We start from the raw sequence: 64,851 nt of genomic DNA, 5'->3' as shown, positions 1-64,851 counted from the left end.
AGCAAAGGGGATTGTGTCCGATGCTGCAGTCATGAGACCTAAAACCTCTATGCACATAGCTACTGAAGGGAATGACTGAGACTGAAGGTTCCGACAAGCTGAAACCAACTTCAGACGTCTTTTGTCTGTTAGAGACAAAGTCATGGATACTGAATCTATTTGGAATCGTAAAAAGGATACCCTTGTCTGAGGAATCAAGGAACTTTTTGGTAAATTGATCCTCCAACCAAGGAAGAAACAACACAAGTTGATTCGTGTGAGATTCTGCAGAATGTAAAGACTGAGCAAGTACCAAGATATCGTCCAAATAAGGAAACGCCGCAATACCCCGCTCTCTGATTACAGAGAGAAGGGCACTGAGAACCTTTGAGAAGATCCTTGGAGCTGTTGCTAGGCCAAAAGGAAGAGCAACAAATTGGTAATGCTTGTCTAGAAAAGAGAATCTCAGGAACTGATAGTGATCTGGATGAATTGGAATATGAAGATAAGCATCCTGTATGTCTATTGTGGACATATAATGCCCTTGCAGAACAAAAAGGCAGAATAGTCCTTATAGTCACCATTTTGAATGTTGGTATTCTTACATAACGATTCAAAATTTTTAGATCCAGAACTAGTCTGAAAGAATTCTCTTTCTTTGGTACAATGAACAGATTTGAATAAAACCTCAGACCCCGTTCCAGATATGGAACTGGCACAATTACCCCAGATGACTCCAGGTCTGAAACACACTTCAGGAAAGCCTGAGCCTTTACTGGGTTCACTGGAATGCGTGAGAGAAAGAACCTTCTCACAGGCGCGGTCTTACCTTGAAACCTATTCTGTACCCATGAGAAACAATGTTCTGAATCTAATGATTTTGAATTGATCCAAACATCTTTGAAAAATCGTAGTCTGCCCCCTACCAGCTGTGCTGGAATGAGGGCTGCACCTTCATGCGGACTTTGGGGCTGGTTTTGATTTTCTAAAATGCTTGGATTTATTCCAGACTGGAGAAGGCTTCCAACTGGAAACCGTTCCTTTAGGGGAAGGGTCAGGCTTCTGTTCCTTATTCTGACGAAAGGAATGAAAACGGTTAGCAGCCCTATATTTACCCTTATATTTTTTATCCTGAGGCAAAAAAAAGCTCCTTCCCCCCAGTGACAGTTGAAATTATAGAATCCAACTGAGAACCAAACAATTTATTACCTTGGAAAGAAAGAGATAGCAACGTTGACTTAGAAGTCATATTTGCATTCCAAGATTTAAGCCATAAAGCTCTTCTAGCTAAAATAGCTAAAGACATACCTGATATCAATTCTAATGATATCAAAAATGGCATCACAAATGAAATTATTAGCATGTTGAAGTAGCTTAACAATGCTATACACATTATGATCTGGTACTTGTTGCGCTAAAGCCTCCAACCAAAAAGTTGAAGCCGCAGCAACATCAGCCAAAGAAATAGCAGGCCTAAGAAGATGACCTGAACATAAATAAGCCTTCCTTAGATAAGATTCAAGCTTCCTATCTAAAGGATCTTTAAAAGAAGTACTATCTGCCGTAGGAATAGTAGTACGTTTAGCAAGAGTAGAGATAGCCCCATCAACTTTGGGGATTTTTTTCCCAAAACTCCAATCTATCAGACGACAGATTGAGACATCTTGCAATATGTAATAGAAAAAACAACATATAAAGCAAAATTATCAAATTCCTTAAATGACAGTTTCAGGAATGGGAAAAAATGCAAACAGAATAAGCCTCTGGAAACCAGAAGCAAAAAGAAACAAAGACTTAAATAATGTCAAAAAAACTGGCACCAATTATGACGCCCACAATTGACAAATTTTGTGGCGCCAAAAACGTCTGCAACAAACACTAGCGTCATAGATGACGCAACTACGTGAAAACTCTCGGCGCCAACTAAGACCCCGGAAATGACATCATTACGTCAACAAACGTAATTCTCGCGTCAAAAAAGTCTTGCGCCAAGAATGACGCAATAAATTATAGCATTTTTTGCTCCCGCAAGCCTAACACCCTGCAATTTAGAAAGAAAAGTAAATTTGAAAAATTTTCAGGTAAGAAAAAAATTTATTCATATGCATTTCCAAAAATGAAACTGACAGTCTGTAAGAAGGAAATATACTGATTAACCTGAATCATGGCAAATATTAGTATAAAACATATATTTAGAACTTTACATATAAAGTGCCAAACCATAGCTGAGAGTGTCATAAATAAAATAAGACATACTTACCAAAAGACACTCATCTACAAATAGCAGATAGCCAAACCAGTACTGAAACGAGAATCAGCAGAGGTAATGGTATATAAGAGTATATCGTCGATCTGAAAAGGGAGGTAGGAGATGAATCACTACGACCGAAAACAGAGAACCTATGAAATAGATCCCCGATAGGATGACCATTGCATTCAATAGGCAATACTCCCTTCACATCCCTCTGTCATTCACTGCACACTGAGAGGAAACCGGGCTTCAGCATGCTGCGAAGAGCATATCAACGTAGAAATCTAGCACAAACTTACTTCACCACCTCTACAGGAGGCAAAGTTTGTAAAACTGAATTGTGGGTGTGGTGGGGGGTGTATTTATAGGCATTTTGAGGTTTGGGAAACTTTGCCCCTCCTGGTAGGAATGTATATTCCACACGTCACTAGCTCATGGACTCTTGCCAATTACATGAAAGAAATATTTTTCTTTTTTTCCCCACTTTCAGCCTCTCTGTTTCCAGCTCAAAAGTTGGCACTCACCCATCTGTCATTTGGAAGTTTTCATGTCATTTGAGGAGTTCCGCCATTCAGTTAGTCAATTCCAAAATTCTTAAAAATGTGTAAATATATACATAATGTAAACTTTCTTTGTACGTTTTATATTTTAGACCATGTACCATTTTAGTAGTCCTCCTTTGGACAGCTTCTAGTTTATTTATATCTTTCTGAAGATATGGTCTCCAGAACTGTACACAGTATTCCAGATTTGGTCTAACTAATGATCTGTAAAGTGGCATAAGAACCTTGCTATTTCTGCTACTAATAACTCTTCCAATGCAACCAAGTATTCAACTGGACTTACTGGCTGCACAGTGTACCAAACCACATTTTAAATCATCTGAAATAATAATTTCCAAGTCCCTTTCTTCTTTAGTTGCCGTCAATGTACAATTGAGACTATAATTGGTTTTTGGATCCTATATGCATAATTTTGCTCTTGCTAATATTACATTTCAGATCCCATTTATTTGACTAGTCATCTAGTTTTTTTAATATCACAGTTCATTTGATCAACCCCTTCTGGAACATCTACCCTGTTACAAATTTTTGTATCATCAGCAAACATGCAAACCTCCCCCTTAAGCCCACTTCCAATATCACTTATGAACATGTTAAACAAAACAGGCCCAAGAACTGACCCTTGGGGAACACCACTAGTAACTGATGCCTCATTTGAATGTACTCCATTAATTGAAACCCTCCGTCTATCTTTAAGCCACAATTTTACTCAATTAACAATCTTGGCATCTATTCCAAGGCAATACATTTTGTGAATAAGTTTGTTGTGTGGGACGGTGTCAAATGCTTTGCTGAAGTCTAGATATGCAACATCTACGGCTCCTCCCTGGTCTATTATTTTAGTTATATGGTCAAAGAAATCAATTAGATTAGTCTGACATGATCTTCCAGACGTGAAACCATGCTGTCCTTTGTCTTCTAAGATGTTTGTCTGAAGGAAAGATACAAGTCTTTTCTTTAAAAGTTTCCATTAATTTTCCTAAAATTGAGGTCAAACTGATTGGCCTATAGTAAGCAGAATCTTCCCTACTACCCTTTTTATGAAGAGGGACTACAATGGCAATTTTCCATTCTTTTGGAACAACAACATCTGTTAGAAGTGACTGATTAAATAAATCAGCTAATGGAGTAGCTATTATGGATCGAAGTTCTCTTAGAAACCTTGGATGCATATTATCTGGACCCACAGACTTATTTTCTTTTATTTTTGATAAAGCCATTGAAACCTCTTCCTCTGTAAAAAGAAAAGTACTACTCACATTATTTACAGTAACATCCCTTTCTGATTAACTGTTTTGTCATCTATACATACACACACAAACTTCAGAATCAGAACAGCAGAACTAAAAAAAAAAAAAAAAAAAAAATTAAAAAAAGGGCACTAGCATAAGTCAGAGTGAGGATTGATTATATTTATATTGTAGAGTTTTAAAGATACCATCAATAGCCCATAACACACCACACTTCCAACATAATCCATTTTGAAATTAATCAACCAATGAATGTTGTTGGCAATGCTATTTTTTGTAGCAGTCATTTGGTAATGCAAAGTTACACTGATAAGGTCACCATGAGTCCTATATATGTACTTAATTATGTGGCTGAAAAATAAAGAAAAAATACAAAAATCATCATTCAAGGTCAATTTTAATGGAACAGATAAGATACATACATGGTATGGCATGATTTGCTTTGTAAATATATTTAAAATGGGATTTTTTTCTATAAATAGCCCTGCAACAGTCTAAAATAAGAGGACTGAAATGGACAGACATAACTTAATCAGTGCTGGAATGTCCAGCAAGTTAATGCATAGCAACGTACAATTGCGCCATCCAGCAATGATAGAGTTAAAGTAAAGCAAACCCGTTCCCATTTGAATAAGTTTAAAGTAACAGACTAATGGAGTGAATAATGTGAAAGGCCCGAGAGTCCTAGCTGACAGACTTGTATTTGATCCAGAGGTTTGCTCCTCGTACATCGAAGGCAGGTTCATTGTGGTAAATGTGATTTCCAAGCTCCTCCAATGGTGGCTCTGGGTCAGTGGTGGCAAATTGTGCAGCTTCCTCAATCTCCTTTCGTACCTCAACATCAATTTCCTACAAGAGAAGTTAGGTTTTTACTTAATAATGCCAGCTCACATTCACTTATACTGGTTGTTTGGTAAATCAGTCCCGGCAGAAAGCTGCTCAATCAATTACAAGTAATCTTGTCTTAGAAAGTTTCCTACATTGAGAGGTGATTTCTCAAAATAATCACAATTTCCCAATAAAATGCTCATCTGAATTATCTGTGTGTTCTCCATTTAAAAAGAGGATGGGGCACACCTGTCCAAGAGGACTTTCCTGATTTCTATAAATGATGCAAAACAATTTTGCTGCTTGGTTATTGTATTCCGATCACAACAGACTGGAACTGCTTATTTCACATTTTCAGGAGTGTGAAACATGCAGGTCTACATGGATTTGCAAAGCTGCAGTCTCCCATTACATTCAGCAGCACAAGCATATTTTATCGAAGCAGCTATACCCAACCCAGAGCTCTGAGAAGGGCTGAACACCCTGTAATATATTCAGCCTGACTTGTGCTTTAAAATTTCATATCCAGTATTACTACCTTCTAAAAACAAATATCACATATAAGCAGTCTAGTGCTGAAGAAGCCTATAAAAGGCAGTCCTGTATATTAGGCCAAAGTTAACAAACGGTATACATTATAGCTATAAGATTAGGAGTAAAATAGAAAAACAACAAAACACAAACATAAATGTTATGCATTTAAATAGAGCTATTTTAGAAGGCAATACCTTTAATTCCTCTACACTAGACAGGTTATTGTTGAGCATTCTATCCTTCAGCAGGGTAATGGGGTCACTTTTACTTCTCACTTCCTGAATTTCTTCTCTAGTTCTGTAGCTGTAATTTAAAATATAGAAACGTTAAATCATTGAAACCAAGCAAACATGTGAGAAAAAATAAATAAAATATATCTAAAAAAGGTACTGTTTACAACACAATGAGAAAAAAAAACGTTCAATACCTGCAGGGGACACATAAATATAGCAGTCTTGTGTTTATTCCAGGGATCGGACCAGAAAACCTCAAATTCCAATGCCTCCATTTTTTGTTTTTTAAATCTCTTATGAAGGAGTTGGAGTCAAAGCTCAAAACTTACTTATATAGTATATAAATGGTACCTAAAACATCTCATCACCATTATCTGAATCATCAAGCTACCGTTTAGATTTATAACCTGTATTTTAGTTTTTCCAATAAATTTAGTGATATAATAAATAACATTCAATATTTTTATAACCGTAATAAAAAGTACTAAGAACATAAATTAAACACTTAGAGAATCTAAACATTACTTTTTGAATAAAAACTTACAAAAAGAACGGCCTCCATCAAACCCTCTTTTTCATAGGGGAGGGGTTTGCCTCTGTTCATTCAGCAGAGCTGTGAGATGAATGTGTGTAATGAAGGCCTCCTGATTTTAGGTGTAAGGGGTCATTTTGTTTTTCCAGATGAAGTAGTATCCCTGTTTATCTTTAAAAACAGACCTCCTGCCATAAAAAACTTCCACTTGACCAAATGCTATTGCATGTATCCAGAGTATTAAAGGGACAGTCAAGTCCAAAAAAACACAAAAAAACCACACCTTTCATGATTCAGATAGGGCATGTATTTTCCAATTTACTTTTATCACCAATTTTGCTTTGTTCTCTTGGTATTCTTAGTTGAAAGCTAAACCTAGGAGGTTCATATGCTAATTTCTTAGACCTTGAAGGCCGCCTCTTATCTAAATGCATTGACAGTTTTTCACCGCTAGAGGGCGTTCGTTAATGTGTTTCATATAGATAACATTAAGCACACGCACATGAATTTACCGAGGAGTGAGCACTGATTGGCTAAAATGCAAGTCTGTCAAAAGAACTGAAATAAGGGGACAGTCTGCAGAGGCATAGATACAAGGCAATCACAGAGGTAAAATGTGTATTATAACTGTTGGTTATACAAAACGTGGGAATAGGTAAAGGGATTATCTATCTTTTTAAAAAACAAAAATTCTGGTGTTGACTGTCCCTTTAATGCACCAAGTCAGTAAATTTGTCAGCACAAGAGAAGTGAATGAACTAGTGTCCTCTACCCAAAGAGAGCAAAGGTCAATCAGAGGAGACAACCTGGTATCTCTTATGACCTATTTTTTATCACATTTATCTGAATCGGTGAAGAAATATGACAACCATGTAATATTTGGTATCAAATTAATCCTCATGTCGTCACAAGTGGGTTGCCTTTCTGTGTATAACAGGGGTATCAAGCTCATATCCAGGGGGCCACTGTTTTTCTTCCATGGGGGCCCACTGGATATACTAGAAACTGGAAATTCCCTTTACCCAAGTAGTAGTGCATGGTAGGAGCTGCAGTCTACAAAAGACATACAGAGTGTATATTTATCTTGTGAGTGCCAAGTGAAGTGATCATTCTGGAACTGAATAAAAAGTGACATTTATTAATGTAGTTCATAATGGGAGTCTACACTGGACAATGCATGCTAGTCTTTATATTTATCTAGGGAGGGCCTATATAGAACATCAACTTGTTACACCTCTTAGAACCCTAAAAAAATAAAAATTATCGCGCAAAAATAATAAATTTACCCAATAAACAAGCGTAGGCCAGATTAAACAATCTTGAGGGCCATATATAGCCCCAGGGCCTGTACTTTGAGACCACTAGTGTATAAGAACTGGATATACATAACAAAAAGTTATAAAAGTTGTACTATAATTCTCAGACAGAGTTTCAGAGTTTTATGACCTGCCATAAAAGGGTGGGGGGGGGGTAGACGACCTCCCTGGCACCTAAGAAACAACTGTATTTAACTGTGATTTCAACACAATTTTGTCATTCCACATGGGAAGCATGTCTGGACATTTTCCAATTCCATTTCCCTGGATCAGAGCTATATTCTTTTAGGGTAAAGTTAAAGGTTCTGTTATTTTGTCCCTTTGTTGTGTGTAAATGCTTGTTAACTATGTTTTTTATATAAATGCACTGACACTTTTTGCTCCACATTAAATCTGAGAGACTGGCAATACCTGTATAATTGTGGGGGGGTTTAATTCATTTTTGGATTTTTAATTTGTTAGTCTGGGTTTTCCTATATAATAATCTTAGGTGGTATCAACCCACCATTGTGGGTGGTACAGAAGGGAAGTTTGGGCGTTTTCGAAGGTCTAGTATAGACTAGAGTGTAGAGCTGCAACAACTAATCGTCATAATTGATAATAATCGATTATGAAAATATTTGTCAACGAATCTCAATCGATTAGTTGGTTTGCAATTAGTTGGTCTGTGCACAACACCAGCTGCTTCACTCCACAGAGCTCCTGCACATGGTATTGTGTTTTATGGTTATGTCCTTAGCCTAAAGGACGTCTACAGGCGTATACTTTTCACTTTTTCAGGACAGTTTAAGTTGACAACTTAACCCAGATATAATGGTCATCATTTGCATTGTTTATATTAAATCAGGCGATTTGGAACTATGCTTTGCATGATATAGTGCTGAGCTTGTTATTTACACCTAGTCCCTAGATTGATGGGAGTTATAAATATGTACCAGATTCAACCTTTAGAAGTATATATTTGTTATTTTTAGAGCGGACTAGATATTTTCCCGTAACATTATAGCTGGTTATTTAACATTGCATTTAGATATTCAAGATATTTTTATGTTAGAATGAAGTCAAGGGTTACTTTATTGAGAGGCCTCTTGCCAAGGTGGAAGTTCTACTTCTTTTCAAACAGTTTTTGGTTTTGTTTAATTATAAAAATGTGCTCTGCTGCTTAAAAATTGGACAAACAGTTGTGTTAATGTAAAGTTTTAGTCTGAAGTTTATATTTGTAACACTCAGTATGTGGATTCTATTTAAAATATAGGAAACAATTATCGATTCTTTTTTATCAGATTAATGGGATATGAAAATAATCGTTAGTTGCTAGAGTGTTTGCCAACTCTTGAACCCGCTAAACTAAGTCCCAGGCTTGCCTGCCTGGTGTGGCTAGGCTGTGAAAAACTGGTTAAGGTGGAAAGGGTCGGTTAACATTTTTTCCGGTGTCAAACAAGTGACTGGTGCAGGTTAATTGACCCTGTACGTCACAATGTGTATGCCCTCCAACCAATCAGTGTGCACTACCTGTTCGTTTCAAAATAGATAGCTTGAACTTATCCATTTCATGAAAACAAAAAAAGTGTTCTTTAATATGCTTAATGGAATTTTTTTTGGCGTTTCATGTTCCCATAAAGTAATTTTTTTTTTATCAATGTAAGAATTTGCACATTTTTTTGTAGAATCCAACTCAGACTTATAAGCCCAGTTAATTCCTTCAAGTGTATAACTTGCAAGTTTCGAATTTTACATGCAAAAGCACAATTACATTTTTTTCATTAAAGAATACAAAGTAAAATATTAAAGATAAGACATTTTTTAACCCAATTAGCTTTCAATTTTTAAATGTTTATGGAGAGCAAACTAATTTCAAAGGCAGAGACATTGGTGCAGAATACAAGAGAAAGCATACTACATCTGAATGTACTGCATGCTTATATTTAAACTCAAGGAACGTATTTCAATTTCTAATGTTTAGTTATGAAAATTAAAATGCACTACCTTATGTGTTGCATAAATAGTGTATTGCCATCTGTCCACACAGGATATTACATGTGCCCCATTCTGTATAACTACCATACAGTTTAACTGCATAATCTCTTCAAACAAACTTTTACAAAGACATAGACTAAAAGTCAAAGCTGTATGAGTAACTATGTATATAGATTACCTAACTCCAGGATCACTCATACTGTGGCCATGGTAACGATAGGTCTGCAGTTCCATTAAAATAGGACCCTAAAAGATATGAAAGGAACAGCGGTTATTGAAAGAAAACTGCACTGACCTTTATTTAAAAAAAAAAAAATGTCAGTATGTTGAATATGGATTTATAAAGACTAAAAAAACATTTTTTTTTTTAAATTCCATCATTTTTTTCTTACCTTTCCAGATCTGCAATGATCAGCTGCAAACTTTGTAGCTTCTCGAACACAAAGGATATCCATACCATCAACCTACAACCAAACCATATGGAATTATGAGAAATACAAAATATTCAGGAAAATCTGTAGAAACAGATTTTGATGGGAGATAAGACGACTCCTTTAAAGTCCATATTCTTTTTTTTGAAGCAAGGGTTTAAATTAATCTTTAAGATATGCTTATATCCTGAGCACTCTTGAATTCCTTAACTGTATTTGTTCTGCCCACATATATGCACATCATTATGTTTCCCTACAGTTCCCAAAATTGCAACAAGTTTTGTATATATACTCACTCTGAGCCCTGGTATGTAGTCACCACGTTTGAAATAGTCTGTGCTGGCGGCTGCCCTCTCAACAGAGGTGCCCATCCCATAACGGTTGTTCTCACAAATAAAGATACATGGCAGCTTCCACAAAGCAGCCATATTATAGGTTTCAAAAATTTGACCCTAAAAAAACCAAACAAAAAACACAACACCACAGAGGCAGCTAAGTTCTATTAAAATGTATAGAATCATTGAATTGAATAAGATTTATATTGTCGTATGTAAATTAGTTTTCTTGGAATCCTTTGTTGAAAAGCAGTGAACATAGGAATTTTGGTTATTTTCTTCACAAAATTTATTTGTAAATAAATATCTGGATTTTTAAATTATTATTACAAATGTATTTGTTGTACAATATAAGACAAATGCTGCAAACCGCTTCCATTTTAAGCATTTGTTTAGTGAATGAATGCAAAAATGCAAGTTTAAAATACAAGTAGGTAGGCTCAGACGTGTGCACTTGTCTGGTAAATTTGTCAGCAGTTTTGCAAGAACACTTTAACAATGCTCCTTACCTACTTAGGTATGCTCGTCAACAAAGAATAACATAAGAACAAAGCAAACTGATTCGAGAAGTAAATTGGAAAAAAAAAAAAAAGTCATGAAAAAAAAAAAAAAATGTTGGGGTTTACGACCATTCTATATAAATCCAAAAAAAAAAAAAAAAAAAATGCATCTCTCAAATAAGTTCACTTTTTACAGGATGGAAAGTTGGCTTGTAAATCCTATACCACCAAAGATCTCCCTCGTAAATTCTGAACAAGAAAAATATACACAAAATAAAGACACTTGCCTTTGCCCCCAACCCTCCCCCAAAAAAAAAGTGTACTACAGAATTGCTGAATGCTAAAATGCTTACAATCATAACTATAATGATACATTTAAGTAACAGAGGTAATTAAGAAATAAAATAAACAGCAATAAGGAAAACATATAAATCAGTGTTCTACCCAGTAACTATTTAATGGGTTCACCAGTTAGCTGATTTACTAACCGCCTGGCTAAAATTTAAGCCAATATTAAATTGTTTCAATGGTTTTTTTTTTTGCACAAATTATCATTGGACCAATGTATGTTAAAATATGCAATTAATTGGTTCTGTAGATAGCTTAAAGGGACACTGAACCCAATTTTTTTCATTTATGCTTCAGATAGAGCATGCAATTTTAAGCAACTTTCTAATTTACTCCTATTAAATTTTCTTCGTTATCTTGCTATCTTTATTTGAAAAAGAAGGCATTTAAGTTTTTTTTTTTGGTTTAGCACTCCGGACAGCACTTTTTATTGGTGGATGAATGTATCCACCAATCAGCAAGAGCAACCCAGGTTGTTAACAAAAAATGGGCTAGCATCTAAACTTGCATTTTTGCATTTCAAATAAAGATACCAAGAGAATGAAGAACATTTGATAATAGGAGTAAATTAGAAAGTTGCTTAAAATGTCATGCTCTATCTGAATCATGAAAGAAAAATTGAAGGGAAAAGACTGTTCTGACAATAGACTACAAGGGTTGGCAAATTTATATGAAACCTAGGGATTAGGTATTGAGGAGTCTCACATTTATTTAGGAGACAAAGGAATTTTATTTATACAGATATATTACAACTAGCTAAAAACTTACTAAAAATATACCAATTGGCCAATGGGTTTATACAGATATTTTATAAACGTCAATATACAGTATTCTATATAATTATTTTGAAGAAATAAGATTTCTTTGACAAAGAACAAGCAACATTTACCTGATTGGCAGCACCATCTCCATATAATGCCAAGCATATCTCATCCTTTCCAAAATACTTACAGGCCAAGGCAATACCGGCACCAAGAGGGACCTGAAATAAAATAATTTTTTACCAAAAGAGAGACATGAAGTTACCTTAATAGTATTCTATTCAGTTTTGCATTGTCAGGAGCTTATGTGTAAAAAAAAAGACAGCAATGAATTTCCTCCTATAGTATTGGAAAAAAGTAACTGCACAAGAAAATGCTAACATACCAATTCAGTTAAGAGGACATTAGAATAATAATAAATAAAAAAATATAAAAAAGGGATCTAATTTGTTAATAAAAAGTTTTTTCATTATCGAACCTAGAAAACTGACACTCACAAAAGGGTTAAACAAATATATTGTCTAACAATTTAGGGCATATCATTTTTCCATTAAAATGTCCTTTTAACCCTTTAGTGACAGCTGACGTACCAGGTACGTCAGTGAAAAACTGTCACTTAATGACAATTGACGTACCTGGTACGTCAGCCGGTAAAACGAGCACTGCAAGCGATCGGTGATCGCTTCAGTTGCTCTAACCGTATTGCTACAATGCCTGCATGTTGAGGCATTGTGCAATACGTAACTAAACTGCCAGGGAGCTTCAGATCTTAAACTCCCGGCAGTTTAGTGCATCGGAAGCATTTGATCGCTTCCGATGCTGGCCCCTGACATGTTGAGTGCCTTGTTGGGTAAAGGCACTCAGCATATGATGTTTTTTTTTAAAAATAAAAAAGGGAACATTTGAAATAAAATTAAATTGTTATATACTTTGCCTGCAGACAAGATGGTGTCTGCAGGCAAGTTGGTGCTGGGTGCTGCCCTTCTAAGGGCATGGCTTCAGTCTGGAGGGTGTTCCTAGCTTGCCTCATCATTAGAGGCAGGCTATTAACATCCAATCAGAAATTGCCTCTAAATGTGATCACTTGTTAGAGTGATCACCATTTGGTTGATCAAGTCAATATTTGTAAATATTGACTATGACCACCATGGATCTGCCTCCCTCTCCTCACTTGTTGTTTAGTGAAGGAGAGAGACAGATCTGTATTGAGAGGGAGAGTGCCATTGCATTTAAATTTTGAAAAATATCAGACCCAAAGGCTCTTATATATATATATATATATATATATATATATATATATATATAATATAATTTTTAACCCCATCTGTGCCATTGATCTCTGCATAAGCATTGATCTTGCACAGGAGCACACAGCAGCACCTTTTTTGCTGTCTGCATTTTTTTAGGGGTTAATTTAAAAATATAATTTTTTAAATTAATTTTTTATATCACTGCTTTAGGCATTGATTATAGTTAATATTTTTAGGTGTTGATATCACTGCATTGATATACAGGCTCTTCTAAGAGTCATTAACACCTTCTGTGCGCAGATCACTGCTTTAGGCGGTGGTTAATATTTATTTAATTTTATTGTAAGACCCAAAGTCTCTTATAATAGCAATTAACCCCTTTATTGCTGCAGATAACTGCTTTATCACTGCTTAGGCATTTATTTAAATGTATTTAATTTTTTTTGTAAGAGCCATTAACGTAGGTTCTGTGCGTAGATCACTGCTTAGGCATTGATTAATTTTATTGTAAGACCCAAAGCCATTAACCCCTTTTTGTGCCGCAGATCACTGCTTTAGGCATTGATATCACTGCTATTTAATTTGTTTGTAAAAGCCATTAACCCCTTTTCTGCAGCAGATCACTGCTTTAGGCATTGATATCACTGCTATTTTTTTTTTTTTTTAAAAGCCATTAACCCCTTTTGTGCCGCAGATCACTGCTTTAGGCATTGATATCACTGCTATTTAATTTGTTAATTTTAATTTTATTGTAAGACCCAAAGTCTATTATAATAGCCATTAACCCCTTTTGTGCTGCAGATAACTGCTTTATCACTGCTTAAGCATTAATTTAATTTTTTTTGTAAGAGCCATTAACGTAGGTTCTGTGCGTAGATCACTGCTTAGGCATTGATTAATTTTATTGTAAGACCCAAAGCCATTAACCCCTTTTGTGCCGCAGATCACTGCTTTAGGCATTGATATTGCTGCTATTTAATTTGTTTGTAAAAGCCATTAACCCCTTTTCTGCAACAGATCACTGCTTTAGGCATTGATATCACTGCTATTTAATTTGTTTGTAAAAGCCATTAACCCCTTTTGTGCCGCAGATCACTGCTTTAGGCATTGATATCACTGCTATTTAATTTGTTTGTAAAAGCCATTAACCCCTTTTGTGCCGCAGATCACTGCTTTAGGCATTGATATCACTGCTATTTAATTTGTTTGTAAAAGCCATTAACCCCTTCTGTGTGTAGATCACTGCTTTAGGCATTAATATATATTTATAATGGCACAGCGTTTTTATACTGCTGACGAGGCTTATGCCATCCTGGCTTCAGATTCTGATGCCTCTGCCTCTGACGCAGGCTCTGATTTTGACCCTGGTCAGTGCTCAGATACATCATCTAGTGAAATAAGTGTATCTAGAAATGAATCTAGTGCTAGTGATGTATCTGTGGCTTCTGAGCCCCCTGCCAGAAGGAGACGTGTTGCTCCAGCTGCTGAGGAGTGGGTAGTGCCTAATCTCCAGAGGCCAGATATCCCTCCTTTCACAGAAAATCCTGGCATCAATCTGGATGTCACAGGATTTACCCCCCTTCAATTTATGCAGCTTTTTATGGGGGATGATGTTTTGGGGAACATTGTCTCCCAAACTAATGTGTATGCCCAGCAATTCCGTGCTGCTAAGCCTCAGTCTTTTTGGGCAAAGCAGCATTGGGCCCCCATTGACGTGTCAGAATTTCTAAAATTCTGGGCACTCACAATGCTGATGGGCATAATCAAGAAGCCATCCATCCACTCCTACTGGAGCACTAGCCCCATCTGCTGTACCCCCATTTACAGACAGTCTATGCCTAGGCACAGGTATGAAATGATACTTTGTTTCATGCATTTTAATGACAACAGCCTTTGCCTCCCTAGGGAGCATCCCCAATTTGACAGGCTGTACAAGATCCGCCCCCTGATAACCCACTTCACTGCCAGGTTTGCAGAGGCTTATACACCTGGAAAGAATATCTGCGTAGATGAATCCCTGATGAAGTATAAGGGAAGGCTGGGATTCAAGCAGTATATTCCTTCCAAGCGCTCCAGGTATGGAGTGAAAGTGTATAAGCTCTGTGAGAGCGACAGTGGGTATACTCAGGCCTTCCGGGTGTATGAGGGAAAGGATACCCAGCTTGACCCTCCAGGTTGCCCAGAACATATGGGAACCAGTGGCAAGATTGTCTGGGACCTAATTCAACCCCTAATGAACAAAGGGTACCACTTGTATCTTGATAATTTCTATACAAGTGTCCTTTTATTCAAACTACTGTATTGTTTTGATACAGTAGCTTGCGGTACTATCCGTAAGAACCGCATAGGATTCCCAGAGCAACTGTCACGCACCCGGCTACGAAGGGGGGAGACCTCAGCTCTGCGCCAAGAGGAGCTCTTGGCAGTCAAATATAGAGACAAGAAGGATGTATACCTTCTCAGCACCATCCACACTGAAAGGACTGTGGAGGTCTCTGTACGTGGCACAGCTGAGGTCACAAACAAGCCAGTGTGCATCAAGGCCTATAACCGGCATATGGGTGGGGTTGATCTGGCAGATCAGCTGCTTCAACCCTACCTAATTATGCGGAAGACAAGGGCCTGGTACAAAAAGGTTGCAATTTATCTTATGCAAATTGCAACCTACAACGCTTTCTTGTTGAACAAAAAAGCAAATCCCGAAAAGAAACTCACTTTTTTGCAGTTCCAGCTCCAGGTCATTTCGGTGATTTTGTACCAAGATGCACCTGCTCCCCAGGCGGTGATGGGGGAAAGCAGAGTTGGGGCTACACACTTTATTTTTAAAATTCCTCATACTACCACACAGCAGAAACCACAAAAAAGATGCAGAGTCTGCTATAAAAGGGGGCTGAGAAAGGATACCACATTCTACTGTCCTGATTGCCCTGGACAACCTGGACTCTGCATTGGTGACTGCTTTAAACGCTACCATACATTGGTGAAATTTTAATTTTTTTTACATTTACTGTTCCTGAATTTATTTTTTTTACTTTTACTGCTCCAGACTTTTTCTTTGCAATAATTTACAACAGGATCTCCTAAATTAGAGTAAAAAAGCAGTGTGTGTGTAAAACTGAAAATTGAAAAATTACCACCATACACTGTCTCCAATTTGTTTGGCTAAAACGGTTCCATCAAAGGCATCAAAGCACTCCATATACAATACTTTGGGGTGTCAACATTTCAAATATATACACTTTCATGCCAATAAATAGACCTGGGGTATGCGATTGGCCCCAAACTAAAGATAGGCCTATGAGAAGAAATACTCTCACTTTTAACTAAAATTACAAGACATAAAATTCTAACAGAACCTTCCCAAACTTCTGGCAAACCTATACATGGGGGGCATAGGTGTACTCAGGAGGTCTTATAGAAAACAACCTGTATTGTGTTTTTGCAATAACTTACAACAGGCTCTCCTAAATTATAGTCAAACAATGTAAAACTGAAAATTAAAAAATTACCACCATACACTGTCTCCATTTTTTTTTGGCTAAAACGGTTCCATCAAAGGCATCAAAGCACTACATATACAATACCTTGGGGTGTCTACATTTCAAATATATAAACTTTCATGACAATAAATAGTCCTGGGGTAATGCGCTTGGCCCCAAACTAAAGATAGGCCTATCAGAAGAAATACTCTCACTTTTAACTAAAATTGCAAGTCATAAAATATTAACAGAACCTTCCCAAAATCCTGGCAAACCTATACATGGGGGGCATAGATGTACTCAGGAGGTCTTACAGAAAACAACCTGGACTGTTTTCTTGCAATAACTTTTACCACATTCTCCAAAATCACAGCCAAAAAGCAATGTGTGTGTAAAAATAAAAAATACCACCACACACATTCTCCAAAGACTGGCGATTGAATTAGTGCATGGAAAGTGTTAAAATACCAGCATTTGAAATACCCTAGGGTGTCTATTTTTCAAAAATATATGGTTTGTTGGGGGTAAATTACATTGGCTGGCTTCAGAAATGTTCCAAATAGGACATGGGTGCATGATGACAGATGTGAAAATTTCAAGTTGGAAAACTGGAATGCGCCCCCTAAAAATAAGGCCTTTTAGCCCCCAGGGAACCCAACACACCTATACATGGGTGGTATCACTGTACTCAGGAGATGTTGTTGAACACATATTGAGGTGTTTTTTGACAGTAACACATAACAGGAATTGAGAATCCATGCCTAAAGTACAATGTGTATGAAAAATAACACAAAACAATGACTACCCATAAGTTTGCCAAAGACTGGTGCTTGAATTAGTGCATGGAAAGTGTTAAAATACCAGCATTTGAAATGCCCTAGGGTGTCTACTTTTCAAAAATATATGGTTTGTTGGGGGTAAATTACATTGGCTGGCTTCATAAATGTTCCAAATAGGACATGGGTGCATGATAACAGATGTGAAAATTCCAAGTTGGAAAACTGGAATGCACTACCTAAAAATAAGGCCTTTTAGCCCCCAGAGAACCCGACACACCTATACATGGGTGGTATCACTGTACTCAGGAGATGTTGCTGAACACATATTGGGGTGTTATTTGGTAGTAACCCTTAGCCGATGACATATTCACCAGGTCTGCATACCAAGTCCTGCGTGGCCACGCAGGAGCTATCAGAATCACTGAGGCCTTCTCCTGTTTGATCCTGGCTACAAGCCTGGGAAGGAGAGGGAACGGTGGAAATGCATAAGCTAGGTTGAACGACCAAGGCGTCACTAATGCATCCACTAGAGTCGCCTTGGGATCCCTGGATCTGGACCCGTAGCAAGGAACCTTGAAGTTCTGACGAGACGCCATCAGATCCATGTCTGGAATGTCCCATAATTGAGTCAACTGGGCAAAAACCTCCGGGTGGAGTTCCCACTCCCCCGGATGGAAAGTCTGACGACTCAGATAATCCGCCTCCCAGTTGTCTACTCCTGGGATGTGAATTGCAGATAGATGGCAGGAGTGATCCTCCGCCCATTTGATGATCTTGGATACCTCTCTCATCGCCAAGGAACTCTTTGTTCCTCCCTGATGGTTGATGTAAGCTACAGTCGTCATGTTGTCTGACTGGAATCTTATGAATCCGGCCTTCGCTAGTTGAGGCCAAGCCCGGAGAGCATTGAATATCGCTCTCAGTTCCAGGATGTTTATCGGGAGAAGAGACTCTTCCCGAGACCATAGACCCTGAGCTTTCAGGGAATCCCAGACCGCGCCCCAGCCTAATAGACTGGCGTCGGTCGTGACAATGACCCACTCTGGTCTGCGGAAACTCATTCCCTGAGACAGGTGATCCTGTGACAACCACCAACGGAGTGAGTCTCTGGTCATCTGGTCTACTTGAATCTTTGGAGACAAGTCTGTATAGTCCCCATTCCACTGCTTGAGCATGCACAGTTGTAATGGTCTTAGATGAATTTGAGCAAAAGGAACTATGTCCATTGCTGCAACCATCAACCCTACTACTACCATGCACTGAGCTATGGAAGGCTGCAGAATAGAGTGAGAACTTGACAAGCTTTAGAAGCTTTGACTTTCTGACTTTTGTCAGGAAGATCTTCATTTTTAAAGAATCTATTATCGTTCCCAAGAAGGGAACTCTTGTCGACGGAGACAGGGAACTCTTTTCTACGTTCACCTTCCACCCGTGAGATATGAGAAAGGCTAGAACAATGTCTGTATGAGCCTTTGCTTTGGAAAGAGACGACGTTTGGATTAGAATGTCGTCCAGATAAGGTGCCACTGCAATACCCCTTGGTCTTAGAACCTCTAGAAGGGACCCTAGCACCTTTGTGAAAATCCTTGGATGATCTTTGTGGATAGGAATATGTAGATACGCATCCTTTAAATCCACGGTAGTCATAAATTGACCCTCCTGGATTGTAGATAAAATTGTTCGAATGGTTTCCATTTGAACGATGGAACTCTGAGAAATTTGTTTAGAATTTTTAAATCCAGAATTGGTCTGAAAATTCCCTCTTTTTTGGGAACTACAAACAGATTTGAGTAAAACCCCCGACCTTGTTCCACAGTTGGAACTGGGTGTATCACTCCCATCTTTAACAGGTCTTCTGCACAATGTAAGAATGCCTGTCTCTTTATTTGGTTTGAAGATAAGTTAGACATGTGGAACCTTCCCCTTGAGGGTAGTTCCTTGAACTCCAGAAGAAAACCCTGAGAGACTATTTCTAGTGTCCAGGGATCCTGAACATCTCTTGCCTAAGCCTGAGCAAAGAGAGAGAGTCTGCCCCCTACTAGATCCGGTCCCGGATCGGGGGCTACCCCTTCATGCTGTTTTGGTAGCAGCAGCAGGCTTCTTGGCCTGTTTACCCTTGCATTGATTTCCAAGCTGGTTTAGTCTGGGAAGCGTTACCCTCTTGTCTAGAGGCTGCCGAGTTGGAAGCTGGTCCGTTCCTGAAATTGCGAATGGAACGAAAATTGGACTTATTCTTAGCCTTGAAAGGTTTATCTTGTGGGAGGGCATGGCCCTTTCCCTCAGTGATGTCTGAAATAATCTCTTTCAATTCTGGCCCAAAAAGGGTCTTACCTTTGAAAGGGGTATTAAGCAATTTTGTCTTGGAAGATACATCCGCCGACCAAGACTTTAGCCAGAGCGCTCTACGCGCCCCAATTGTAAACCCTGAATTTTTCGCCGCTAACCTCGCTAACTGAAAAGCGGTGTCTAAAATAAAGGAATTAGCTAACTTAAGTGCGTGAATTCTGTCCATGACTTCCTCATACGGAGTCTCCCTACTGAGCGACTTTTCCAGTTCCTCGAACCAGAACCACGCTGCTGTAGTGACAGGAATAATGCACGAAATAGGTTAAAGGAGGTAACCTTGCTGTACAAAAATCTTTTTAAGCAAACCCTCTAATTTTTTATCCATAGGATCTTTGAAAGCACAATTGTCCTCAATAGGAATGGTCGTGCGCTTGGCTAGAGTAGAAACCGCCCCCTCGACCTTAGGGACTGTTTGCCATGTGTCCTTCCTGGGGTCGACCATAGGGAACAATTTCTTAAATATAGGAGGAGGGACAAAAGGTATGCCTGGCTTCTCCCACTCCTTATTCACTATGTCCGCCACCCGTTTAGGTATCGGAAAAGCATCAGGGTGCACCGGGACCTCAAGGAACTTGTCCATCTTGCACAATTTTTCTGGGTTGACCAGATTGTCACAATCATCCAGAGTAGATAGCACCTCCTTAAGTAATGCGCGGAGATGCTCTAATTTTGATTTAAATGTCACAACATCAGGTTCTGCCTGCTGAGAAATTCTTCCTGTATCAGAAATTTCCCCATCTGACAAACCCTCCCTCACTGCCACTTCAGATTGGTGTGAGGGTATGACAGAAAAATTATCATCAGCGCCCTCCTGCTCTACAGTGTTTAAAACAGAGCAATCGCGCTTTCTCTGAAATGCTGGCATTTTGGATAAAATATTAGCTATGGAGTTATCCATTACTGCCGTCAATTGCTGCATAGTAACAAGCATTGGCGCGCTAGAAGTACTAGGGGTCGCCTGCGCGGGCATAACTGGTATAGACACAGAAGGAGATGATGTAGAACTATGTCTACTTCCTTCATCTGAGGAATCATCCTGGGCAAATTTACAATTTGTGACAGTACTGTCCTTACTTTGTTTGGACGCTATGGCACAATTATCACACATATTTGAAGGGGGAACCACATTGGCTACCATACATACAGAACATGATCAATCTGAAGGTACAGACATGTTAAACAGGCTTAAACTGGTTAATAAAGCACAAAAAACGTTTTAAAACAAAACCGTTACTGTCTCTTTAAATGTTAAACAGGGCACACTTTATTACTGAATATGTGAAAAACTATGAAGGAATTATCCAATCTTTACCAAATGTAAAGACCAGTGTCTTAATGCATTCAAAGTATTGCACCCCAATTTTCAAGCTGTTAACCCTTAAAATGTGGAAACCGGAGCCGTTTTTAATTTTAACCCCCTTACAGTCCCAGCTACAGCCTTTGCTGCGACTTCACCAATCCCAGGGGGGTATATGATATCAAACGAAGCCTTCTAGGAACGTTTTTAGTGGATTCCAGACCCACACACATGCAGCTGCATGTACTGTACTCAAAAGTAACTGCACAGTAATGGCGCGAAAATGAGGCTCTGCCTACTACAGAGAAAGGCCCTTCCTGACTGGGAAGGTGTCTTAACAAGTGCCTGGTGCTAAAAACGTTCCCCAATGTTATAAAAGTGTGAAATTCAACTTCAAACTGCATATAATACTTAAATAAAGCAATTGATTTAGCCCTTAAGAGTGTCTACCAGTGTATAGCCCATAATAAGCCCTTTATTCTGTTTGAGACTAAGAAAATGGCTTACCAATCGCCATGAGGGAAAATGACAGCCTTCCAGCATTACACAGTCTTGTTAGAAAAATGGCTAGTCATACCTTGAGCAGAAAAGTCTGCAAACTGTTCCCCCCAACTGAAGTTCTCTCATCTCAACAGTCCTGTGTGGGAACAGCAACTGATTTTAGTTACTGTCTGCTAAAATCATAATCCTCTTTTAAAACAGAACTCTTCATCTCTTTCTGTATCAGAGTAAATAGTACATACCAGCACTATTTTAAAATAACAAACTCTTGATAGAAGAATAAAAAACTACAACTAAACACCACAAACTCCTCACCATCCCAGAGGAGATGCTACTTGTTCAGAGCGGCAAGGAGAATGACTGGGGGGGGCGGAGCCTGGGAGGGACTATATGGACAGCTCTTGCTGTGTGCTCTCCTTGCCTTTCCCTGTGGGGGAGGAGAATATCCCACAAGTAATGGATGACGCCGTGGACCGGACACACCAATGTTGGAGAAAGTGTGTTTTTTTCCATTTTTTCCTCATACTTTATATTTTTTTTTATAGTAAATTATAAGATATGATGAAAATAATGGTATCTTTAGAAAGTTCATGTAATGGCGAGAAAAACGGTATATAATATGTGTGGGTACAGTAAATGAATAAGAGGAAAATTACAGCTAAACACAAACAGTGCAGAAATGTAAAAATAGCCATTGTCATGAAGGGTAAGAAATTTGAAAAATGGTCCGGTCATTAAGGGGTTAAGGCTTTTTTTTCCCCATTGTCTTTTTTTCATTCTGAAAACAAATGAAGGTTATAATAATAGATCTAAAATGGTTTAAACATACACATTAGTACCCAGATTACAAGTATATACCTGTTGACATATCTACCTCACACACAATATTGAATATTGTAAGATATCTATATATCATGTACAATGCAAGACTAATTTCAAAACCATGCAAATAATAATAATAAATAAAATAAAGGAGATTAGTGAAGTACATAATAAAATCCATTTATGCTTTTATTCAGCATTATAAACACAGAAACAAGCATTACAAAAAAAAAAAAAAACCACACTTTACATGCACAATAAAAAAAGATGAAGATCAATTATATCTGATACCTGGGCTCCCACGATGCCGTTTCCACCATAGAAGTTCTTTGCATACATATGCATAGACCCTCCCTTTCCTTTGGCACAGCCACCTCTTCGTCCTAGTAACAGAATATATAATGCCATTCATTATAGATAAAGAATATAAAAGCCAGTAATGATTTACAATTGAAAGCTGAGGACTATTGAGTGGCACAGAAGTGTCCTGCTGTGCTTGGCACTTCTCTGTTGCTACAAACACTTGTTCACTCATTAAAGGGACAGTATACACTCATTTTCATATAACTGCATGTAATAGACACTACTATAAAGCATAAGATGCACAGATACTGATATAAAAATCCAGTATAAAATGGTTTAAAAACTTACTTAGAAGCTTTCAGTTTAGCTCTGTTGAAAAGGTAGCTGGAAAGCCCACTGCAAATGGGAAATAAGACACTCCCCCCTCTTTTGCATATGAAAAGACCCTTTACACAAACAGGAGCAAGCTGGAGAAGGTAGCTGACGGTATTCAAATAACTTTGGGGCTTGGTTAGGAGTCTGAAAATCAGAGCAATGTTCTTTAAAAATAAGCAAAATTATACATTTAAAAAAAAAAAAAAACTTTATGGGCTATATAAATAGATCTACAAAACATTTATGCAAAGAAAAAATGAGTGTATAAGGTCCCTTTAAATGGCAGAAATACTCAGCGCACTGGCCAGATGGTGTAGATTTGTTCACACAAACACTCAATTAGAATAACAAGAAATATGATTTATGAACCCAAAATGAAAATGCAGTCACTCTCTTGAGGTGACTATATCCATTTGAGTCTGAATGATCCCTCTTAGGTACAGGCCTGTGTTTGCCAAAGACAAACTAAAAATAGTAAAGAAAATATTTGGTATTTATGATGTCTAACAAATCTTATGAGGGTGCAATAAATCAAACTGTTACATTTCTCTCTGACTGCCAAGTTTAAGAGGACATTTTAATAAAGAGCACATTAGTGTATTTTAGTTTTAATTAGAATGATTTCTGCAATACTCTTGTATTGTTGTAGTACTGCACTTACCTGTCAGTTCAGCTAAGATTTCCTTAACAGACACACCACGTGTATAAGTATATCCATGAGCTCGGTATGCAGTAATTAAGTGATCCGACTTATTAATAGCAGCTTCCATACCAACACAACAGGCTTCCTGTGAACAAATAAATAATGTGTTACATATACAGATTAGTCCAATAATTTTCTTTTCTTCAGATGGAGAGTCCACAGCTGCATTCATTACTTTTGGGAATTCAGAACCTGGCCTACAGGAGGAGGCAAAGACAGCCCAGCCAAAGGCTTAAATACTCCTCCCACTCCCCTCATCCCCCAGTCATTCTGCCGAGGAACAAGGAACAGCAGAAGAAATATCAGGGTGAAAAAGATGCCAGAAGAACAAAAATTACGGCCGCCCCACATAAAAAAACATGGGCGGGGAGCTGTTAACGCTTTCCATCTGAAGAAAAGAAAATTATCAGGTAAGCATAATTTATGTTTTTCTTCATAAATGGAAAAAAAGAGTCCACAGCTGCATTCATTACTTTTGCGAAAATACCCAAGCAATAGAGGACACAGAATGCAAAAACGGGAGTGTACAAGAGGCAGCCCATTCTGAGGGCACCAGGCCTGAAAACCCCTTCCCAACAAAATCCTGCTTCGTCCGAAGCCGAGAACAACTTTGAAAGAAAAAAGGAAAAGGCCCAAGAACACTGACCCGCAGATCATCTGTCTCCAAGAGACACCATTGCCAAGCAGTCTGTCTGCAAACAACACACTCCTTACTAAAGAAAGGGAACAAACTACCGTATTCTTCCACAAAGAAGAAAAAGACACGGCGAAAACATGATTGTACTTGTAAAGCGTGGCTAATCCCCCTTAAAGGACTCAAGGCGCTGCTCATTTTATCAACCTTGAAAGGAGGAAAGGCTGAGTAGACCTCGCCGAGGATCGAACATGCAACCCTTGGTTTGCTACAGTGCACTAGTATGCTGAGCTAGCTGTACAGCTAGCATAAGGAACTCCAGAAAAAAAATAAAAATAAAAAGGGCACAAAACAGAGCAAAAAAAAAAAAAAGAGAGAAACCGGGTCAGGCTAACAGAGACCCAACCAGTCTCATAGAAACAAGGGGAGGCAACGTCCAGACCCCAGAAATACAGAAACCACGAGATAAGGCTGGGAGTCTGAAACAGAGAGAGGATCTTCCCCTAACACAGTGCAACCGCATTCTTGAAAGCAACTGAAGACGAAGGTCACCAAGTCACAAAAAAGGTAGCTCAGAATATGAAATATTAAGAACGAAACCTTGTGCAGCAAGCTCCGATAGGTCTGACGAACAACACCTGAAACAAAAACATTGCACACTAAAAATGACTCTGAAACTTAAATACTTGCAGAACAAGTAGAAAGTAGCTGAAGATAGGATCCTTAAGCTTGCTAAGTATCCATTAACCAGCGGATAACGTTGCAGGCTAAGAGCCGCCAGTCCTTCCCACAAATCTTGATAGAGAAATGAGAAACCTCAAAGAGGCTTACCATACCTCGAATGCTTAGACGACGAAATAGCAGAGCAACAGATCTCAGATACTGCTCCAACACCAGACCAAGTGACAGACATGTCCGATAGACAGGGGGTACAGAAAGACCCCAGCCACAAGCACCCAGGGAATGGAAAGAAAAAGGGAGGCCTCACCCACCCCAACAGAGCTTGGATGCCAACCCAATCCGCTCCTCCAAAAAAAGGCACTCTCAAGGAGAACCCCCAAGGACCTGGAACATAGAAAAGTGCAATAGATCTATAGGAAGACCTGTCACAACTCTTTTGTAGAGAGATCAATTTTCAACAACAGGTGAAACAGAGCCCACAGAGCAGCAGATGCTGCCCCTTACAGAAATAAGCCACCTGATCCAACCTCCTACACACAGGGCAGGACAATGGCCCTCCAGAGAGAGGACAACCCAGCTCATAAGGAAGACACACTATCACCTCAAAAGGGAAGGGCACAGATAAGAACAGCGTACATGTCCACAAGACATGAAGCCATAGTATGATCAAAACACGGACCAAATGAAAAATCATCCACTGTTGACCCAACAGAGAAAAAACTCCCCATGAAAAGGAGCACACTCCGTCCGAAGTACAAGTCAGGCCTTAAAGTTTATAACCAGTACTGAAGGTGGATGTGAACCACGGCCTCCCTGCTTGCAAGCCCAAGGAGCTAGCCCCTATGTTGCAACTTAGGTCCCTGAAAAAACGGGGTCATCCCTAACCAGTCCACAGGATCATAAGTCTCCAGACATCCAAGAAGGATCCAAGACAAGAACCCTGGACCCGGAACCCAGAATCGTCCTAGAATTAACAACACCACCAGGGAACACAAGATACCCCCCGTCTGAAGTAATTAGACCTCACAGGGGATGATAACCGGGGTACCCGGAAAACGGGTAATGGACTCGCTCGTAATTCCCAGCCCAAAGGGAAGAAAACACCCTTGGCCGGAGATCAACACCCCCTAACAAGGTGCTAGGCCACGACAAAGTCACACTATTTCTCTAGAGCTCACAGGCAACACAAGAACGAGAACAGGGTCACCCAAAACAGAGTAGAAAAGAAAGGCTAGTCTCCATAATCCTTACGGATTAACGTTCCAGAGGACCACACCCAAGGGAGAAGAATGCAAAGCATTCCAAACCCAGGCTCAAAAACATCCCCTAAGCAGAAAGCTTGGAAAAAAGAGCCAAAACCTCCTATCGCCCCTGATATGGAGACAACCAAATCCAAAAGGAAGACAGAGCCTCAGGGCCTTGACTTCCTAATTAAGCGGCCAAAGCTGCCGGAAGAACCAGACAAAGTCCAGAAAGTCTTGACCCCAAGGAAGAGAACCTCTAAAAGGAACAAGTCCTAAAAGGACACTTGCAAATGAAAGGCAAAACCCGTCAGAACGGCGGTATGAAAGACCTAACTCCTAAAAAAAGTCGAAGGGTAGATACCCCTCCTGAGGAACAACTCTGAAATCTTCTGACACTTCTCTGCCATCCTCCTGTGATGAAAGGCAAAGAATGACTGTGGGAAAGGGGAGGTAGGAGACTTATTTAAGCCTTTGGCTGGGGTGTCACTGAACCATCCACCTCTGGGGATTCTAGGTTATCGCCCAGGAAGAACAGACAGACCCGCAGGACCAGCCCAACAGGGGTCAGAGACTTCCAAGCTCTGAACAGGAAAAGGATACACAAATAACAAAGACTATAAGAAGATTACTGCATCCCCTTATGTCTATGCATGCAAGCCAGTCGAAGATTAAGACTGAGAATCCCTTAAGAGTGGGATCCTCCAGCAACGCCAAAAACGTGTCTTAGTAGAACACGAAGGGGCGCCAGTCTATAACGAAAGGCGCAACATACCTTCACCGGGAAAAAAGAAAACACCGGCCTCAGGTGCAGTTGCTTCCCCGGAGGGCTGAACTGGACCAGGCGATCCCAGGCCTGACGAGCCCCAGTTATGGAACACGGACAATATCGTAAGCACACTCCCGGGAGGTGCCGATGCGCCAGCGCCAAAGATATCGTCATGCGGAACCGTGTCGTAAACCTCCGGTGGAAACAGGCCACACTCCATAGAAGAATAAGTAGCTTTTGGGTTACCTGCATGCGTAGTAAGAGTTGGTAGTAGGGAATTCGTCTCGTGGGAAATAAAATCCCCAGAGGTGGATGGTTCAGTAAGCACTTGATTCCCCGATCCCGAGGAACAGAGCACACTAAATCGGCATTCGGAATATAACTGATGGGCATGTATCACCGGGCCAATTCATATTCTTCGCAAGAAGTAGAGTCTGAATCACAGACATCCGTCTCCAAAAAATCTGAATCCTCCATAACTGGGACACTAAATAAAAGATGGACCAATAAGAAAAATCTAAACGGCACCTTACACCCCCAATGGCTGGGGCACTCACCACCTCCAGGGAACCAGACACCAGCGGACTAGGATTTCTCAGTCGCCAAACGGTCAGGAATGCGGAAATGGAGTCACAAGGTGAACCGTGCAGTCCATGCAAAAGCGAGCCCGACCGTAAAGGCTGCGTCACTAGACATAGGCCGTTATGTTCCAAAAGAGCCATGAGCCAAAGCAACACTACACAGCAGCAGACAGAATCACATAAACATAATTATAAACCCCCCTTTTCAATAACCCCCCTCAGGAGATATTAACCCTTGATTCCTAGATACAAAAAGGAGCCTCACTGAGACCCTATGTTAAAGTTATCCAGAAAGGTTGTAGCCCCTCTCGGATAAACAGTTGTAATTACGATACATCCATGATGAAAGTAAAATGAAACGATCTTACCGGAATCTACACCGTGGAACAGGAACACAGCCCTTCAAGTGTGACAGATGGTAACGTTGCTTCTCCATGGACTCGTCAACGCTGATTGCTTGTGGAGCTGTTAATATGAGTTGGGATGGTTTCGCAGAAAGACTCTCCCTGCATATCCGGACTCTAACTTTCGCCCAGGCTCTCACTGAGAGGCTGACAGGACTACATAAAACTCCAGTCCCATGCCGAAGAGTACTACCCTCCATAAGAAACTATCGAAAACTTCTAAAACTCCTCTGCCAGAATGACTGGGGGAGCGAGGGGAGTGGGAGGAGTATTTAAGCCTTTGGCTGGGGTTTCTGTGCCTCCTCCTGGTGGCCAGGTTCTGAATTCCCAGCTGTGGACTCTTTCCATTTAGGAAGAAAATATGGGTTACTACAAAAAAAAATTAAATAATAATAATAATAATAGTAATAATATTATTATAGGGACAGTACACACAGAATCATTTTCATGCAATTAATTTTTTTGAATAGCCAAACTCAACCCACCATTTTCCTTATTTGGGGGAGTCAATCTGCAGACAAGGCTAGTCATGGCCATACAGTTAGTATAAAGTACATTGTTCTGCAGTTGTCATCTGATAAAGACAATTCGTAACAGATATGTAGCAGTTAAAAAAGCCTTAAAAAGTCAACTGTGTGCATTTCAAGTTTTGAGAATTAAAAATTGCTCAATTTTCAGGGGTAGACTATGTAAAAAAGAGCAAAATATACATTAATGTATAGTTTTTTTTTATATATAAAATCTGTTCCTTTAATTTCTGAATTGGTGGAAGCTAGGATCAACATCTTTCAAAATGAATATGGAATACAGTTATACAGAATCTGTCAGTACTTTATTATGAATTGATTAATTTCTTAAAATGTATTTGCATTACTACAGGTATATAATAGGTGATTTCACTAAATCTTTAAGTTATTAAAAACCATGTGTATATTTAAGGTAACACGCAGCTTATTTAAACAGATCATGAAGTATGTTTGGCATCTGCTATAAATCACCATTTATTGAAGATGTGTCTGCAGACTTATCTATGGCGCTCAACTGACATGGAAAGGCATGATGGTTATAATTATTAGAAAAGTATTATTAACTCTGGAGTATTACTGGCGTTACATTGATAACGCGATTATATCTATTGACGCTGAGAAAGCGTTTGATTCTATACAATGGGATCATCTTTTCACTACTTCACTCAAATTTGGATTTAAAGAGGGATTTCTTGACTTTATTCAAAGATTATACGTAAAACCAATATCAGTGTTGATAATCAATGGTGATATCTCTCCAGATATAATATCATCAAAGAGTATGAGACAGGGATTCCCCTTATCATTCAATCTATAAATTGAACCACTGGCTATTCGCTTAAGAGAGCAGATACAAGGCATTTTAGAAACTTCAAATAGCATTGTATGCAGATGACTTGCTTATTTTTGTTAGGAATTCACAGGATAATATACCCAAGCTATTAAAAATCTTAAGAAATTTTGGTTCCTTTTCAGGATATAGAATACATTTTCACAAATCAGAAATTTTATGGATTAATAAAAATCACCTTTCAGCAGAAGTTCCATTCCAGGAAATCAAAGAATATATAAAAATATTTGGGACTTAAATTTAGTCCATCACCTGAACACTGGTTCGATTTGAATTTCCAAGAAATAAATTTCCAAGAAAAACTAGCGAAAATTGGCACATCTTCCAATATCACTATCAGGCAAAATTAATTTCAGAAAAATTATAATTTTCCCTAAATTACTCCGTTATGCAAAACCTACCCATATTTATAAAAATAAAATAAAATAGAGATTTATCCATTATTAATAGAATTTTCCCGGAATTTTTATGGGGTGTACATAAAAAAACCTAGATCGGGGGCGGAGCTAACCGCCATAGCTATTGGACGCACTGATCAGGAGCTCCTGATTTCAACACCATAAAATACGAATTCTCCCTGACAAAACTATTCTACTTAGCTTATAGCTAGTCAATACTGCTAAAAGAGGAAGCCGGGGATACGCGGATAAAGAATTGGAGGCTGTGTGCCTCATATTGAGCTGAGAAACGGTGAGGGGGTTCCCTATCACAAGCTGCAGCGCCATTTTGGAAGTCATTTTGGAAGCGGCTGTACTATTGCCCGTGATGGAGCCCCAAGTACTGTACGCCGACATCAGAAACCTACTGGAGGAGTACGGGAGGAGAATATGTGTGAGATTGGATGCTCTTACTGCTAAAGTTCAAGCAGCGCGAGCACGCAGCGCTACCACGGCTGAGGAACAAGATACACCACCGGAGTTACAGTGTGACGCAACACCTAAGGATTCCCAGCCGCGCTCCCCAGCATTGATGCTTGAGAGTGCAGGTCCCAAACTGGAGCCCGGTTTATTCTCTGTTGCCGCGAGTGGGTTGTGGACCTGGGAGACCACACAGCACGACAGCCTGTATATGGGGGCAGGCTCTGGGGTGCACTGCAGAGCTCATGCGGTGTCCCTCTCGCTTCTTCCTGGCTTTTCACCGCAAGTCTGTGAGGAATTAGAGCAGCTATCTCCCTGGAGTTCAATCCAACAGCAGCTGCAGGTTCAGCATTCTATCCACTTCTGCTCTGCTCCCACGAACCACAGAGACGGTATTGGTTGAGACATAGGACTATGTTTACATTGTGATGCTGTAAGCAACATTCATATGTATTTGCCCGCTTGTCAGTGCTATATTATTATCCCCTGCTGTGCATTAGATGATAAGTTATGAAGGCTCACAGTAGCCTGAGATGTGCGCATGAGGAACGGGACAATGCTGTTTTACTGTTCACTAAAAGAGAACATTAGATATGGATTCATACTCACAGGTCATAAAAGTTATTCTATTGTTGAAGCCTGGAGACTTAAATCTCATAAACTACTTGAGCTATGATATTGACTGCCATGCAATGTTTTATTTTATATTACATCATTACTCACTAATGCTTAGTATCAATGTTATTTGGATAGATAGGAAGAAAGTCTACATACCATATCAGTATATTACCATGTATGATCAACTTAGAGCTCTGTCTATAATGTACATTCTAGTTAAGACTGTCCACATGCTTAGGTGTCCTTATTCAGACAGACATAATGTTAAGTTATTCTATCTATATCTCCAGGCCCTATGTTATGAATGTAAGCTAACAATAGTAAGATCTGTCATTTTTTGGCTATCCCTCTGCCCGCCCCCCCTTCCTCTCCTCCCCCCTCGCCTTCCTTCCCCCTCCCCCCCCCCCTCCTCCCTTCCCCCTCCCCCCCCCCTCCTCCCTTCCCCCTCCCCCCCCCCCCCTCCTCCCCCCGCCTTCCTTCCCCCCTCCCCCCCCCCCCTCCTCCCTTCCCCCTCCCCCCCCCCCTCCTCCCTTCCCCCTCCCCTCCTCCCTTCCCCCTCCCCCCCCCCCTCCTCCCTTCCCCTCTCCCTCCTCCGTCCCTTCTCTCCTCCTCCCTCCTCCTTTCCCCCCCTCTTCCCTCCTTCTTTCCTCCTTCCCCTTCCTTTCCCACCTCCTCCTCTTCCCTCCCACCTCCTCCTCTTCCCCTTCCTTCCCTCCTTTCTCCTCCCTTCCCTCCTCCTTTCCTCCTCTTTCCCCTTCCCTTCCCTCTCCCCCCCTTCCCCTCCCCCTCATTACTTCTGTGCGGTTGGGGATGATTCCCCTTTTTCTGCACCCTTTTGGCAGAGTTTAGTAGCCTCTGCCCTACCTGTAGAGCCATGACCTAGTTTTTCTTTCCCCCTGCAACATGATAGAATGGCTCTCAGGGGTTCAACACAGGATCATTGATTTTATAGTGATTTCCTGTTTTCTGTAGTCTGCTTAAGATAATGGTTTAGAGATTGCCTATGTTTTAACGGAGGCTCAGCATTAATGGTTATCAGCTTATAATAATTATTAAGAGAGGCTATACTCCACGCTTTTCCAAATGATGATCTCTACAGAGCTACCCTGATGCCTTTACTATGCTTTACTGTATTGATATTATATATACACTTCATATTCTGTATTTATCCCACATAAGTTGAAATTGCAATCTTTACTATTATCTACTTTGCCATATCCTCAATTGTTTTGTTTAGCTTTGGGTCCCACGATTGGACCTGCTTGTCTGAGGATCTCGCAAAACTCACAAGTTTTAAAAAATGAGGTGCCCACTGTGTAATGTCATGTCAGTATAATATAAGTTGTATAATGTATTCTGATGATGAGACTGTTGTCAATGCGATATTTAACCTCAATAAAAAAAAAAAAAAAAAACCTAGATCATCAGTAGATAGGTTAACTCAGGGTAAATTGTACGCCGGTCTTGGCCTACCGTCTATAAAATGGTAAAACTTGGTCTGTATCGCAAAAATAGCACTAGACTGGATGACAACACTTGGATACTATTCTCTAGTAGAAATAGAATCAAATTTAGTTAAACCTCTTTCACTGTCTGCGCTACTTCATTTGGAAATAAAACATTTACCCAAGGAAGTTAAAAATGAGAATTATGAAGAATTCAATTATAGCTTGGCAGCAATTATGTAGAATAGGCAAGATAGAACCTTACTTTTCAAAATATCTAACCATATTCGGTAATCCAGAGTTCATGCCAGGGTTAAATTCTACAGTGTTTAATAACTGGAAAGACTGAGGTTTAATATTTTTAGAACAATTATGGCATAATGATAAACAAATTAAATCCTTTGACTCACTAAAAGATAAAATTCAATGTTCAGAATAAAGATTTTCATGAGTGAGTATCTCCAAGTAAGACATCTCCAAGAGACCATTAAAAATAGGCGCAATATACATGAGGACTGGAAAGAGATGGATATGGGCCTTAACCTTTATAAAAACGGCTGCACATCTATATCTTATTGAAATTAAATTGGTATAATTGGATACTTAAGAGGGTAGGGGATAAAAAAAATCTAGATTATATAGTCCGTATTTGGCAGATAAAGACTATAGGTTTTACTAAGGCACAAATCATGAATAGTCTTACTAGAGTGAGAGACTCAACTCTTTCCATTTCATGGCGAGAAACACAGATCAAATGAATTAATAATGCTTATTTAACCCCCATGAGATGACCAGATGGTCGCAGAGCAAGATACTTTATTGTACCAGGTGTCATAAAGAAAGGGCAGATATTATACATTGTATCTGGTATTGCCCAAAAGTAAATAGATTTTGGCATAAAGTGGCGTTCTGGATATCAAGAATTACAAAACAAAAAGTCAGATATAATTTACACAATATTATTCTCACAAAAGAATTTAGTCACAGATTTCTAAATGCTAAATTAATTAACAATACTATTCTATGCGGACGCTCAATTATATTGGCGACTTGGACAGAAAAGACATTTATTTCTAAGTTAAGACTCCAGATGGATCGAATTGCTAATCCACATTTAAATATAACCAAGTACTTTGCCAAATGGTACCCCTTTATTAATTCAGAACCAAGCAATATCCAAAAACAATTAGTATATCCATTTAAAGATACAACATATATACAGGAGGCAATGTTACATGCACATTTCAGATTTCGTTAGGATACATAGTAAAATCACACATTAAGGAAAGGAAGGAAAAGGGAACCCTTTCCTTTTTCCCTCCCTCACTCTGCCCCTACTTGCCAACCACTGTTCTACTCTATTATACAGATAGCACAATCAATGATAATTTATATTTAGCAGGAAGTGAAGTTTAAAAAAAAATGGTTAATTTCCATGATAATGGTAGAAGTTTTATGATCCATATATAACAGAATATTTTTTTGGGGGAAAAAAGTTAAATACTGCTGACTGTCTGTATTATTCATGAGATATAATATAAAACCCAGCAACGTGATGTTAAATTATAAATATGAAAGGTGTGGAACCCAGGCGCCAACTAACAGAGGCTAAGTGTATGGAAGGTTTAAAAGAGTGATTTATTATACAGCTTATCAAAAATAAAACCAATAAAACAATACACAATGTCATGGATCATTCATTGGATTAGTAATCGATGATCATGGATCCATGACATTGTGTATTGTTTTATTGGTTTTATTTTGGATAAGCTGTATAATAAATCTCTCTTTTAAACCTTCCATACACTTAGCCTCTGTTAGTTGGCGCCTGGGATCCACACCTTTTTCGCTTTAGTCACGGTGACAGCTAGGGCTCACCTCCCCGGGCATATAAGTGTCAGTTGGCGCTAAAGTAGATATTCAACATACCACCGTTAAATTATAAATACACATCGATTTATTAATTTTCTTTTGTTAAAAGGTGAACTTATACCTGTTTTATTGAATTTTGTTAATGTTTCGCCTCGCAAGGCGATGATTTTGTATCATGCTCACATTGTTGGAAAAAAAATAAAAAAATAAATGTGCAATGTGAAAAACAAATACGGTATGTTTACAAGCTGACCTCACCTGACCATCATAAAGATGACAGAAGCCACGAATGATCTTCTGCTTGTACAGCTGATCTGACTTCAGCTCCATCCGACGAATGGTCTGCATGGTCCTGTAATACTGCAGACCTTCCTCTCGCGTCAGAACAGCCTGGGTTGGAGGTCCCTCCTCGAAACGATGTACGTCACATTTCTAAACACGGATTAAAAATATTGTTGTAATCATTAAAGATTTTTTAACCTTTTCTTCAAGAAAGAAATATTGCCCAAAATAATCTGACAGAAACCTCTGGGAGAGCAGGACATTGTTAATGAATTAATGGAATTAGTTTACAAAAAATGTAAAACATTACAGCCATGAATATACAGCACCTTGCTATATAATTCAGGATGAATAACCTTTAGATTATAATGTATCTTAAATAGAAACTCTTTAGATGGATTTTTCCAAAATCTGATTTAAATAAAATAAAAAAATAAAGATTTAAAAAACAAAAAAACACCACATTGCTTTTTATCCACCCAGATTATAATGAAAGGAAATAAAAAAATTGACCTCCTCTCCACACAAGTCTCCTAAGGACAAATAATGCTTACCTTGATATCAAATGTAGCTTCTGAGGCAAAGTCTGCATAGTTCCGTGATGCCACCATGATACGAACCACCTTTAAAAAGAGTATATATATATATTTTATTTGAAAGAATCTGGTTATTCCAAAACTGCCAGATGAAGTGAGGAAAGCCTGGAATAAATCAAACCTAGTACCAATGAGACACAAATGCATACAGCTAAAGTCGCAATGCAGTTTATTCCTTTAATAATTATAGTATTTTCAGAAGCCATGTATGGTAACCATTCATGCAAAGCAGTACAATTTACTATATTTAGAAACTATAATAAAGGTCCACACAACCAAGCTAAATATTTATTCCTAGATCCAAACAAGAATATTTCTTAGATATATTGTCAAAGAACAATTGCGCACAAAAACCGCTATAATGGCAAAGTGTCTCCTAGACAATTCATGACATTACTATACTAGATTAATGAGAAAAGGTTATGTTTTTATGTGATTCACTGATCCCAGTTAGGCACAATAAAAAGAAAAAACTTCTCATGAGTCATGACACCAATACGAATGTGGCGTTAATCAATATTTGGATACTAAAAACCTAATAAGGCTGATGTCCTTTATTATATATTCAGGTTAGCAGATGGAATAGCACATTTAGCAAGGTTTCTGACAGTTTTTTTAAATTAAAAATGATTTTTTTTTTTAAACACACACTGTGGCCCGACTACAAAGAAGTTTATTCATTCCATTTTTAAAAAAAAATTTATTTACAGATGTAACCGTAAAAATAAAAAAAGTATGGCAGGACAACTATACAAGATACACTATGAAATGATATAATAAAAACACAGAAATCCTTCCTTACCTCACTTGTAGCCCCCTAAAGCAGCACCAAACCCAGGACAAAAAAGAAAACAAAAATGTTATTTATTTATTTATATATATATATATATATATATATATATATATATATATATATATATATATATATATATATATATATATATATATATATATATATATATATATATATATTTATTAGGGATGCTATATAGAATTCAAAAGTATTTATTTTCCTGACCCAACACCTGCAGTGGCACAATTATCTTTGGCTGCCGTACAGACTAGAAATACACGGCAAGTATACTATAAAAATGTTTCCATTCAAATTAGAAATGTATTATAATATGAGCATTTGAAATAACACTTTTATGTCTGTTTAAAACATGCTCTTCTGAATGTTTCCATGTTAGTTGGTGGGGGTAAAATTCTAGATGCCATGACGTTCAGGCTCATGACATTTGGCAATCCCTGCTTTACTTATTTAGGAGCGAAAAGAAGTTCATGCTTTAAGTTAAAAAGCATTCAGTTTATACAGTATTCAAAAAGCTCTATACTGGCAAGATGTCTATAACCACTGCACATACAGTATCTCACAAAAGTGAGTACACCCCTCACATTTTTGTAAATATTTTATTATATCTTTTCATATGATAACACTGAAGAAATGACACTTTGATACAATGTTAAGTAGTGAGTGTACAGCTTGTATAACTGTAAATTTGATTTCCTCTCAAAATAACCAAACACACAGACATTAATGTCTAAACCATTGGCAACAAAAGTGAGTAAACCCCTAAGTGGAAATGTCCAAATTGGTCCCCAAGTGTCAATATTTTGTGTGGCCACCATTATTTTCCAGCACTGCCTTAACCCTCTTGGGCATGGAGTTCACCAGAGCATCACAGGTTGAGACTGGAGCCCTCTTCCACTCCTTGATGACGACATCACAGAGCTGGTGGATGTTAGAGACCTTGGGCTCCCCACCTTCCGTTTGAGGATGCCCCACAGATGCTCAAAAGGGTTTAGGTCTGGAGACATGCTTGGCCAGTCCATCACACAAGCACAGTGTGGAGAGTCTCCTAATGTCCGGACTGTAGTAGGAGCGGGAAGTGATACAGAGTAGTAAGTGGTGCTGAGTGCCTATTGTGTGTGTGTTTTCTGACAACGGATAACTGGTCTACCACAAAGGGCGATGTATTGACCAGGAGTTGGCAGTTTATCAGCACAGGCAGGAGTGCTTGACTCCCCGGGAACAATTGTTGGATAAGGAGGTGAGCAGCCCTGAGCTAGTAAGGGACGGGTAGTGTATAATGCGCACAGGGACATTTGTTAGGCATACAAGGAGGAGGGGTGATGTTGTGGTGTGGGAAGTTAAAGTCTTTGTGCAGGGGGTTGTGTGTGTGTGGGTTCAGTAATCGGTGAAGCCACCTCCCTGAAATGAGTTTCTTTCATGTAATTAGCAAGAGTCCATGAGCTAGTGACGTATGGGATATACATTCCCACCAGGAGGGGCAAAGTTTCCCAAACCTCAAAATGCCTATAAATACACCCCTCACCACACCCACAATTCAGTTTTACAAACTTTGCCTCCTATGGAGGTGGTGAAGTAAGTTTGTGCTAGATTCTACGTTGATATGCGCTCCGCAGCAAGTTGGAGCCCGGTTTTCCTCTCAGCGTGCAGTGAATGTCAGAGGGATGTGAGGAGAGTATTGCCTATTTGAATGCAGTGATCTCCTTCTACGGGGTCTATTTCATAGGTTCTCTGTTATCGGTCGTAGAGATTCATCTCTTACCTCCCTTTTCAGATCGACGATATACTCTTATTTATATACCATTACCTCTGCTGATTTTCGTTTCAGTACTGGTTTGGCTTTCTACAAACATGTAGATGAGTGTCCTGGGGTAAGTAAATCTTATTTTCTGTGACACTCTAAGCTATGGTTGGGCACTTTATTTTTAAAGTTCTAAATATATGTATTCAAACATTTATTTGAATGACTCAGAATGTTCAACATTCCTTATTTTCAGACAGTCAGTTTCATATTTGGGATAATGCGTTTGAATCAATCATTTTTTCTTACCTTAAAAATTTGACTTTTTTTCCCTGTGGGCTGTTAGGCTCGCGGGGGCTGAAAATGCTTCATTTTATTGCGTCATTCTTGGCGCGGACTTTTTTGGCGCAAAAAATCTTTTCTGTTTCCGGCGTCATACGTGTCGCCGGAAGTTGCGTCATTTTTTGACGTCCTTTTGCGCCAAAAATGTCGGCGTTCCGGATGTGGCGTCATTTTTGGCGCCAAAAAGCATTTAGGCGCCAAACAATGTGGGCGTATTATTTGGCGCCAAAAAATATGGGCGTCGCTTTTGTCTCCACATTATTTCAGTCTCATTTTTTCTTTGCTTCTGGTTACTAGAAGCTTGTTTATTGGCATTTTTTCCCATTCCTGAAACTGTCATTTAAGGAATTTGATCAATTTTGCTTTATATGTTGTTTTTTCTCTTACATATTGCAAGATGTCTCACGTTGCATCTGAGTCAGAAGATACTTCAGGAAAATCGCTGTCTAGTGCTGGAACTACCAAAGCTAAGTGTATCTGCTGTAAACTTTTGGTAGCTATTCCTCCGGCTGTTGTTTGTATTAATTGTCATGACAAACTTGTTAAAGCAGATAATATTTCCTTTAGTAATGTACCATTGCCTGTTGCAGTTCCCTCAACATCTAAGGTGCAGAATGTTCCTGACAACATAAGAGATTTTTTTTCTGAATCCATCAAGAAGGCTATGTCTGTTATTTCTCCTTCTAGTAAACATAAAAAATCTTTTAAAACTTCTCTCTCTACAGATGAATTTTTAAATGAACATCATCATTCTGATTCTGATGACTCTTCTGGTTCAGAGGATTCTGTCTCAGAGATTGATGCTGATAAATCTTCATATTTATTTAAAATGGAATTTATTCGTTCTTTACTTAAAGAAGTACTAATTGCTTTAGAAATCGAGGATTCTGGTCCTCTTGATACTAATTCTAAACGTTTAGATAAGGTGTTTAAATCTCCTGTGGTTATTCCAGAAGTTTTTCCTGTTCCCAATGCTATTTCTGAAGTAATTTCCAGAGAATGGGATAAATTGGGTAATTCATTTACTCCTTCTAAACGTTTTAAGCAATTATATCCTGTGCCGTCTGACAGATTAGAATTTTGGGACAAAATCCCTAAAGTTGATGGGGCTATTTCTACCCTTGCTAAACGTACTACTATTCCTACGTCAGATGGTACTTCGTTTAAAGATCCTTTAGATAGGAAAATTGAATCCTTTCTAAGAAAAGCTTATCTGTGTTCAGGTAATCTTCTTAGACCTGCTATATCTTTGGCTGATGTTGCTGCAGCTTCAACTTTTTGGTTGGAGACTTTAGCACAACAAGTAACAGATCATGATTCTCATAATATTATTCTTCTTCTTCAGCATGCTAATAATTTTATCTGTGATGCCATTTTTGATATTATCAGAGTTGATGTCAGGTTTATGTCTCTAGCTATTTTAGCTAGAAGAGCTTTATGGCTTAAAACTTGGAATGCTGATATGGCTTCTAAATCAACTCTACTTTCCATTTCTTTCCAGGGTAACAAATTATTTGGTTCTCAGTTGGATTCCATTATCTCAACTGTTAATGGTGGGAAAGGAACTTTTTTACCACAGGATAAAAAAATCTAAGGGTAAAAACAGGGCTAATAATCGTTTTCGTTCCTTTCGTTTCAACAAAGAACAAAAGCCTGATCCTTCATCCTCAGGAGCAGTTTCAGTTTGGAAACCATCTCCAGTCTGGAATAAATCCAAGCCTTCTAGAAAGGCAAAGCCTGCTTCTAAGTCCACATGAAGGTGCGGCCCTCATTCCAGCTCAGCTGGTAGGGGGCAGGTTACGTTTTTTCAAAGAAATTTGGATCAATTCTGTTCACAATCTTTGGATTCAGAACATTGTTTCAGAAGGGTACAGAATTGGTTTCAAGATGAGACCTCCTGCAAAGAGATTTTTTCTTTCCCGTGTCCCAGTAAATCCAGTGAAAGCTCAAGCATTTCTGAATTGTGTTTCAGATCTAGAGTTGGCTGGAGTAATTATGCCAGTTCCAGAACAGGGGATGGGGTTTTATTCAAATCTCTTCATTGTACCAAAGAAGGAGAATTCCTTCAGACCAGTTCTGGATCTAAAAATATTGAATCGTTATGTAAGGATACCAACGTTCAAAATGGTAACTGTAAGGACTATCTTGCCTTTTGTTCAGCAAGGGCATTATATGTCCACAATAGATTTACAGGATGCTTATCTGCATATTCCGATTCATCCAGATCATTATCAGTTCCTGAGATTCTCTTTTCTGGACAAGCATTACCAGTTTGTGGCTCTGCCGTTTGGCCTAGCTACAGCTCCAAGAATTTTTACAAAGGTTCTCGGTGCCCTTCTGTCTGTAATCAGAGAACAGGGTATTGTGGTATTTCCTTATTTGGACGATATCTTGGTACTTGCTCAGTCTTTACATTTAGCAGAATCTCATACGAATCGACTTGTGTTGTTTCTTCAAGATCATGGTTGGAGGATCAATTTACCAAAAAGTTCATTGATTTCTCAGACAAGGGTAACTTTTCTGGGTTTCCAGATAGATTCAGTGTCCATGACTCTGTCTTTAACAGACAAGAGACGTCTAAAATTGATTTCAGCTTGTCGAAACCTTCAGTCACAATCATTCCCTTCGGTAGCCTTATGCATGGAAATTCTAGGTCTTATGACTGTTGCATCGGACGCGATCCCCTTTGCTCATTTTCACATGCGACCTCTTCAGCTCTGTATGCTGAATCAATGGTGCAGGGATTACACAAAGATATCTCAATTAATATCTTTAAAACCGATTGTACGACACTCTCTAACGTGGTGGACAGATCACCATCGTTTAATTCAAGGGGCTTCTTTTGTGCTACCGACCTGGACTGTAATTTCAACAGATGCAAGTCTCACAGGTTGGGGAGCTGTGTGGGGATCTCTGACGGCACAAGGAGTTTGGGAATCTCAGGAGGTGAGATTACCGATCAATATTTTGGAACTCCGTGCAATTTTCAGAGCTCTTCAGTCTTGGCCTCTTCTGAAGAGAGAATCGTTCATTTGTTTTCAGACAGACAATGTCACAACTGTGGCATACATCAATCATCAAGGAGGGACTCACAGTCCTCTGGCTATGAAAGAAGTATCTCGAATTCTGGTTTGGGCGGAATCCAGCTCCTGTCTAATCTCTGCGGTTCATATCCCAGGTATAGACAATTGGGAAGCGGATTATCTCAGTCGCCAAACGTTGCATCCGGGCGAATGGTCTCTTCACCCAGAGGTATTTCTTCAGATTGTTCAAATATGGGAGCTTCCAGAAATAGATCTGATGGCGTCTCATCTAAACAAGAAACTTCCCAGGTATCTGTCCAGATCCCGGGATCCTCAGGCGGAAGCAGTGGATGCATTATCACTTCCTTGGAAGTATCATCCCGCTTATATCTTTCCGCCTCTAGTTCTTCTTCCAAGAGTAATCTCCAAGATTCTGAAGGAATGCTCGTTTGTTCTGCTGGTAGCTCCGGCATGGCCTCACAGGTTTTGGTATGCGGATCTTGTCCGGATGGCCTCTTGCCATCCGTGGACTCTTCCGCTACGACCAGACCTTCTGTCGCAAGGTCCTTTTTTCCATCAGGATCTCAAATCCTTAAATTTAAAGGTATGGAGATTGAACGCTTGATTCTTAGTCAAAGAGGTTTCTCTGACTCTGTGATTAATACTATGTTACAGGCTCGTAAATCTGTATCCAGAGAGATATATTATAGAGTCTGGAAGACTTATATTTCTTGGTGTCTTTCTCATCATTTTTCTTGGCATTCTTTTAGAATTCCAAGAATTTTACAGTTTCTTCAGGATGGTTTAGATAAAGGTTTGTCCGCAAGTTCCTTGAAAGGACAAATCTCTGCTCTTTCTGTTCTTTTTCACAGAAAGATTGCTAATCTTCCTGATATTCATTGTTTTGTACAAGCTTTGGTTCGTATAAAACCTGTCATTAAGTCAATTTCTCCTCCTTGGAGTTTGAATTTGGTTCTAGGGGCTCTTCAAGCTCCTCCGTTTGAACCTATGCATTCATTGGACATTAAATTACTTTCTTGGAAAGTTTTGTTCCTTTTGGCAATCTCTTCTGCCAGAAGAGTTTCTGAATTATCTGCTCTTTCTTGTGAGTCTCCTTTTCTGATTTTTCATCAGGATAAGGCAGTGTTGCGAACTTCTTTTGAATTTTTACCTAAAGTTGTGAATTCCAACAACATTAGTAGAGAAATTGTGGTTCCTTCATTATGTCCTAATCCTAAGAATTCTAAGGAGAAATCGTTACATTCTTTGAATGTTGTTAGAGCTTTGAAATATTATGTTGAAGCTACTAAGTCTTTCCGAAAGACTTCTAGTTTATTTGTTATCTTTTCCGGTTCTAGAAAAGGCCAGAAAGCTTCTGCCATTTCTTTGGCATCTTGGTTGAAATCTTTAATTCATCTTGCCTATGTTGAGTCGGGTAAAACTCCGCCTCAAAGGATTACAGCTCATTCTACTAGGTCAGTTTCTACTTCCTGGGCGTTTAGGAATGAAGCTTCGATTGATCAGATTTGCAAAGCAGCAACTTGGTCCTCTTTGCATACTTTTACTAAATTCTACCATTTTGATGTATTTTCTTCTTCTGAAGCAGTTTTTGGTAGAAAAGTACTTCAGGCAGCGGTTTCAGTTTGAATCTTCTGCTTATGTTTTTCATTAAACTTTATTTTGGGTGTGGATTATTTTCAGCAGGAATTGGCTGTCTTTATTTTATCCCTCCCTCTCTAGTGACTCTTGAGTGGAAAGATCCACATCTTGGGTAATCATTATCCCATATGTCACTAGCTCATGGACTCTTGCTAATTACATGAAAGAAAACATAATTTATGTAAGAACTTACCTGATAAATCCATTTCTTTCATATTAGCAAGAGTCCATGAGGCCCACCCTTTTTTTGTGGTGGTTATGATTTTTGTATAAAGCACAATTATTCCAATTCCTTATTTTATATGCTTTCGCACTTTTTTATCACCCCACTTCTTGGCTATTCGTTAAACTGAATTGTGGGTGTGGTGAGGGGTGTATTTATAGGCATTTTGAGGTTTGGGAAACTTTGCCCCTCCTGGTGGGAATGTATATCCCATACGTCACTAGCTCATGGACTCTTGCTAATATGAAAGAAATGAATTTATCAGGTAAGTTCTTACATAAATTATGTTTTTTTGCAGGTTGGAATGTCTGCAATCACTTATTACTTAACCAGGTAAACGTTTCAGTGTAGTGTATATCCCTGGACAGCAATGTTAAGTAATCATGAAGTGTAATTATGACCATGCATTACAGCTAAACAATGCATTGTGTACTGTCATAAACCCACAATTATATCAAGATTTCAAATAAATGACTGAAGTGTATAACAAGAAAAACTGACATAAGTCAATATCTACAGATTAATGCAGGAAATACAATTACAATTGGGTTTAAAGAACACAACATTGCAGTCCTGTGTGTGAGATGTGTATGTAAAGTATATAAACAGAAGACTGCAATAAATAACATGACAATGTCACATAATAAAGTGCTAATGTATATTTACAAGGCTGTGGTCATAATTCATTTTATTTGCTTTCGGTAAAACATCAGGCACTGGTTGGTGTTCAGCATGAAGAATAGTTATGGCTCTGGACTAGAGCAATGTATATTGGAATTAAATGTTTTTAAAAATACAATGAAGAGGTGAAGAAAGCAAAAGGTAATACAAATTTATTGATATAGTCTAACCTTTAAAGGGACATAAAACCCCAAATTACTTTCACTATTCAGATAGAGCATATAATTTTTAACAACTATCCAATTTTCTTCTATTTTCAAATTTGCTTCATTCTCTTGGTATCCTCTGCTGAAGGAGAAGAAATACACTACTGGGAACTAGCTGAACACATATACAGAATCTGTTGGTGCTCTACAAATAACTAATAGTCTAGTGAGCCAATCACAAGAGGCAAATGTTTGTAGCTACCAATCACAAGCTAGCTCCCAGTAGTGTAGGATACGTATATATTCTTTTTCAACAAAAGAAGTTTGAAAATAGAAGTGAATTTAAAAGTGTCTTAAAATTGCATGCTCTATCTGAATCATGCAAGTTTAAAAAGGGACATGAAACCTATTTATTTTGACTTTCATGATTCAGATACAGCATGCAACTTTCCAATGTACTTCTATTATCTCATTTGTTTTGTTCTCTTTACATCCTTTGTTGAAAAAATACCTAGTTAGGCTCCGAAGCTGCTGATTGGTGGCTGCACATATGTTCCTCCTGTTATTGGCTCATCCAAGTAAAGAAGTAAATTGGAAAATTATTTATAATTGCATACTCAAAATCATGGAAGAATAAATGTGGGTTTCCTGTCCCTTTAAATAGACCGTCTACTCCATAATTTTTATTGTTTTAAAAGATAATACCTTTCATTACCCATTCCCCAGTTTTGCATAACCAACAGTTATACTACACGTTTTACCTCTGTGATTACCTTGTATCTAAACCTCTGCAGGCTGCCCCCTTATTTTAGTTATGTTATTTTGACAGACTTGCATTTTAGCCAATCAGTGCTTAATCATAAATAACTCCATAGGAGTGAGCAAAATATTTTCTATATGTCCCACATAAACTAACTGAAAAACTGTCAAAATGCACTTAGATAAGAGGTGGCTTTTAAGGGCTTGGAAATTAGCTTAAAGGGACACTGAACCCATATTTTTTTCTTTAAGGATTCCGATACAGCATGCACTTTTAAGCAAATATCCTATTATCAATTTTTCATCGTTCTCTTGCTATCTTTATTTAAAAAGCAGGAATATGATGTATAGGAGCCAGCCCATTTTTGGTTTAGACCCTGGGTTATGCTTGCTTATTGGTGGGTAAATGTCAGCCTCAAATAAGCATGTACTATCCGTAGTGCTGAACCGAAAATGGGCTGGCTGCTAAGATTTACATTCATGATTTTCAAATAAAGATAGCAAGAGAATGATGAAAATAGCAGTAAATTAGAAAGTTGCTTAAAAATCGCATGCTCTATCAAATCGTAAACAAAAAGATTTGGGTTCAGTGTCCCTTTAAGAGACTACCTAGTTTAACTTTCAACAAACAATACCAAAAGAACAAAGTAAACTTGATGATAAAAGTAAACTGGAAAGCTGTTTAAAATTGCATGTCCTTTCTGAATCAAACAGTTTTAATTTTGATTAGACTGTCCCCTTAATTTTTACTTTAATATCCCTTTAAGAAACTTATCAAAACTTTTGATGGTAAATACACTGCTTAGATAAATAATTAGATACACTTTTCTAGATTTGAAAATATCAGTAAAGAAGTAATCTAACTTTTTAGCTTACAACGCTTAGTTTTTATTCTATTTTAAAATATTAATTTATAAAATTAAGTTATGTAAAAAAAAACATGGAATGCAGCAAATTAATAAAAACATATGCAAGGTCAGCAATCAAAATAGATTTTGAATATGAATCTATTTTTTTTTATACAGAAAATGCTAGGAAATGTGCATGACCATAGTTATGCTGTCAGAAATTTGGTAGACAATGACAACTCTCCAAAAAGAATGCAAAAAAGCACGAATACTAACATATACCATCTTTAAACTGTATACAGGATTTTCTATAATATTATTAACCATTTTAAATCTTACAACTGATCGGTTTAACTTTTGGTGATGGAAATTATATTAGTCAATCGACTATGTCTCCAAGTAACAAACCAGTTTGCAAAAACATACTACCGCTGTCAAATTAATTAATCCCCCACCACACCTTACTAAATACCCGTGACTTCTCATGTAGAATTAGTGAAATTAAAAATCCAGTTGTATAATAAATATATATACACTTAATTTATGTCTTATGATAACCTAGTCCTAGACTACTGGGCTTCTCTATAGTCTACTGTCCCCCAATGGATCGCACCTTTCCCCGTGCAACAGGCCGGCTGGCTTACTTACAGCGACGGGTTTCTGGGCAGGTCCCTGCAGCACTCGGGATATGAGGGACAACATCTTTTGCATGAGTTGCAGTGCTTAGGGCGACGCAAAAACGGTGACACAAACGACCTCAACCCAAGTAGGAGTTTGTAACCTTCCAAGGGACCTGCGCAGTTGACAGGCGGCGTCTACTGTTTACGTCAGACCAGCGCCCAACAACTACATCTATTCATAGCTTACGGTGTGCGGTAAAGACATCTTTGATATGGGCAGATTGACGGGACAACGTTATTTGTAGTTTTAATGTTTTTAATTGATACAGCACAGTGATTTGGAAATAATTTAATGCTGGAATTCTTGCGTGTTATTTCACGCTCTCACATACGACAAGGAAGTTGGTGTATTATTCAAGCTGTTTCTTATTCGTGAAATTCTGTTTCTTATTCATGGAAGTTGGTTTTGAATAAGTAACTTATATTTTCAAACGGTTAATGACCATTGGGCCACTGATTTCACTATGAATATATGTAGGGTAGATGATCCCCCTCCATGACATGCAATTGTTTTTCGCCTGGCCCAATGGAGTTTTGGGCACAGAAATTGATGCCATCCTGGCATAGGTGCTATAATTCTCAGGGTAGATACCCTTCCATGACATGCAATTGTTTTTAGCCTGGCCAAATGGTGTTTTGTGCACATAAATTGATGCCAACCCTGGCATAGGTGCTGTAATTCTCAGGGTAGATACCCTTCCATGACATGCAATTGTTTTTAGCCTGGCCAAATGGTCTTTTGTGCACATAAATTGATGCCAACCCTGGCATAGGTGCTGTAATTCTCATTTTTTTTAAAAAAGTAACTGATATTTTCAAAAGGTGAATAACCATTGGGCCACTAATTTCACTATGAATATATACAGGGTAGATCCCCCTCCATGACATGCAATTGTTTTTAGCCTGGCCCAATGGTGTTTCTGGCACAGAAATTGATGCCGACCCTGGCATAGGTGCTGTAATTCTCATTTTTAATAAGTAACTGATATTTTCAAAGGGTTAATGACCATAATGACCATTGGGCCACTGATTTCACTATGAATATACACAGGGTAGATAACTCTCCATGACATGCAATTGTTTTTAGCCTGGTCCAATGGTGTTTCTGGCACAGAATTTGATGCCTACCCTGGCCTAGGTGCTGTAATTCTAATTTTTTAATAAGTAACCAATATTTTCAAAAGGTGAATAACCATTGGGCCACTGATTTCACTATGAATATATACAGGGTAGATCCCCCTCCATGATATGCAATTTTTTTTAGCCTGGCCCAATGGTGTTTTGGGCACAGGAATTGATGCCAACAATGGCATAGGTGCTGTAATTACCATTTTTGAATAAGTAACTGATATTTTCAAAGGGTTAATGATGATTGGGCCACTGATTTTACTGTTAATATATGTAGGGTAGATCCCCCTCCATGACATGCAATTGTTTTTCGCCTGATCCAATGGTGTTTTTGGCACAGACATTGATGCCAACCCTGGCATAGGCGCTGTAATTCTCATTTTTGAATAAGTGATATTTTCAAAGGGTTAATAACCATTGGGCCACAGATTTCACTATGAATATACACAGGGTCACTATGAATATATACAGGGTAGATAACTCTCCATGACATGCAATTGTTTTTAGCCTGGCCCAATGGTGTTTTTGGCACAGAAATCAATGTCAATCCTGGCATAGGTGCTGTTATTCCCATTTTTTAATAAGTAACTGTTATTTGCAAACGGTTTATGACCATTGGGCCACTGATTTGACTGTTAATATATGTAGGGTAGATCCCCCTCCATGACATGCAATTGTTTTTAGCCTGGCCCAATGGTGTTTTGGGCACAGAAATTGCTACCAACCATGGCATAGGTGCTATAATTTCCATTTTTTAATAAGTGATATTTTCAAAGGGTTAATAACCATTGGGCCACTGATTTTACTGTTAATATATGTAGGGTAGATCCCCCTCCATGAAATGCAATTGTTTTTAGCTTGGCTCAATGGTGTTTTGGGCACAGAAATCTATGCAAACCCTGGCATAGGTGCTGTAATTCTCATTTTTTAATAAGTAACTGATATTTATAAAGGGTTAATGACCATTGGGCCACTGATTTCACTATGAATATATACAGGGTAGACCCCCTCCATGACATGCAAATGTTTTTAGCCTGTCCCAATGGAGTTTTGGGCACAGAGATTGATGGCAACACTGGCATAGGTGCTGTAATTACCATTTTTGAATAAGTAACTGATATTTTCAAAGAGTTAATGACCATTGGGCCACTGATTTAACTATGAATATATACAGGGTAGATCCCCCTCCAGGACATGCAATTGTTTTTAGCCTGGCCCAATGGTGTTTTTGGCACAGAAATTGCTACCAACCCTGGCATAGGTGCTCTAATTTCCATTTTTGAATATGTGATATTTTCAAAGGGTTAATAACCATTGGGCCACTGATGACAGCAGTTATTGAAGTAGCGGTCAAAAGACCGCTGCTCCATAACCCTGTCCGCCTGCTCTGAGCAGGCAGATAGGAATAGCCACAATTCAACCCGATCGAGTACGATCGGGTTGATTGACACCTCCCTGCTGGCCGTGAGTCTGCAGGGGGCGGCGTTTGCATCATTAGCTCTTGTGAGCAGTGTTCCCTCTAAGGTCACTTTTGTGAGTGGCCCAGTGGTGAAACAAATAATAAGAGAACCGTGCCTTGCAGTCTGCATTGTGCATGTTTGCTAATTGCAGGGTGTGGTTACCTAATTAACTGTTTCACTGCTGGGCCGCATACAAAATTGGCCTTAGAGGGAACACTGCTTGTGAGCTGCTGGTGCAATGCTGAATACAGAGAGCGTTTTGCTCTCCGCATTCAGCGAGGTCTTGCGGACCTGATCCGCACTGTTGGATCAGGTCCGCAAGACCTTTGATAAATAGGCCTCCCGGTCTGGGACTGGCCCCGGGCTAAGAGCTCCCCTGGTGCAGCAGTGAGCACAAATTAAAAAAATATTGCTGGCCAGGGGAGCTCATAGCCCAGGAGGAGAGACGGAGCCTGGAGTGTGGATTGTGGAAGGGGGAAGAAGAGGGTCGAGGTGATTGATTTGTCACATTCTGCGCAGCTATGATGCGCATAAACGTGTGCGCAGATTTATTCGCACCATTTTATAAGGAAAGGGAGATAAACAGCAGAGGTGTGTGAGTGTGCTGCTGCGTGCAGCAGGATTTGCTGAGCAAAATGTAAAACCAATAATTGTCCTAACTACTGGCGCAGTACTACGAGGTAAGGATCAGCAGCTGGCTTCTCTAGCTTGGTGTTCATTTACTGAAAACACAGAAACCTGCATTTATTTCCGGCATCTGTACAAATGTCCTGGGGTAACTAGATATAAAAAAGTCCAGATTTTAGCTGTGGCCAGAGATGGGGGAATGCTTGACCACCATATATAAAATATATAATATATACATATACAGTATATATATATAAATTATATATATATATATATATATATATATATATAACGTAGCATATACAAAAATGGGGGGGACACTACATTGCAGGAACTGAAAAACTCAGGAAGAGAATGAATCTACTCCGCTTCACAATCATCAACAAAAAAATGGATACACTGCTAGGCAAACTTATTAACAGACCAAATCACATCATCAAGGATGTAAAAATAACAGTACTGAAAGAGAACTTCAGACAAAGGGAAAGAAGGATTTGGGAATACAAATTTATAAACCTGTTTGATTCTTGCAGGGTGGAACCTGACCCATGGCTTTATGAACTCATATGTTTGCTAAGGACATAATTTATTAATATTAAAACATTGACTACTATTTAATCATACAGATGACTGGTATAATACCCCCTACCCAGTGTAGACAGACTGCATCTTCACACATAATTTACATCCTGCACTATGTGTGTTTACCACTTTGTTACACATATCTAAGTAATCATGTCCAGGAATCACAAACATCTTTATACATCACTGTGAAACATTTCCCAAAGCTCTGGCCATACAACTACAACACAATTAATGTTCCTGCTTCACATATTTTAATTTTAAATACATATACCTTACCCTGTATACTGTACATAAATATGACCTCAGTATCCTGAAACGAAACCTCAGTATCCTGAAAGCTTGCAATTGTATTCACTATTAGTTAGCTATTAAAGGTATCACTTGTGCATCACTTTTGTTATTTTCTTATAAAACGATTTTTACTTTCTCTGAATACACTGGTCAACATGGTACAGTGCTAACTGCCCGTTTTCTGCAACAGAGAAGGAAATGATAGACTATTCAGGATTTGGCCAGCAGATGGTGCTATGAACCTGTTTTATATGATTTATACAGACTATTATGGTCTGTAAAGGATAGTGGTATTTGAATGTGATATAAAGGTGCAAAAAAAACAATGCTCTGTTTTAGAGCATTTTATTATTGCATTGCTGCTTGCATATAGCTGTTTGTTTAACCCCTGCAAATGGATTAAACACATATGTCAACTCCAGAGCAGCAATCCAATATTACAAGAGACAAATGTGTGTTGCCACCAAATGCCAGTTTGGTCCCAGTAATGCATTGCTGCTGCTGAGCATATATACATATGCTTTTAAACTAAGGATACAACGAGAGCAAAAACAATTGATAATAGAAGTGAATGTTAAAGTGTCTTAAAATTACACGCTCTATCTGAATAATGAAAGTTTAATTTTGACTTTCATGTCCCTTTAAAGGGACAGTATACTCAAAAAAAATGTTCTACCCTTAAATGTGTTCGTAATAATCCACTTTACCTGCTGGAGTGTATTAAATTGTTTACAAGTATTTCCTTTACCCTTATATAGGCATTTGAAATAGTTGAATTAGCCTGTGGTATCCCCACATATTCTGAAAGTTTTTGGCTTTAGGGCCACGCTATAAATAAGCTGTGTAAACACAGTCAGCAGAAGAAATTACACTCCCAGTTAGGTATAGAAGAGATAAGGTAATAAAATGTTAATTTTCCATTGTTCTCTCCAAGTATTGGTCTTTGGTTTATGGACAGGTATACGATAAAGAAGCATGTATATGTACACAATGTGATAAAGTAATGAGATCTGATTATACCTACAAGCATTACCCAATTTATTAGGTTGTGGCTTCAAACCACAAAACCAGCTAATTCATAAATACAAATAAACATTAAAAAGTAAATTATCATACATTTTTATAGAAACAGCTGGTAAAAAAAGAAATTGGCAACACATTAAGGTAAAAACAATTTTACAGTATACTGTCCCTTTAATAGAAAAGGGGTTATTATTTCCATGTTGGTTCCATAGAGAAAGTTCCTTTAGCAGATTGTGATACCTTTTAATGGACACACAAAATCAAGGTTTTTTTTATTCCATAAGCTTTCAAGACCTCACAGTTCCCAATCCAATTACCTGGAAACACACACAAGGACAGAGGGAGCAGTATTGAGCCGACAGGCAGTTGCTATCATCCACGAGTCTCCTTCAACTGACTTAAAGGTTATATTTTATATTTTTAGGCCTACGCTTCTTCTAATCTTATTATCTTATTAATCTTATTATTATTATTGTTTGACTACATCCTCTGATAATTAGTTTGCCATATTAATGTCCTTTTTTTTCCTCTTTTTTTGGTATACTAATTTATTTTGACTTTAGGCACTTCCCTAGTAGGCACATAGGCTTGTCTCTTAAAGGGACACTCAAGTCAAAATAAACTTTTATGATTCAGAAAGAGCATGCAGTTTTAAGACACTTTCAAATTTACTTCTGTTATCAAATTTTGCACAGTCTTTTTATATTCACACTTTCTGGGGAACAAGATCCTACTGAGCATGGGCACAAGCTCACGGAGGGTATACGTATACTAGTCTGTTATTGGCTGATCGCTATCACATAATACAGGGGGCCGGAAAATGGAAGAAAAAATAAATTTGCTAGAAAAGAAACAACTACTTATTTGAAATTCAGATTATGTGTTAAATAATTGTCTTTTTATTATACACTTGTTAATTATGCAACTCTACTGCATTGAATGGTCCTTTAAGGGAATTTGTGGGTGTAATTTTTTACCTGCAATATATTCCTAGCTTATGGCTACCAATAACCAGTATAGGAAGCTTGGTTTTTACATTATGTATTTCAAATGTTTGTCAATAATATTTCAGTGTTAAAAAAAATAAAATATATCATTGCACACTAAACCGCCCCAATCCATTAGAAGAGTCACCTTCTTGGTAATAGCTTGATAAAGGTGTTTAAATCAGCAAATGGTTAAGCAGGAAAACCTAGTTAAACACAAAAAGGGTTCCGCAGGGGTTGTCACAAGCCTCCAATGATGCAAAAGATAGGCAGGCAGAACAATTCAGTATTGTCTAATTCATTTTTTTTTCACATAACCAATAATAAATGTGTGGAGTTAACAATTTAAAAAAAATAATGTTTACAAAAATATTAACTTACAATTACAATTAATTGCAATCATAAATTAAAGGAACAGTTTACCTAAAAATGTTCTTCCCCTTTAATTTGTTCTCAGTCATCCATTTTACCTGCAGGAGTGTGTTAAATGTAGCTCCTTTACCCTTATTTCGGTATTTGAAATAGCTGATTTAACCTGTGGTATCCCCCACCTACACTGAAAGTTTCTATACTTAAGTCCAGGCTATTGACAGGCTATGTAAACACAGCCAGCAGAAGAAATTACACTCCCGGTGTGGAGTAGAAGAGATAACTAAATATCATTTACTAAAGTACAAATGATAATTGGTTTAAAACAGATTTAAGATAAGGAAGCAAGTGTGTGTTAACAAAGTGATAACATAATGAGATCTGATATTGCCTGCAAGCTCAACCCATTAATAGGTTGTGGTTTCAAAGCACAAAACCAGCAATTTCATATATACAAATAAACCTGAAAATGCAATGTCTCATACATTTTATACTCTGTCTGCAACTGGTATAACAAGTTATTGGAAATGCATTACATTTTACAGTATACTGTCCCGTTAATATTCTATCAGTCATTTTAAATTTGAGTTTGAATTTCATAATTTAAAAGCACAATTCAAGCAATATTTATAGTGTTTTATTAAACAAACACAAAAAAACAACAACAGGTGTTCCTAAATAAAATTATTTTTATCATGATTGTGGAGGTTTGTCTCTTTCTACCGATAAAGCTTTTGCACATTGTCCTGATTATCTAGGAAGCCATGTATTGCATGCCAGTTTCAATATCAACATAAAGTGCTCTAATGTAAAATCATAAAACCTCAATAAATGGTAGTCACGGATAGCACAAATTCAATGGGCTGTTCTTCTTTAAAAGCAAACACAAAACATCAATGTGTAATCTGAAAGGGACAGTCTACACTAAAATTGTTATTGTTTAAAAAGATAGAGAATGCCTTTACTAACCATTCCCCAGCTTTGCACAACCAACATTGATATATTAATATAATTTATAACATTTAAACCTCTAAACTTCTGCCGGTTTCTAAGCTACTTTAGACTGCCTCTTAATCACATGCTTTTGTTTTTGCTTTTCAGGAGACTGCTAGTTCATGTGGGCCATATATAGATAACATTTTGTTCACGCCCAAGGAGTTATTTAAGATTTAGCACAACACAATACTAAATGAAAGTCAATAGATAATAAATACAAAGTCATGTGATCAGGGGGCTGTCAAAAGATGTTTAGATACAAGGTAATCACAGAGGTAAAAAGTGTATTAATATAACAGTGTTGGTTATGCAAAACTGAGGAATGGGTAATAAAGGGATTATCTATCTTTTAAAACAATAACAATTCTATTGTAGACTGTCCTTTTAAAGGGACATTAATGTCAAATTTAAATTTTTGTATCAAAAATGTTTAAAAGGCATTTACAGCTGTATATATATATATATACATATTGCAGGACTGTGATGCATCCCTATGGAAAGCCTCTTACTTTTTTTGCCTTATTTCCTTTACTGTGGCCAGTTAGGGACAGTTATAAACATTCACCCTGCACATATCAGCTAATGTGTGACATGTAGGAGTGTCAGGATTCCACACAATGCACTCCAGCTTCCCTGGGGGATATGGAAACATTACTGTTTTTAGAGTTAAAGGGACACAAAACCCAATTTTTAAAATTAATGATACAGATATAGCATGTGCTTTTAAACAATGTTCCAATTTACTTCTGTAATCTAATTTGTTTTGTTCTTTTGGTATCCTTTGTTTAAAAGCATACATAGGTAGGCTCAGGAGCTGCTGATTGATGGCTTCACAAATATTACTCATGTGATTGACTCACCCAATGTGTTCAGACAGCTCCCAATATTGCATTGCTGCTTCTTCTACAAAGGATACCAAGAGAATTAAGCAAATTTGATAATAGAAGTAAATTAGAAACGTGTTTAAAATTGTATTCTCTACCTGAATCAAGAAAGAACGTAGACATAGCTACTAAGTCACACAGTACTTTGGCTCATGCTGCAGCCCCCACTAATAGCTTTGACAGTGGCGACTGAAGCTGGATGCAGAAGGCATCTTCCTTCATATAGTAAGGGGGTGCTGATCGTGCTTCCTTACCATATGAAGGAAGAACGAAGATACATGTCTGTATCAGGTGCGGTGGTGGTGTGGGAAGTTTCTGAGGGAGGCAAGTGAACAGTCCATCACAGGAGGGGGGAGGGAGGTTCCCTATGCTACAGAAAGATTTTTGGTAGGGGAAAGGGAGGGATTGATCCTTACACTACAGAAAAGGGGGAATTTAGTGGGGACAGTGGGTCCCTACACTGTAATAACTTGAAGGGAAGGTGGGAAAAAAATAATAAAAAAAACCCCAACACATACCTTCCCCCCAGACTACACACTGGCATACTGCAAGTAATAAATATGGTGGTACAGTAGGAGGATGGAGGGAAAAGTGATATTTCTGAGGGATCAAGGAGGTGAGAGGGTGAGGAGGAATCCCTACACTACAGAAAATTAAAAAATAAAGTAAAAAACAAAACAAAAAACTTTTAACTGCATAGTGGTTGCCAGTACCTAAGATGGTGTATGATAATGGTAACCAGTGTGAGAGGGGAGAGCTGTTCGGGAGGGATCAGGAAAGTTGAAGGCCTCAGTTAGTAGGGTAACCCCTTCACCATAATACATTTTACCCTTAAAGGGACTGTCAAGTCAAAATTAAACTTTTATGATTCATATAGAACAAAAAACTTTCCAATTCACCATTATCTAAATGTGCTTTTTATATTCACACTTTCTGAGGCACCTTTCCTACAAGATTCACAGGATATATGTATATGCATTTTGTGATTGGCTGATGGCTGTCACATGATATATTGGAAAGGCAAATGTAACTAACTCTGGTGTTTGTCAGAAAAAAATCTACTACTTGTTTGAAATTCAAACCAAACCAAAATGGGCCTAGATCAATACCTTGGGTTGTCTAGTATATATATATATATATATATATATATATATATATATATATATATATATACAGTGGCGTAGCGTGGGGGGGGCCACAGGGGCGGTTGCCCCGGGCGCAAAATTCTTAGGGGCGCAAAATGCTTGGCTCCCAGCCTCCCCAGTCCCCACCATCTCAAGACAGTAGACAGTCACAGTCCCACTCCCAGCGGCGCTACAGGGAGGCTAAAAAATCTGACAGGCGCCCAGCCGTGCTGTGTAATGATTTAATTATAATAATTTTATGAGTGTTATCCTATCCGACCGTTACCTGCTGTTAGACTAGTGTTTACGCCACTAGTTAGCACGGTCCACTCACACTCCCAGCGCACATGTCAGGAGGGAGGAAAAAGTCAGAGCAGCAGAGCCAGAGTGGAGTCAGACTGACTAGCACGCTGCGCCCGCAATGATAAGGTAAGTAGTGTCAACAGAAATTACCAAACTCATCACCAGGTCCGTATCAGAACCAGACCACCAGTGCCACTGCCAGCCAGAATTATAATTAAATTATTATAGCCCCTGTTTTTGCCTGGGCCCTGGGGAATAGGGATTGGAAATGGCAACGCACGCAAAATGCAGCTTAGCTTCTACCGTTACCCACGTGACGTCGCAGGGCCAGCCAGCAAGTCAGCCAAGTTCCAAAGGACCCAGAGTCACTCTGAGCCAGCCAGCCAAATTCCAACTTCCAAAGGACCCAGAGTCTGAGCCAGCCAGCATGCCAGAGTGTGAGAGTGATCTATGCTGCTTTAAAGTGAAAGCTGGTTATTTTATTTAAAATTAATTTTTAACCTGGGTAAAATAAAACATACAAGATGTATGTTTTACCCAGGTTAAAAATGAATTTAAAAAAAAATAATAAATGGCTTTCACTTTAAAGCAGTATAGATCACTCTCACACTCTGGCATGCTGGCTCACATGTATTTTAAAAATGAAATCCCATGTTTAAATATTAAACCATAAAAAATGTAATTGTTAAGTTATATAATGTACTTACTTAATGTATATAATAAAGTAATGGCTGCCTGCAACCATATTGAATCCTAATTTTTAAGGATGAATGTAGAGTTTAGAATTATATATATATATATATATATATATATATATATATACCTGAGCTTGTCCCATTTGGCCAGATGCGGTGACTAACCTTTCCATTTTTGCTTTTAAATCTTAGCTGAGAGCTTGTAAGTGAGTGCTGGGTTTTCTCTGTGTGTTGTATTAATTTGTTTTGTAATTTTCCCTATGGTTCTTGCACCCAGACCTGTCTGGGGTTAACTGCTTGTGGCTCTGGGGACAGCACAGCTTCCTGTGAGTGCCAGTGGCACCCAGGGCTGAGCATGTTGCAGGGTCATAGGATGTGTACCCGGTCCGGTATGAGAGTGCAGTTCCCTTCCGTGTTTTGTATATATATATATATATATATATATATATATATATATATAGTATATATTTTTGTTGTTAAAATAAAGCTTTGTTTTAAAACAAAAACCTGTCTCCTAAGTTGTTGAGCTGTCTCCTAGATTCAAAGCAAATTTGCCAATCCCTACTGTACTGGTGGAAGAAACTCAGTCAGTGCTAATGGATTAGGGGGGGGCGCAATTCTTGCCTTGCCCTGGGCGCTGAGAAGCCACGCTACGCCACTGTATATATATATATACTTTTTATTGGTAGTGTTACCATCATTTCTTAATTCTGAGAGTAAATAGCTAGTTGAAACTAGAAAACTCTTTAATGCCCACCCAGAAAATAAAATATAGTTTTCATAGGTAAATAAAAAAAAACAAAGGCTCTATTTCTGTGTAAATGGTGTGATAGGAAAAATGCTAAAAATTGTCTGGTAGCGAAGTGGTTAAAGGGCCATAAAAAAATGACATGATCTAATCCATCTTAGAGGTTGCAATTTCACGAGTATCGACCCTGTGCTACTTTGTGTTTAACACCTGCAAAGGGGTTAAACACACAGTAGAAGTGTGGCTTGAGACCCATGGTTTACCGCAGGTTCCGAGCGGAACCTGTCTCTGATTTAATAAGGAGCACTAGTCGTATGACTCACATGTGCAACTAGCGCTGCTTATTGGATTTGCGGGGGTTAAACAAAAAGTAGAGCAGGGCCGATAGTTGTAAAATTACATGCTCTAATAGATTGTAATTTTTCAACTTTTATGGCCATTTAATTGAGCAAATAGAGCTCAGTGTTGTGTTTTATCCCCAGGAGAATAAAATAACTAGTTAATAAATCTAAAACTCAAAAGCAGACTACGTGACTGATTCTCTAAAGGTCAAACATTGTTCAAATTTCTGAAACTGCATTTTATTTTGTTTTTCAAATGAACTGTTTAGGTTTTTGCTGTAGTGTTTGTAAGTCTGTACGATTCCTGTTACAAATCTTATATGTGGAAAAAATATACATTTTTATCTATTCATTTTTATTTCTAAAAATGTAATTGTATTGGTTACCCTTATGTAAATGTTATTATGGTATTTTATATATTGTAACGGTTAATATTTAAAAAAAAATGTGAATGTTATTTATTATTATTTGAATGACTGTTTTTATTTTAGTTGTAAAAATGTTTATGCAGTTATATGACATAATATTTAAAGGGACAGTAAAGAAAAAAATTAACTTTCATGAGTCAGGTAGGACATGCAATTTTAAACAACTTTCCAATATATTTTTATCACCATATTTGCTTTGTTCTCTTGATATTCTTTGTTGAAGGCAAAACCTAGGTAGGCTCATATGCTGATTTCTAAGCCCTTAAAGGCCACCTCTTATCTCAGTGCATTTTATTAGCTTTTCACAGCTAGATAGTGCTAATTCATGTGTGCCATATAAAAACATTGTGCTCACTCCCGTGGAGTTATGCATCAGTGAGCACTAATTGGCTCAAATGCAAATCTGTAAAAAGCACTGAGATAAGCTGGCACCCTGCAGAGGATTAGATTCAAAGTAATCACAGAGGTAAAAAGTGTTTTAATATAATAGTGTTGATTATGCAAAACTGGGGGAATTATCTATCTTTATAAACAATAACACTTTTTACATTTAGCCTAAATTGCACATTTATGCTGCTTGGGGATGTTAAAGGCAAAAATGGTCACTAAAGGTACACTCAGAAAAATAGGTGATGCAATGCTTAAAGGAACATTAAAGTCAAAATAAAATTTCATGATTCAGACCAAAAAAAAATCCAACTTCAGTTATCAAATTGTGCACATTTTTTTTATATCCACACTTTCTGAGGCACCAGCTCCTACTGAGCATGTGCAAGCGTTTACAGTATATATGTATATGCATTTTGTGATTGTCTGTCACATGATACAGGGGGTAGGATATATGAGCAGATTTGGAAATTTGTCAGAAAAAAAATCTACTTATCTGAAATTCAGAGTAAGTGCTTGCGTCGTAAGGGTTAAGGCTGGCAGCGAGTGGCATAGAGGAATGGTAGTTGCAGTGAGTTGCAACAATGTTGCAGGGCCAGTGAGTGGCTTACCCTTTGTCCTGATGAACCTGGAGTTCCTCTTTTGCTGCAGGACAAGAAGCTGTCACGTTGCTGTCAGGCTGCTCTGTTTTTCATTTTCACCATGAGGCGTTCCAAGCGTTCTTCGGCTCCTCCTTTGAGATTCAGGGAAAGGAAGAATCCTTCTGCTGTCTGTAGTGACCTGGATCAACAGATAAGTGTTCAAGAATTAGATGATATTGTGCTTTCATCCCAAAATCCCCCACCTCACATAACCCCTCAAAACCCCTGCCCCAACAATAGGCTAAAACACCTTCTAATACTCTGATGGTTGATATACATCATCCCCCAGCAGTGCAGTTGCATAGCCCTGTCCATGTGGTTATGGAGACCCCTCCTGAGCATTTGAATCCTGCCCCACCACCAGGGCCTGCTCCCACCCTAACACCCCAGGATATTTCCTCATCTTTTGTGCAGTTATTTACTGCACTACCTGACACTGCGGCAGGTGCAGTCGCATTCCTGCTTACTACTATTGCCTCTGCTATCTTTGCAGGTCAGGTGGCTAGTAATCCTGCTCCTTTAGCATTAGGCAGCAGGGTTCATAGCCACGTGGCTTCTAATTTGACCCCAATAACCGTTTCAGCTGGTGTAGGCCTGCAGGAAATCATTTCCCCCCCACAGCCTCCCTCCGGCCCGGTGGATACCTACCAAGAGCATATGGAGGTAGGCCGGTCAGATCATGCGGCTTCCCGGTACTTGACCAAGCAACCGGTTCCCACGTGCCCAACGGCCTCTGAAACTTCAGTTGCCCCTGGCCTATTAATGGCACCCGGCACACCCGGTAATTTAGCCTCTGGCCTATCTTTCAATTTAGCCCCCGGTCTATCTGTTAATTTAACACCCGCGCTATCTAATAATGTGCCTCCCGGTTTTTCCAATAATGTTCCCCCTGGTTTATCTAATAACTTTGCCCCCATCCTATCTACTAATTTAGCCTCCAGCCTGCATGCTAACATGGCTCCAAGCCTAGCCACATGGAGCGGTGCTGTATCCCCCGGGATTACTGTTGTTCTACCATGCCACATTACTCCTGCACATCCAGAAGCTATACTTACCTTAATTTCCGGTGCGCAGGTTGCTCCGCCTCCATCTTGCGTTCTTGGGTCCTCCACGTGCGCGCAGGTAATGGCATGTCCTTCTTTTCTGGTAGCGGTCAACGTCACTTCCGGTGACGTCACGACCCACGGAGATCACTCCACACATGGCAGAGCGCCCATCAGGCGAGGCACAGGTGAGCACCGTAAGCGCTCAGCAGCCAAAGGGCGCCTGGTGGGTCGCCTGCTGAGGAGGGCACATACGATCAGAGGGACATTTAGAGGGCAGAGGGGGCCAAGTAGGGCCATGGATGGCCGTAGGGAGTTCCTTCAGATGAATGAAAATCATGAAGTGGGTGACTTTAATGAATTGACTTATCACCAGATAGTGACGCAGGATCAAAGGGGGGATGTAATACGCCATGAATGTTATAATGAAGGGGCTGAGAGCACAACAGCTCCTCTTAATAGGGTAACTTTTAACACTGCTCAGCAACAAGTGGTAGGCCAGGGACAGGAAGGCCAATTTTCTCAGGACAGGAATTGCAGGCACAAATGGGTGGTGAGAATAGGGAGGCTATGCCACAAGCACCTTCTCTGGCCACTAGTGTGTATGTTGTGTATAACAGCCTAGCCTATGGCCCACACTCCAGCTATGTAGAGATTAATGAAGCTTCAGGACAATTAGGTGATGTGAATGTCATGATGTCTGATGGTAATGTGGTGAATAGTGCTGGTAGCATGCGTGCAGGGGTACAGCAGACAAGTGAGGCTTGCCAGGTCACCCCTGGGTTTTCTTTGGCTCCTGGGCAAAGTGTTCGCAATATTCTGTCTGTTTTACAGGAAGTCCTATCTGCAGCAGAGGCTACTCCTAGAGCTCCAGCAATTTCTTCTGTTCCATTCGGTCCAGCCAGGGATGGTCCAAATAGATACTTCGACACCATCTGTGGTGGTGGCGGCTACAATCAATGCTCCTTTACCCTCAGCTTCAGCTGGAATAGCTCTGCCGGAAGTCCCGTCTTCTGTTCCCGCTGGTGAGTCTACTGTTTCCAAACACCTTAGGGAACACCTATCAGACTCTTCCACCACAGATTCAGACCTAGACAGTGATACATCCCTAGGTTTAAAGTCTAAAGGGCAGAAAAGAATGTACAAAATGCTCAAGCAGATGAAGTCAGGTGAGTTAGGAAAGGATAAGGCTGTAGGGGCCCCGCCAAGTCTCAGGTAGATATTGTAGTGGACAGCCGTAAGGTGGCTTTAGCCGGGGATACTTACCCTGTCCAATATATTCGCTCAATGCCCATTTAAAAAACAAAATTGTTAGGAGAATTCAGGAAGGGCTATATGTGAATATTTTCAAGCTTTCACTGAAAGCACATAGACAAAAAGAGAGGAGTGCAGATGGAACGGGTCCTAAAAGAGTCAAGAGGCCCGAGACCTTTGACGAGTGGCTGAAGTGTTTCAGAATCCTTTCTTAATGCTACCTAGATAAGTACCCCGACCAGGGTCAGGCTTTTCTGAAACATTCGGCCACTATTCACTGGATTTATCAACATCATAAGGACGGGGTGTGGCAAGATTACAAATCTGAGTTTAGGAGGAAGATGGCTGGTAGCAGTATCCTAATTTTCGGTTCTCAGGAGATGCATTTGTGGTCCCGCTTAGGCTTGGAGAGATCCCCATCTCCCCCTCCAACCCCCCTAGGGCAGGGAACACGTTTTCAAAGCAGGAATAGGCGTAGGGGAGAGAATTTTGGGCCTTTCAGGCGAAAAGGTGTGAGAAGGGCAGTGCCTGTATCTACAGGCACATATGTAAATTTTACGGAGGGTACCATGCCGGATCGGATTTTACCAGCAAAAAGACCTCCAGCACTGAGAGAAATGCTTCCAAGTTCACTCCTGCAGCTAAGAGCGCCCACCCCAGTGAGGGTGGACACTCTTGAGCCGTGGCTATGTGCATACCCTGACCGCCAGGCAGCGAGCCTCCTCTTGGCAGGTTTTAAGGACAGTTTTGTTATCCCCGTGGGTAGACCAGTGGTGGGTTCCCATACTCCCCAGAACTTAAAGTCTGCTTATCAGCATCCAGGAGTGGTTAGGGAAAAGCTTGCAAAGGAAATATCTATGGGAGGATCCTGGGTCTCTTTTCTGAGCCACCTCTTCCCGATTTTGTGATCTCGCCACTAGGCTTGGTCCTGAAGAAGAAAGCAGGTAAGTTTTGTTTAATTCAGCATCTCTCCTACCCCAAAGGGAACACGTTCAATGATGCTATTGACCCTGAGTTGCACTTAGTGCACTATCAATCCTTTGATAGGGCTCTTGACTTGGTTCGTGGGGCGGGTAGAGATGCTTTGTTGGTGAAGTTTGATGTTGAATCGGCTTTCCTCCTTTTGCCTCTCCATCCAAATTCATTTTCTCTTATGGGATGTATGTTTGAGGGTAGCTACAACATAGATCACTGTTTACCGATGGATTGTGCCATTTCTTGCTCCTTGTTCGAATGCTTTAGCACATTTTTGCATTGGGCGATAGCCAAGCTAATGGGTGCAGACTCGGTAGCCCATTACTTAGATGATTTTTTGCTAGTCGGGGAAAAGGGATCTAGTAGGTGTTCTCTCATTATGTCAGAAATGAGAAGCCTGATGGGGCAATTCGGTGTTCCCCTAGCCGAGGATAAGACCCAGGACCCATGTACAAAACTAACTTTTTTAGGAATAGAGATCAACACCTCAGCTATGATAAGCTAAGATAAGGTTGAAGAGATGCTAGAGTCAGTCAGGACAGCTATGGCTAAACCTTACATGTCGCTGAGGAAGCTCCAATCCCTAGGTTTGTTAAATTTTGCATGTAGGGTTATTACCATGGGTAGGGTCTTCAATAGGAGATTGGAAAGCCATCTTAAAGGCAACCCCAAAGCGTCTGATAGGAAAATAGTTTCCAGGGATATGGTCGATAATGGTGCGCAGGCCCATGGCTGGGCACATGGGAGCGATTAGGCCTCATTAGGAACCTCACGCTACTTGATTTATTTCCCATTGTGGTGGCAGTTGAGCTTTGGGGGCGGAGGATGCAGAACCAGTCAGTGATATTTTGGACAGATAACATCAGTGTTGTGTTTTTCGTTAATAGGCTATCTGCTTCCTCCGTTTGTCTGTTGCGGCACATGGTATTGAGATGTCTTCAGCTTAACATACATTTTCAGGCTAGACATGTTCCAGGGGTTAACAATGTTTTAGAAGATGCCCTTTCCAGGTTCAATTGGCTGACTTTTAGGAAATTGGCGTCTTTTGCAGCCAAAGACGGGCTAACTTGTCCCAGTTTTCTTTGGCAGTTGGTGGACCCTGGCTTTCCTTAGTTCCTTTAGTGCGCTCTTTACTTGCCCCAGCAACCTGGCGGTCCTATGTTAGACTATGGACAGAATGGGACCAGTTTTGCAGTGATCGCATGGTTGATGCCACCGGCGCCTCTCAGGCGATGCTGTGTGAATGGCTGATGCAGTTACATAAGTCAGGGTTTCGTAAGGGGGCGATTCAATCCCGCTTAGCAGTGGTAGCATTCTTTTATAAGGTCCTTGGGCTCCCGGATCCCAGTAGTTTGTTTTTTATTAGGCAGGCCATGAAGGGTTGGGGGAGATCTTTTGCAGGGGCCCTATGCATTGGTGAATTACTATCCCCTAGTAAGCAAAAAGTTAATAAAGGCATACAGTGTAGTCACACTGATCAGGAGGCCAGAGGGGCATGGCTCACTCTTCAGCCTCAGAAAGACTCCTCCTGCTGCTCGGTGGTAGCGATAGGGGAGTTTGCTAGGCAAAGACCTCCAGGAACAGGTCAATTCCTCATAGATAACGATAGGTCCTCCCTGTCACTTTATCAATTTCGTAGAATACTAGCCAGAGTAGTACAGTGGGTAGGGCTGGACCCCTCTAGAATATCGCAGTGAATGCGGCCCAGGAATGGGCGTCCGCCCTTAGTATTCAGCGCCTAGTGCGGTGGCGATCTAACCGCTACAGATTGTATGTTCGTCCAGTGTCCCACAAATAACAAGAGTTAGGCTGCTGCGTGTGGTCGAATGGTGGGTTCCTCCTTTCCTGTGTGCAGTTATTACAGTTGCCCGTTACCACGGCTAATTATGTTTTGTTTTCTAGGTGCGGGCAGAGCTGCCTCCAGAGTGTGGATCGTAGGCCACTCTTTTATTCATTGGAGCGGTGATTCGGGCCCTATCTAAAGAAGGGGGGCAGAACTTAGGGTTCCCCTCAGCTAGAGTTTCTATCAGGTGGCTAGGTTCAAGGGGCATGTGCTGGCCGCAACTCCCAGGGGTTTTGCAGGATGCCCATAGGCGGTGGGGTAAGCCCAATATCATTGTCATTCACTTGGGAGGGAACGATTTCGGAGCAATCCCGGCTCCCGACCTAACAAAGATTATACAGTCCAATTTAGTTTGGATTAGGGCCTGGCTCCATGGAGTCACGATAGGTTGGTCCAATGTGATAGCCCAACGCCATTGGCAGCATATGTGTTCCGCCGGCGCGGCATACAGGGTTAGGAAGAAGTTAAAAAGGGACATAGGTGGGAGTGTCACTGGTTCCCTGGGCTTCATGATATGCCACAATGCCATTACGGCAGACAAGCGGGAGCTCTTTGGGCCCGATGGGGTTCACCTGTCAGATTTAGGGTTAGACCTATTCCTAGGAGATATTAAAAGTGCTCTCCCTCCCTTCCTGTAAGTCAGGTCGGGTGGGTGGCAGCAAGTGATAACGAGATGCTATCCCTTGTGGCGGGAGGTCGCGGCCAGGAGCACACAGAGATGGTGAACGGGGGGCGTGATGGCCAGATTGAGGGGGCG

General features: G+C 39.3%; 1 protein-coding gene across 2 annotated transcripts; it reads right to left on the bottom strand.

The window, feature by feature from the left end:
* Positions 1-4,421: 4,421 nt before the first annotated feature.
* PDHA1 (pyruvate dehydrogenase E1 subunit alpha 1) lies at positions 4,422-46,095 on the bottom strand. 2 transcript variants are annotated; one of them, XM_053706391.1, is made up of 12 exons: positions 45,932-46,095; positions 35,853-35,867; positions 35,009-35,077; positions 34,431-34,604; positions 23,652-23,778; positions 22,604-22,695; positions 11,967-12,059; positions 10,191-10,346; positions 9,856-9,927; positions 9,642-9,709; positions 5,600-5,708; positions 4,422-4,892 (listed from the first exon to the last, which is right to left on the bottom strand). In XM_053706391.1, exons 1-12 carry the CDS (start codon positions 45,992-45,994, stop codon positions 4,728-4,730), a joined length of 1,203 nt encoding a protein of 400 aa, XP_053562366.1. In that variant the 5' UTR covers positions 45,995-46,095; the 3' UTR covers positions 4,422-4,727. The 2 variants fall into 2 exon arrangements, with proteins under 2 accessions (XP_053562366.1, XP_053562367.1); XM_053706392.1 differs by lacking the exon at positions 35,853-35,867 and having other exon boundaries at positions 45,932-46,094.
* Between the last annotated feature and the right edge of the window lie 18,756 nt (positions 46,096-64,851).

The sequence above is a fragment of the Bombina bombina genome, chromosome 3 (genome assembly GCF_027579735.1).
Source record: "Bombina bombina isolate aBomBom1 chromosome 3, aBomBom1.pri, whole genome shotgun sequence".
NCBI lineage: Eukaryota > Metazoa > Chordata > Amphibia > Anura > Bombinatoridae > Bombina > Bombina bombina.
The sequence above is the reverse complement of the archived record's forward strand: the minus strand, read 5'-3'. Positions and strand labels throughout refer to the sequence as shown.

What these genes read in the sequence shown, in the direction of transcription:
- PDHA1 (XM_053706391.1), bottom strand. Translation starts at nt 45,994, where the DNA reads ATGCAAAAGATGTTGTCCCTCATATCCCGAGTGCTGCAGGGACCTGCC. An exon ending in ATGAGTGATCCTGGAGTTAG is followed by an intron (nt 5,709 to 9,641) that starts GTAATCTATATA and finishes TTTAAATTACAG; the next exon opens with CTACAGAACTAGAGAAGAAA. An exon ending in CTAGTGTAGAGGAATTAAAG is followed by an intron (nt 4,893 to 5,599) that starts GTATTGCCTTCT and finishes CTTCTCTTGTAG; the next exon opens with GAAATTGATGTTGAGGTACG.